This window comes from Humulus lupulus, chromosome 1, assembly GCF_963169125.1.
Source record: "Humulus lupulus chromosome 1, drHumLupu1.1, whole genome shotgun sequence".
Taxonomy (NCBI): Eukaryota; Viridiplantae; Streptophyta; class Magnoliopsida; order Rosales; family Cannabaceae; genus Humulus; species Humulus lupulus.
The window spans coordinates 228,045,777-228,117,865 of record NC_084793.1 but is presented as its reverse complement, the minus strand read 5'-3'; the positions used below and the strand labels follow the sequence as shown (position 1 = coordinate 228,117,865).

General features: G+C 42.9%; 1 long non-coding RNA gene across 1 annotated transcript; it reads right to left on the bottom strand.

Annotated features, from left to right (window-relative positions):
- Positions 1-32,665: 32,665 nt before the first annotated feature.
- LOC133828679 (uncharacterized) lies at positions 32,666-34,942 on the bottom strand. The gene is made up of 3 exons (XR_009891286.1): positions 33,932-34,942; positions 33,298-33,368; positions 32,666-32,909 (listed from the first exon to the last, which is right to left on the bottom strand). It is a non-coding gene; the product is annotated as an uncharacterized LOC133828679 (long non-coding RNA).
- Between the last annotated feature and the right edge of the window lie 37,147 nt (positions 34,943-72,089).

The window sequence follows — 72,089 nt, the reverse complement described above, 5'->3', positions numbered from 1 at the left end:
AACTCAAGGCATCGACTAACCAGTTCAAGCATCATGCCTTGTGCTCAAAACAGAAGTCGAATTCCACCACGAACTCCTGCCATCGAACCTGCTTAGGGGTCAGTTTTGGCTGGGTAAGGAAATGACTAACTGCTACATTGTCCGTCTTCACCGTAAACTTTGACCCCAGCAAATAATGTCTCCACACCTGCAAGCAATGGATAACCACGAGGAGTTCCTTCTCCTGGGCAGTATATTGCCTCTCAACTTCGGACAACTTGCGACTTTATATGCTATCGGGTGATCCTCTTGTACCAGCACCCCTCCCAAAGCATAATCTGACACATCCGTCTGTACTTTGAAGGGCTTGCTAACATCTAGCAAGGCAAGAACAAGATCCTTCATCATGGCTTCCTTCAAACTCCTGAAGGCTTCAACACACTTATCAGTCCACGCCCAAGTCACACCTTTTTTCAACAGTGCGGTCAAGGGTGTTGCTCTTCTTGAGTAGTCGTCCAAAAATCGTCTATAGTTGTTGGCTAGGCCCAGAAAAGAGCGTAGTTCTTTCACGTTTGTGGGGCTTTCCACTCTTCGATTGCCCTCACCTTTTCCAGGTCCATACGAATTCGGCCACGCTCCAAAATGTGGTCTAGGAACTTGATGCTCTCCAGTGCAAATGAGCATTTCTTGCGCTTTACATATAGATCGTTCTCTCTCAAATTCTTAAACACTTAAGCCAAGTGTTCTCGATGCTCTTCAATTGTGGCGCTGTAAACCACGATATCATCCAAGTACACCACCACAAAATGGTCTAGATACTCGTGGAATACTTGGTTCATCATTGTGCAGAAAGTGGTTGGTGCATTTGTCAACCCAAACGGCATAACTCGAAACTCAAATGCTCCATATCAAGTAACGCAGGTTGTCTTTGGTTCATCCCCATCTGCGATCCTCACCTGACAATAGCCCGATCTCAGGTCCAACTTCGTGAAATACTTGGCTCCACTTAGTTGGTCGAACAAATCAGCGATTAGAGGGATGGGGTAGGTGTTGCTAACTGTCACCTTGTTGAGAGCCCTATAATCAATGCATAGTCTCAAGCTCCCATCGTGTTTCTTTTGGAACATCATAGGTGTGCCAAATGGCGCCTTTGACGGTCTGATGAAGCTTGCCTCCAATAACTCCTTTATTTGCTTTCTGAACTCTTCTAGCTCGGGGGGTGCCATTCTGTAAGGCACTTTTGTTAGAGGTTTTGCTCTCGGCACCAGCTCTATTTGTTGATCAATACCCCTTCTTGGCGGCAAGGCTTTGTGCAGTTTATCTGGCATCACGTCACCATACGTCTTCAAGACCCTCTTAATTTCAAGTGGAACAATCTCTTCCACTGTTTCTTCGAACATGGCAGGTACCGCTACATAAGTGGGCTCCCATTTCTTCACGCCCTTCTTAAACTATAAAGGTGATAGGAGCTTCACACCAGGGGGTGGTATCACCTTTCTAGGCACCATTGACGGTGTCTCCCCCATCATGAGGAAACTCCCAGTAGTAAGAATCGGGATGGAACCTTTCTCGATTAGGAATTCCATTCCCAAAACTACATCAAAGTCGTCCATATGGATCATCCCTAAGTCGGTTTGCCCCTCCCACATGTTGATCTTAACTTTTATGCCTTTAGCCACTCCAGTTGTGGCCAAGGCCTTTGAATTGAATGCCTTCATGCACCCCACATCTTTCTCCAAATTTAGTCCCAGTCGTTTATCTTTGAGCTCCGAGATGAAGTTGTGTGTGGCACCAATATCAATCATCACTCTCTTGACTGGCTTGTCATTGATGGTGGCGTCCACGAACGTCAGTCCTTTACCCAGGGCCTTCTTCCCTTTTTTTCCATGCTTATTGAGAGCATTCAACAGGCGAACAATGCCCATGTGCGCGTACTCTTCATCCTCCTCTTCTTCATCACACTGTTCCTCTTGGCCAATGAAGGCATTCAACTTGCCCCTGTAAGGGCAAACTGCCGATTTATGTGGTCTTTTGCAGAGCCAACAAGCTAGTGGCTTCTTCTCTACGGCAGCATCTGTCTCATTGGAAGAACTGGACTCCACCGCCTTCTTCTCTCTCCCACTCTTACTCTGCCATGAGTTCCCATACTTCTTACTCCCAACGCTACTTGAGCTAGTTGGAGGGGTAACCCTCTTCAGCAGACTGCTCTCCGATGCGTAATCTATCAAGCATTCGGCAACAGCTTGAGCAGTGGCTAGGTCAGTCACACGCTTCCTCTGAAGTTCTTGTTTGGCCCACAGCTTTAATCCTTTGAGGAAATAGAAGAGCCTGTCTACTTTAGACATGTCCTTAATATTGAGCATCAATCCCGAAAACTTCTTCATTTATTCTCGGACAGTCTCGACTTTTTTAAGCTCTCACAACTAGCGTCGAGACATGTAGGAGATATTTTCTAGCAGAAATTGTGTCTTCAATTCTCTCTTGATGGTGCATCTACCATTCTCGATGTCATCATACTTTGTCCTCTACCACACCTTGGCATCCCCAGACAAGTACATGGTGGTCATGGCGACCTTTCCTTCTTCAGAATCGACCTACACATCTCTAAAGTAGTGCTCCATGTCAAAGAGAAAATTTTCCTAGTCCTTTGCATCTCTAGCCCCATTATAGGGCCTCCACTCAGGCACTTTAGCCCAGCCATAATCCATACCTATCGGCCCCGTTGTAGGTGCATTCCCAACCGCTCGCATGGTTAGGTTCACCTTTGCAGATAGATCAGTCATCTCCTCTCTGAGCATGCCAATTGACTCCTTGCAGTCCTCTGTAATGTCATTTATGGAGTCTTATTGGTCCTTCAACATGCGCTCCATCGCCGCAATATGCTCCTCCCACCGAGGGGTATCCAATGTACTTGTCGGAGTGTTTCTTTGCTCCAATGCAATTATCCGGGCTAGCAAAACATCATTTTTCTTCTTTAGCTTGGCTATGCGATTGCTCATGTCGGACAAACCAGAATTACAATTAGCAGAGGATAGATCCCTGACCCTCTTGTCCAGGTCATCTAATTCCCCCACGTGCTTCTCAAGCGCTTCGATCCTCTGAGTATTGCTCACCCTTTGTGTGTTCCACCAAGATTTCTCTAACCTGGCTCTGATACCAACTGTCACGGGCTGGCTATTTGGGAACTCCAAGTAGAAGGAACGTGCGGCACTTGTGGACACTCCAAGCTAGCAAGCCAGCCTACAACTCATGCCTGCGTGTAAACAAACTCAGTGGTTAGCGACAAACACATCTCGAACATGCAACATGCAATAACGAAGTATGAGCAAGCACAAAGCAAGTCATTCCATAGAATGTCTACACCACACAAAAGCATACAACAAGGCAAGTGGCATGCGATGGCCCAATGAAGAAAATAATCAAATAACACATAGGCAATAAGGAAGCATACACGGGCAAGTATGGATAAACATCGTTTTATTAATATATAGCCTTGATAGGGTAAGGGAGTACACAACTTTAGCCCCTATCTGTTGGTGGCCATAGTGCTTCCCTAAGTCACCAAGTCACCTCCCCCTAAGAAGCCTTCTAGAGATAATAGGTCTTCCCAGTAACATATATTATTTTTGTCTGGGAGACATATGCATAATTAAAATATTGCCACTACCCTACCCTATGAGGTTACTTAGTGTAATACTTGACAAATGATCAAGCACCAAGGCATGCTCATGGATGGGCAGCAGGGAGGCGCACGCAAAGGGAGTGGTTGGGCTCGGGCAGCAGCGCGCAGGGGCGCGACTGGGCACAAGGGCCCGATGTGCAGGCGTGCACTGGCTGGTGCGCAGGTCCAGACTAGGCATCAGGCACGGTGCCTGGCAGCAACTCGGGGTCGAGCTCGAGCTCCGGGCTTGGGCTCGGGCCATCACATAATTTTTAACCCAGAATTTTTAAACAACAAATTACAAAAACCTATGCCCCAAAATGGCTTGCATATTTCATCTAGAAATTTAAGAACAATTCCTAAACCCAAAAGAACCATAATAAATAACCCTTAAGAATCTATCATGATGATAATAAACATCCATCCATTCAAACATAAATCGCATATAATCCCACACAACAATTAATAATGTGTATAGATTAATGACTTGCTCTGGTATCAACTGTTGGAAAACCATTAAGAGCACACAGTGAAGACTTTGCGTGGTCGGCCCATTGTTATGTTTATAAACAACAGAACAACAACAATAAAAAAATTTCATTAATCATATCAACAATTTATAAGACCAAGAAAATGATAACTCCATTTTAGTGTCGTTTTAGAATGTGTTTTTGTGGTAATCTTGAGTAGTTATGTTTGTTTTGTGCAAGATTACACTTGTTTTTGTCTTTGTTGTAGGTCGGTGCGTTGAATTATTAGATAAATGTGAAAAAAAGAGGAAATGGTGAAAAAAGGAGCTTTCAGTGGTTGTTTGATTGAAAATGGCGCTAAGGATGAGTTATAATAAGTTTTTGATGAAGGAAGGATGTTGAAAGGCTAAAAATTTGAAAATAATGGAATTAGAGTCACGACATTGGCTTAAGGGCCGCGACACTAGTCAAGTCAGAGGCTGAAGGTTGCTGAAGGGAATTAGAGTTGTGACTTTCTCTTATAAGTCGCGGCGCTAGTAGAAGTCATAGGCGAATCCAGGTGGTGCATCAACATGCAGGCCGCGACTTGGGTTTAGAGGGTCACGATGCCTGAAGACCGAGCCAGAATTTGAAGTGCCTTAAAAATGACACGGGCTGCGACCTAAGAAAGGCCAAGTCGCGACCCGCCTATGAAAAAAAAAAGAATAAATCGTGTTCTTTAAGTATAAATTCATATTTTAGGTTTTAATTAGGGTTAGGTAAGATTTTAATTACGATTTTAGATATTAAATTTGATTATGAGACAAGTTTTTATGCACGCTCATATTTTTTATTTCTTCTTCAAGTCTTTGAATTTTATGTTTCTGAATAATTATTTCGTTGTTTTAGTCATGTATGATATTGTTATCACTAAAAAATCTAGAGATGATGTGGCGAATAAGAAAGTGACACGTGGCATCATAAATCAGAGAAAAACGACGAAGTATTGAAAAAAGACCGATGAGTAAGAAAGATAGGTCCAGGACCTATAGAAAGTCAACCAGACCTAAACCCCCTAGGGGTGGTCGGCCTGACCCCAACCCCTAGGGGTTGTCAGCCCAAACATACCCAAGAACCCCTCGGGGTGGTCGGCCCACCCTATCCTCCATAGGGTGGTTGGCCTACACACCTAAGACACTTCACTGGGTAAAACTCACGCTCATTCAAACTGAGATCAACGAGCCTAGCACCTAGAAGATCAACAAGCCTAGCACCCAGAAGATCACAGGCCTAGCACCCAAGCTCTAAAGGGTTGTTGAGCCTAGCACCTAAGTCTCATAGATTAATCAAGACTTAGTGTTTTCTCAATGGTCTCAATCGTGCATTATCGACCACGATGCAGAGAAGACAACGATAAGACCCACGATCTCATAACCATGGGAGGGTGAACACGTATCTCCACTCCCAATGATCGTGTACCAAACCATGATCCCACTCTTACTGATCATGTAACAGCCCCTGGGTACTATAAATAAAGGACCCAGGGCTTTGTTTCACGGGATCTCTTTTTCTGGACTTTTTGGATCAATCTTTTGGGTGAACTTGTGACGAGTGAAACTCTGAGTTGATCTTTGTAATTGTCTATCGAGCGATTCAATACTAAATACTAAGTGGATTAGGTTATTACTGTTAAGAAGAACCTGCCTGAACCACTATAAATTCTTGTGTGTTTTGTTTAGATATTTGTACTCTGTCGTATATTATATTCATTCCATTCAAAAGGTGTCGTATACTGTACATACGACCATTGGAAAATTTCACAGGTCAACATTTTGGTGCTTTCATTAAGAGTGCGAAATCAAGAAACACACTTTCATCAGTTTTACGATGCCTCCAAAATCCAGCTTGACAAAGAAGACGACTCCTAGGGATTCCACCACTCAGGATCCCATCGATCCCATTAACAAACCTCAGGTGGAGGTTGGAGACCAACCTGATACAAAAGATCAACAGGATGCTCACCAGGAGGAGATGACTCAATTTCTAGCAAGGTAGGAGGCCCTTGCTGCAGAATTTTCCCTCCAGAGGATGACTATGGAATGACAACGGTGGGAGATAGATGAGAAGGTCCAAAGGATGATCCACAGGGAGATGGAAGCTGACCGGAGGCACTAGGGGGCTGCTGTGGTCCTAGAAGCGGCTACTCAGTTAGCCTGAGCTAACGCTGAAGTTGTTGCTCAAGCGGTGAGGGAGGCTTAGGCCAAAGCAGCAGGAATGCGAGACAATAGTAACAGGGAGTCCCAGGGGAGGAGCCGAACCCCAAGGACGCTCTTAGAGCCACTTTCTCAGAGATAGGATGAAGAGGCACAGTCCAAGATTGCCTCCTCCATGACTAAGAAGAATAACACTTCATCTCAGAGTAAGAGTGTTACCAACCCGAAGGCCCCCTCCAAGGGGGATAGACGAAACAATGCAGGAGATGAGGGTCAAACATCTGAGAGGCGTGACAGGAATGGAAATGGCCGCTCAAAGTCTCAAATTCATGTAGGAGGAGAGGCTCGGGGTCAGGGTCACACCGACAAGGGCAAGGCAGACCTACAACCCCTACACCCTCAATCTCGCAAGGGAATGGAACCGATGAACAACACCAATACCGTGTTCGATAAGCTCGGGAAAGATGCATTACCTCAGGATTTGAGGGAGGTCATCAACAGGAGGATCAACGCTCAGAAGGGGGTACCAGGGATGTCTACCCCACCTGGAGCAGTGATCCCACCAGCAATGCAGGCTCAAATAGATGCACTTGTCATGGTTGTCCAGGGTCTGATAAAGAGACCTTCTGATATGGAGCCAGCTCATAGAAGTGGGAGTCCCTTCAGTGCCAAGATCCAAGCTACTCAACATCCACTGAAATACAAGACCCCGAAACTTACAACATACACTTGAAAGGAGGACCCAATACGACACATTGGAAAGTTTGAGGATCAGATGGAGTTACTCGGTGTGGAGCATGATTATAGGTGTAGGGTATTCCTTACCACTCTCTCTGACTCAGCTCAGGAATGGTATTGGAAATTCAAATCAGGATCCATCACTTCCTAGGAGCAGTTCAGGAAGGAATTTTACAAGGTCTTCAATGCCAAATGGATTCAACCAATTTATGTCAATTAGCTAGCTAACATCAAGCAAGGGAAGGATGAATTCTTGAATGACTACATCCAAAGATTCATAAGGAAGGCAACTCGAGCATCCACAGTAGGAGATGAAGGGAAGTTCTTTGTCATCTTGGCAGGAATAATTATCGTAGTCCCTTATGGGATAGCATACATAGGAACCCCATCAACACCTTGTAGGAGTTCCTGGACCGAGCAGACAAATACATGAAGCTAGATGACGCTATCATGAAGGAAGAAAAATACATAAACCATTCGGCCAATATCAAGGCAGGCAAGAATGGCGCAAACCCTCAAGGCAGCAATGGTAAAAGGAGGAGGACCTCAGGGGCCGAGCAGGGTGGAGAAAAGAAGGCTAAGTTAGCACCAACCAATAAACAGCCTAAGCATTAGCCCTACTAGCCCATGTTCACCAATTATACTGTCCTGACTACATCAAGGGCCGAGATTTACTTGGCAACATACCAAGAGGTACCATAGCGATATCCACCACCATTACACTCAGAAGTAAAGAGGGACAAGAACAATTTTTATCATATCCATAATGACTATAGGCACGACACAAACGAGTGCAAATAGTTGAAGGATTAGATAAAGTTTCTCCTCTGATCAGGAAAAATCTCGAGGTACCGAGTCAAGACTGAAACCCCTAGCATGAATCTAGAGTTTCGAAGGCAAAGGAGTCCACCATTGGAATTTGCGGTCGGGGACTTGTTGGGAATTGTGCCCTAAAAGCATATGTAGTAGACATTGTTTTAAGAAATAAATAAATAAATTGAATTTTTATGCATATATTTTATGGACTATATTATTTTGTGATAATATTATGTAAATATCAGAAAAATTCCTAAGTTCATGTATGTGATCTCAAACACGTATTGGTACGAGGGGATTGTGTTTGAGATAAATGAACTTGAATAGTTCGCAGTAAAATAAAGTTAAGGAATCTTTAGATTAATTATTGCATGTACGGTCCACTAGTATTATGAATACATGTGATTTAGATTCAGATTACTAGTGTAGTAGGACACTTTAGTGGAGGTACTTTATATTTTAGAGAATATATATATGTAACGCCCTGGATAGCCAATACCGCTACACTGTGTACTTATAAATGTGCAGGACTTGCTAATCAAGTCATTACTTTAAAAATGTGTCACTAATCATGTATGAGCTAGGGTTAAAAGGTTTTGGTCTCAAAAGTTTCACTTTATATAATTAAATAGTTACATACACGGGATCCCAAAAGAAACAGAGTTTAAAAGTTGGATTATAGACTCCCCAAAATACAGACAACTGTCAGCCTTACTAAGGCAAAATGAACATTTTTGAGTCTCGCGTCCCTGCCTAAACCTTAACCGTGGCGGCTGAGCAACTGGTCATGTATATTCTGCTTGCAGAGCTCTCCAAAATAGGGCTGATCAAGTTTGCCTTTGCCTTTACCTGCACCATGTATCACCCGTGAGCCAAGGCCCAGCAAGAAAACATAATACACATCACATACAGTATCAGCAAACAATTAACCCTTTAAAGCATGTTAAAACACTCAATACTCATGTTAACCCTATAGCATGTATTTAGATTCCAAGAAACAAGTAAACATCATTAATAATCAACTTCACAATAATCAGGGTCGACAACTTAGGCCGCACCCTCTGTTTAACCCACTGACTCCGGCCCGCTTAAACCGAGCTCAGTGCATAATAAGCTGTCCTCGGCTACCAGTGGCTGAGCCGAACCCTGTGCGCTAGTTTAACCTTGGCATGCTTAGGCCGTTGGTTTACTATTTACATGGCATGATACCATTCTTTCAAGAATACATACTAGGGAGCCCTTAGTCCCGTTACAAATATACAACCGGGTGCAGTTTTCTTACCTTTGACTTCTTCGTTTATTAATTACAAGCGATGGCCCTAGCTTTAACACCTAATTACAACCAAGGTATTGGGTTCCATTAATATTCAAATATAGGTTTTCGGGTACAAAACTAACTTCCGGGACATCGAATTCCACCAAGCACGGTGGTGAAATCGATCCCGAGCACTCTAGGCTAGATTCCCGTGCTTTGAAACCCTAAATGTTCAAGTACGCACCTAAGGGCTGCGGCCCATGAAGCTTAGCCGCGGCCCTGCCCTAAAATAGAACCAAAGCCACCCCTAAAAGAAGACACGCGCCGCCACCCTTGCTTTGGGTGCCGCGACGCTTACCCCTGGCCGAGCCTCCCTGGCTCCTTTGTAACCTAGGGTCGCAGCGCTCTAGAACAGAGCCGTGGCCCTTCCCTTCGTGCCCAGGAATTCCACCATTTTCAACTTCTAAACCTTACCCAAAATCATCCCAAAGCTTCCTAATTCAAAACCAATTAATCCCAACACTTTTAGAATGACTTTAACAACATAATTCAACTGAAAGCCTAACTTAAAACTCATGGAAATCCCATCTTCAATTTCTGAAACTCAAGAACTTCAAACACTAAAACCCACCACACAAACTCAGATTGAAACCTCTAAATCATGAATTAGAGCTTACCTCTTCTGCTGAACCACTTCTCTAAGGAAAATCCAAGTCAATTCCCAAGCTTTTCCACCTTAATCCTGTCCTTAACATCAAAATCACAACTATCTCACTACTCAACCATAACTCAGAATTTCTAACCAAAAAGAAAGGAATTCAATGCTTACCTTAGTACTAATTAAATTTCCTAGATGATTCTTGAGCTAAGCCTCTAAATCACTCCTTCAATCCACTGAATTCCAGCTGAATTCCTCTAAAATTTTCAGTGTTTTTCTTGTGTTTTCCTTGAGAGACAAGAGAGAGAAAAGGGCCGAGAAAAAGAGTCGGTCTTATTTTTGTTCTACTATTTTCCTTTAATTCAGTTTACCCTTATCCCGTTAAGTCAATCTCGAGGCTTGGGGTGCTGAAACCGTCCCCGAGGGCAAAACAGTAAAATTCCCCAATATTCCCGCCTAGACTTCCTAACCTAAAATATATCTCCATATATTTATTTTCATAACCCGATAGTCTAAATAACTACCCGATACCTAAAATACCCCTGACTTATCCAAAGTCAACTGCTAAGCCCCGTTGTGACTTTACCCGCTATCTAGCCCTAGAATCGGCTCGAGTCGTGCTCTGCGAACCTACCCACATAATAATGTGGTTCTCACAAATACCATATATATATCACATTAACATAAATATAATCATACAAGCATTATTAATCATATTGTTTACCGAGTTTTTCGGAAACGAATAACTAACAGAATAATAAAAAGATAAGAACCGTAGAAATACTGAAATGTAACTAAACAAACAGTGTTTTTACGTGGTTCAGGCGTTAACAAGCCCTAGTCCACGAGTCGATGTTATTATACTTGGAAAAGATTACAGTAAGATGGCTGGTGCATAAGAACTTCACACACTCACAATGTTTCTCTCGGGTTCTCTTAAAGAAGATGAAGCTAGAGAGAATTTGGTAGAGTCTTTTGCTCTCTGATCCCTCTCTCCCCCCCTTCTTGTAAAAGGAAGGAGTCTTTATAGCTAGGGTTTCGGATTAGGGTTTTTCTCTACGTACATGAGTCTTAATTACACCAGCCATAAATAGGGGATACAATTACTATAGTCGCATGGCTACCCGACTCTATGTGGGTATATTTACGTGAAAGTATGGGGAACACACAAAGTCAGCCGTCTTTTCCAAGTTGTCAGCGGAACAGTAGGCGAAAAGGTACCCTTAGGCGTGCTGGGATGTGTGCGGCTTTGACCTGACGGGCGTGTCAGGCGGGATTCTGTGTCAGACGGATATCATTCCAAATATGCCTTCTCCCGGATTCGACCGTTCGGTTTTGTTCTGTGTGGGGCCCCGAACTGTTTCCGCGGAGACCACTCGAAGAGCCTCTCCTGGAAGGGGCCTCCCCGAGGGGTATCCTTCGGGAGTCCGGGAGAGTTGACGAGTTTCCGTGTTGTGCTTGTTTGGAAGAGTAATCCGGATACTAGACAGGAGAGGCGAAGCCTTTCTGTCCATCCGCGAGCTCTGGTCACCTTCCGTGAAAGACATCGATAATTCTGCTTCCCCGAGGTCATCAATCTAAACGCTATCCGGAAATCTGGATAACATTTACCCCCCAAGGTCGCGGAGCTTTGAGAGATCCGGGAGCTTGTACAATCGGTTTCTTAGATTAGGCGAGGGGGCACCTTCTGTGTTCCCGGAAGGGTTCCTTTTTCCCGCCTGAGTATAAGTATGAAAGAGAAAAAGGAATTTCTTTTGTTTGAGATCAAGTACTCAAGTGCGGCAAGGATCACGTGTCATTCTAGGAATGGTTCTGCGACCAAGACGTGTGCGTGAGGCGATTGGTTGAGGATGCGTGCGTCAGTCATCTGACTATTTGACGGTTTTTAATGGTACTCAGGGCCCGAGGTGGTGTAATGATGGGAAATAAATATTTTATTCCCATCCGAGGAGTCATAAATAGGATCGTCGCTTCCTCTCCAGCCGTTGGATCTGACGCACATGGAATGGGAAGATCGGGACCGTCCATTCGAGGAATTCGAAACGGCTTCTTCCCTGCTATAAAAACGAGGGAAAGGACCTTTCTTCCTCTTTACGCTTTCAGATTCTCCATCTTTAGGATTTTCAGATTTCCAAACCTCCGAACTCTCAGGCTTCCCAGCTTACGTTCCTCCGAACTTGCCATTTCTTTTGGTAAGTATCTGGAAACTTTTCTTTTTGATTTGGCAGTGGGTTTATTCCCCGAAGTTCCTGGTTTGAATCGCCGTTTATCTTTGCAGCTTTTACGTCTCGCGATCGTGCTGTGCAGTGATCCAGTTACTCCTTCAACCTCTACCTACCCGAATATCAGTAAGTATTTCTACTTTGCTCTTTCCTCCCAAATCTTAGGTTGTTGGTAGTTGTTAGAGTAGAGGTTTCTGCCATTATTGCTTATGTGCATGTGTGAATAGGGCTTTGGTAGGCATGTGATTGATTGTGAGTTGATAAGTAGCCTTTTCTGCGTGTTTTGGCGATTTGCGTTTGGAAAGTCGTCCCTTGTTTTGCTGTTTTAGGGCATAAGCATGAACGCCTTTAGGGTGTCTTTCTCTGGAAAAACACTTCTTTTGGTGGGCTTAGGCTCGGGGTCTGAGTCTGGTTCCTTGCTGTCCTTCGGGTGGCATGGTGCCAATCCCTCGGCAAGCTCGGTGGGAGCCTCTCCAAGCAGTTTTCGGGGAGGGTCTCCCCGACGCCTTTGATACCACTAGGGTATGACAAGGGTGCTGACTGCTTAGAGTGTTTTCTTCTTTCTTTTCTTTTGTCCAGTGACGAACATCTCAAAGGAACAACTCCTTGCTGCGGGGGAGGCTGAATCTGCCCAAGAGAAGGGCTCTCCTATCGCTGGTGGAAAGGGGAAAGGAAAGGCGAAAGCGGTCGCGGCTAGCCCACCAACCTCCAATAGTTCCATCTGGGAGATGGACCAAAAACCGAACCTTTTCAGGAATTATGGCATGCTGGAGCTGTATTCCTCTGAGGCAGGCCTGAAGAACATCCCAGGTCTGATGTGGCACCGTCTGTCGGTGCTGGGCGAGTCAGCTAGCCAGAGCCACGAGGGCTTTGGTGCCTGGAGCTGGGCACACATAGTGTGCGGAGCGCACTTGCCCCTAAGGAGTTACTTCGCCAATTTCTGTGTGAAGGTGGGGATTGCCCCCTTCCAGTTAATTCCTCCCAGCTACAAGCTCTTAGCGGGGTGGTTCATCTTTTGCAAGTCCCGGAGACTGGAAGCTCCTACCCCGGAGGAGGTGCTGTACTTTTATGGGTTGAAGTCTCAGCCTATGAGGGGTCACTCAGACAAGGTGGGGTTTTACAGGCTAGAAAGGCACCCGGATGTGATGTGCCCCACTTGTCATACCGCGAGGGTTCCAGACCTCCGGGAATACTGGTTCCTGACGACTGGCTTCCCGCTGAAGAGGGTGCCAGCTCTATCTTTGGACTTCAAAATCCCTGGTAAGTGTTTCCTCTTTTCCTTTTCAACTTTGTTTCTTTGTATTTGATTTGCCTTTTGGGAGGATCTCTAATGCTTGTATTTGATTTTTGCAGAAGTCGTTCCGCGGACACCTCGCTGCGCGGAGATGATAAGGAGGTCCAAGTTCTACGAAGGGCTTTCTGAGGAAGAGTTGAGAGTGGAGGGACTTGTGACCTCCGAATCGTTGAGGGAGTATGGGTTACTCGCCTCCTTCCAAAATATCGAGCCAGTAAGTGGTAGGGGGCAGACTCAGGTGTCGGCTGACATCCGGGAGCAGATTGCCCTGGAGCTGTCTAAGGTGATCACCCAAGCCGCTCGGGACGAAAATACTCTATCTCCTAGTTGGGCGGAGAGGTTCCTCGACCCCCAGCCGGAGGGAGAGGAGATCGAGGCTCGCCACGCCGCGGCTTACCCTAATGAAGGGGCTCCGGGGGCTAGTTCCTCCGGGAGAGGTAAGACTAGTTTTCGATTGATCCACACCCCCAGCCTGTTGGAAGTTACCCAAACCTCTCAGATGGGGTTTGATCCTCGTTTCCTTAGGCTAGATCCGCGTAGGATACCTTTCGACAGGTACTGTGATAGGGTAGATGAGCTCCTCTGGTGTCTGAGTGATGGTAGTCTGCCAGAAGGTGTCACCATGGTTGACCCTTCTTCTCTCAGCATGTTCTTCCCGGACTTCAAGGAGTACGGGAGCTTCCTGGAGCAGGAAGCGATGTTTTGTTTTGCTCGGGGAAGGCCATCCACGTTTCTCGTGCATGGTCGTCCCTTTCAAACTTTTCTTTTTCTTGTTTCTTGTTCCCTGCTGGCGGGCTTGCTTGTACTTTTATGTTGCTGATTGTCTTGTCTTCCGCTTATCTTCTTTCTCATTTCTTGTTGGTTCGTTAACCTTGCTTTGTACGTTTCTTGCAGAGTATCCCGAAGCCAAGATGTTGGGGAGGGTTACTTTGCTTATTAAGAAGGCTGCCACCAGCCAAGACCCGCCCACGGGAAAAGGAAGGAAGACCAAGGCTGGTAGGGGAGGTAAGGCTGCTTCCCCCAAGAAGACAAGCGGCGAGGCGCAAGCGTCTCCGAGGGTAGAGAAGTCCCCTGCTGAAGGACCTTCCGAGACTATGATGGTCTCGAGTAGCAGTAGCGACGGGGAAGGGCTTGTGTTCCCCGTGAGGACAACTGGGGTGAGCAAGCGTCCCGGAGAAGATGCTGAGGGTGCTAAGAACAAACGCCTTAGACACTCTTCTCCCGGTCGAAGGCAACAACAACAGCAACGACAGCAATCACAACTACAACAACAGCAGCAACAGGAACAAGAGACACAATCACCAACGTCGCAGCAGCAGCAACAGCAACATCCAAACCAGCAGCAGCAACAAGGGCAATTACTTCTGCTACCGCAGCAGCAAAAGCAACAGACCGGGGCCTTAATACCCCGGCTGCCTCCTCCTCCAGCCCAAAGGGGGGCCACCCTTCCGGGGTCTCCGTCTTCTCAGACAACCAATCTTCCCCTGCCTGGCCTGAAGTTCCACTTTCCGCGGAAGCCGACCAGTTTTCCCGCTGCCCTCCTGGAGGGTGTAAGACGGGCCGATAGTTTTTTGAAGAGGCGGCTAGAGGCGGAGAAGGCCGTTACTCAGGGAAGGGCAGATAACTTGTCTGCCGTGAAGAGGGCTGAGCTGGCCGAGGGGGTGAGATCTCCTCACCCGGGCGGAGCGGTTCTGGATGGTCCAGCCTTGGAGAAGAGGCTGGTGCCTAGGCTCGGACGTGCATTGGCGCCGTTCGGAGCTGAGATGATGGAGGACATGGCCCTGAGCTTATGTGAACTCAATTCTGAGAAATGGGCCATCAGCAGCAGCAAGGATCCGCTGTTGCTGACACACGCTGTGAAGCAGCAACTGTCCGGGGTAAGCCGTCAGTTGTAGTTTTTTTTTTTTTTTTTTTTTTTTGGGACCACCTGTCTTTTGGTCCTGTTTTAGCTCACTCTGTTGTCTTTCCTTGCAGGCCTCTATGATCGCGGAACGCTCGTTCCGGGAGGTTGGTGCAGCTCTGGTTCAGTTGGAGGAGAGCCAACTGGCTCGCCAGGCCTTGGAAGCGGAGAAACAGAAACTGACCCAACAGGCCTTGGGGGCTTCGGAGAAGATTGATCAGGCCCGGCGCACGGCTGAAGAAGAGGCGGAGAAGAAATATCTTGCCAAATATCAAGAGTACCGGGCCAAGGCAGAGAATGAGTTTAGACAGCGGTCGGATGGAATTAAGACCGAAAACTCCAAGCTCCGGGAAGAGCTGTCCCAAGCCAAGGTGGAGAAAGATACCCTGGAAGCCCGCTTGCAATCAAAGAACGATCTCCTCCTTAAGCGGCAAGAGGAATATTCCACTCTTCAGAGTAAGCTGCACGACGAGGAGCAACTTCATAAGAGGAGCAGGGATCTCGTGTCTATGCTTCAGTTGGGGCTCGCCGAGAAGGATAAAGAGATCGGGGCTTTGCAATTCACTGCCAGGGGGCATGTGACCGAGAAGCAATCCGTGCTGAACCAAAATAGGGAGCAGCGCAAGGCGATTGATTCTCTTAAGGGGGAGCGGGATGCCTCCAAGGCCGAAATGGAAAAATTGAGGGCCCAACTAACTGTCGCGGAAGAACAGCTGGCAACCTCCGAGGCGGAGCGGTTGAAGGAGAAGGAGGATGCTGAGGTGATACTGAACAGAACTATTAATATATCGCATGTGGTCCTCATGCATCAACTCTGGAAAGTGAACCCGGAGGTGTTAGGCTATCTGGGAGATGATGCCGAAGCCATGAGGGAGAAGCTACTCGTGTGGGATCAGGGCCCAGAGGCGTACGTCCAAACTTATAACATTGACGAACGTGCTGAAGCTCCTGAGGTGGGAGATCCCGGAGAGGCGGGGACCTCTGAACCTTCTCGTGACCAAATCCCTCCTTCCAATGAGCCGACTCCGCCAGCCTCAGCTGAAACAGATGCCCTCGAAGCTGCGGTCGTGGACGCTGTAGTTACCCCCAATGCTTGAAGGGGTTTTATCTTTAATTGTTTTTCATTTTGAGTTTTTCATTGCGGACAATTTTGCCATAATCATAGCATTCTCCTTTCTTTTTCTGCCGAGTTCTTTATTTATCTTTGCGCTTAGGGTAGACATTTATACGGTAGCAACTGTTGTAGGGGCGTATGGGGTTTTGGTTCCAACGGCCAAAACTTATGCACTTCCCAGTTGAAGCTTTAACGGATGATGTCTCTCCCCACGTAGTTTCCAGGTTACGAAGGTTTTCTGGTTCCAACGGCCAGGCTCCTTTCACCGTGCTTTATCTTTCCTGAGGCAAATAGCCAATCCCGGGACTTGTAGTTATACTGTTCGCTGGGATTGCTAAGGTGAGTCGTTCTATTGTTTGGAACGGGAGTTATTTTGGTGAGCGTCGCTAGACTTAAGGTTAGATCTTTGCGAAGCAAAACTAACTGTTGTTGCGAACCTCATGGTGGCTGGCTTCAGGGACCTGGCATGGAGCCCTGCGAGGCTAGATCCGCGCGAAGCAGAGCTTTAGAGCGCTCGCGGATCTTGCCATCTTTTGCCTTGCGGGATCCGGAGCTGGAGTTTGCGAAGCAAAGCTCTTCAGCGCTCGCGGATCTTGCCATCTTTTGTCTTGCGGGACCCGGAGCTGGAGCTTGCAAAGCAAAGCTCTTCAGCGCTCGCGGATCTTGCCATCTTTCGCCTTACGGGACCCGGAGCTGGAGCTTGCGAAGCAAAGCTCTACAGAGCTCGCGGAGAATTCTGCAAAGGACTTGTCAAGGAGCTGGGGGTGTTTTGGCGTAGCTCTATGAACGTGCCTCAGCCCCCAGTCCTGTCCATCGCTGGGCTACACAAAAGATAATTCTCATGATACATAATGGCAGGCATTTCTGTGGCAATTTTCACTTAAGCACATAATGCACATATGACACGTAATGCGAGCATGTTCATGGCAACAAATAAACCTAAGCTTAACAATTAGAGCAAAACAATTTAAAAACTTCAAACACAATGCTAGCACATAAGTGGTGTTCTGTGTACGTTTTGTTTAAGGGGCGTATGGCTAAGCCTTAACCATGTATACCCCCCAAGTGAGCGTGGGGTCCGGACGTCTCCGGACCGCGTGGTCACTTGTTAAAACGCAGCTTTGAACATAGGGATAAAAAGTGCGGTAAAAGCGGAGTGAATCCCTCCGTGTTTCGTTAAAATAGCCTGCTAGGCGTTAGTTTTACAACAGGGAGGATTATTTCCACATTTTTCACTTTTGTTATTTTCACCAAGGACTTCCGACTGGATGGTCCGGGGCCTACTGGTAGTAACGGCGGAGGTGCTCCGCGTTCCAGGCGCGCGGGACTTTAGATCCGTCGAGTCTCTTTAAGTGATACGTCCCATGGCCCACTTTTTCTTGGACTTCGTAGGGGCCTTCCCAGTTGGGTCCGAGGACTCCTACTCCCGGATCCTGCGTAGCAGGAAATACTCTCCGTAGGACAAGGTCCCCAACTTCGAATGCACGGCTCTGGACTCTCGTGTTAAAGTGTCGGGCTATCTTGCCTTGGTACATTTTTAGTTGGACCTGCGACTGCTCCCGGAGCTCTTCGATCATGTCTAAGGACTCCTGGAGGAGGGCATGGTTCCGGGTAGGATCGTAGATGTCTTGCCTGTGAGAGGGGATCATAGTTTCTACTGGGATGACGGCCTCGCAGCCGAAGGTCATGGAATAAGGCGTGTGCCCCGTCGAAGTTCTCTCTGTTGTGCGATAAGCCCAAAGTACTCGCGGAAGTTCTTCCGGCCAGTGAGCCTTGCATGCTTGGAGTTTTTTCTTCAACGTGGTCTTTAATATTTTGTTTACAGCTTCCACTTGTCCATTAGCCTGGGGTCTGGCGACTGCGGAAAAGCTTTTGATAATTCCATGCGAAGCACAGAAATTCGTGAAGTGTTCACTGTCAAACTGCTTTCCGTTGTCGGACACAATTTTCCGTGGAAGCCCAAAACGACACACTATATTCCTGATGACAAAATCCAGTGCTTTTTTAGATGTGACCGTGTTCATAGGTTCAGCTTCAGCCCATTTGGTGAAGTAGTCTACCGCGACTATGGCGTACTTCACTCCACCCTTTCCAGTGGGGAGGGAACCTACTAGGTCAATGCCCCAAACGGCGAACGGCCAGGGGCTGGTCATTAGGGTAATTTCCGTAGGCGGCGCTCGCGGAACCTTGGCGTACCTCTGGCACTGCTAACACTTCCTGACATAATCCACACAATCCTTCTTCATGGTGGGCCAGAAGTATCCTTGTCGAAGGATTTTTTTGGAGAGGCTCAGCCCGGAGGTATGATCGCCACAGAAGCCTCCGTGAATCTCATGGATGATGGTGCTGACTTCGGTTCCGGCAACACACCTAAGGAAGGGTATGGACAATCCCCTGCGGTAAAGCTTTCCATCCATAACCACATAGCGGGGAGCTTGATACTGGAGCTTCCTTGCGTCAGCTTTATCGGTGGGGAGTTCTCCGGTGGTGAGAAATCTGAGGATGGGTCCTATCCAGGAGTGGGAATGGTCGATGATGGCGTTTATCCTTCGCGTCTCAGTTCTGGGGGCTTCTAAGTGCCCGATGGGGACTAAGCCATACTGTTCAATCTCCGGGTCCGTTGCAAGCTTGGCCAGCGTGTCCGCAAGTGAGTTCTGGTCCCGGGGGACCTGGCGGATGTTGTAGCCTTTGAAATGCTGCAGTAGGTCGCGGGAGAGAGACACGTAGGCAGCCATCCTTTCGCCTTTCGTCTGGTATTCCCCGGATATTTGGTTTACCACAAGTAGGGAGTCGCTGTACACTTCGATTTTTTGGGCTCCGACTTCTCTGGCCAGTCGTAACCCAGCTAACATGGCTTCGTGTTCTGCCTCGTTGTTGGATGCTGGGAATGCGAAACGGATGGCGCTCTGGAGCTGATGCCCTTGGGGAGATATTAGGATAACCCCCGCTCCAGCTCCTTTTTCATTTGAGGCTCCGTCTACGTAGACCTTCCAGGTGGGAAGTTCCGGGACAGGATATTCTGGGAGGTCATTCATTCCCGAGCACTCCACAATAAAGTCCGCGAGAGCTTGACCTTTTATGGAAACACGCGGTTGGTAGTGGACGTCGAACTGGCTTAGTTCCATGGCCCACTTAAGCAATCTGCCAGAAGACTCGGGCTTCTGCAGGACTTGTCGGAGAGGGTGGTTGGTGAGTACTTTGATGGTGTGCGCCTGGAAATATGGCCTCAGCTTCCGTGAAGCGATCAGCAAGCAGAGGGAGAGTTTCTCGATCATCGAATATCTGGACTCGGCGTCCAATAACCTCTTGCTTACGTAATACACAGGGCGTTGGATACGGCCATCTTCCCGGACGAGAGCGGCACTTACTGCGTGCTCAGTCACAACTAGGTATAAGAACAACGCCTCTCCTTCGACCGGCTTGGACAGAATGGGGGCTCGGGTTAGATGTTCTTTGAGGTGTTGGAAGGCCACTTCGCATTCGGGGGTCCACTCGAACTTCTTGTTCCCTCGCAGAACATTGAAGAAGGGGATACACTTGTCGGTGGCCTTGGATACGAAGCGACTGAGAGCAGCTATCCTTCCGGTGACGCTTTGGACATCCTTATGCTTCCGGGGGGAAGGCATATCTATGAACGCCTTTATTTTCTCAGGGTTGGCTTCCACGCCGCGGGAGCTGACAATAAAACCGAGGAACTTCCCAGACGAGACCCCGAAAGTATATTTCTTTGGATTTAGTTTCATCCCGTACTTTCGGATCACGGCGAAAGCTTCCTCAAGGTCGTTACTGTGGTCCCCGGAGGTCTTGGACTTTACCAACATGTCGTCCACGTACACCTCCATGTTCCTCCCCAGTTGGTCCTTGAACATTCTGTTTACCAGACGCTGGTAAGTCGCCCCAGCATTCTTCAAACCGAAAGGCATGACCACGTAACAGTAGACATCCTTATCCGTGAGGAAGCTGGTGTGTTCCTGGTCCGCGACATGCATCTTGATCTGGTTGTATCCGGAGTACGCATCCATGAAGGATAAGAGTTCGTACCCGGAAGTAGCGTCCACCATCTGATCGATTCGCGGGAGAGGGAAACAATCTTTCGGGCAGGCCTTGTTTAGGTCCGTGAAGTCAATGCACATTCTCCAGGACCCATCGGGTTTCGGGACCAGAACTGGGTTGGCCAACCACACGGGATAGTGCGACTTCTGGAGAAAGCCTATGGACATCAATTTGTCCACTTCAGCTTTGACGGCTTCGGCTCTCACTGGGTCCAGCGGCCTCCTCTTTTGGCGAATTGGAGTTGCAGCTGGGTCTATGTTGAGTGCGTGGCACGCAACATTGGGATTAATCCCCGTCATATCAGCGTGGCACCATGCCAGGATATCCTGATTATCCTTCACAGTGGCCACGATCTTATCTCGAACGGCCGACGGCAGGTTTTTTCCCACCTGAATGACCTTGGTGGGTTCTCCCGGATTGAGGATCACCTCTTCGACTTCCTCCATCGGCTCTATTGCTTTCTCGATTCCCACTCTTGGGTCGAGTTCGTCAAAGTATGCCTCCTGAGCATCCCTAGTTTCTGGCAATACTTCCGCCAAAGGAATGGCAGCAAACGTCTCTCGGACCGTGTAGACAGCTCGGACGGAGACGTTATAACAGCTCCGTGCACTTCTCTGGTCTCCTCGGAGGGTGCCAATACGCCCATCGTCGCAGGGAAACTTCAAGCATAAGTGACGTATCGAGGTTATGGCCCCACAATCGATCAGGACCGGTCGGCCTAAGATGGCATTATACGCCGTGGGGCAGTCGACCACCACGAATGTGCTATGCTTGAAGGCACAAGCGTCGCTTTCTCCTCTGAGGGTGACCGGAAGTTGAATTTTGCCTAATGGCATGAGTGCGTCCCCATTGAAACCTTGAAGCTGGATGGGGCATGGGGCCAGGTCCGTCTCGGTCAATCCGATCGCGTGGAAGGCCGCTTTGAAGAGGATGTTCACGGAGCTTCCGTCATCGATCAAGACCCGTGAGACCTTCTTATTGGCAATCTGGGCTTCCACCACGAGGGGATCGTTGTGGGGGAAGTGCACATGTCGAGCATCGTCCTCCGTGAAGGTGATGGGAAGATCCATCATTCGGGGACGTTGAGCAGGTGATTGGACCAAGGCGCACATCTCCTCGGCGTGCTCTAACTCCTTCAAGTACCTCTTCTGGGAATTGCGGGTGCTTCCGGCAAGGTGTGGTCCTCCGGAAATGGTGGCGACGTGTCCGTCAACGGGTGGCGGAGCAAGGCCGGGCGGATATGGGTTGCCTGGCCCTGGAGCCAACAAGGCAATGGGCGCCGGAGCAGGTGGAGGAGGAAGTGCTGGGAACTGAGACCCGGGAGCTTGGGGGTGACCGGCTCCAGGAGCGCTAACGGCCCCCCTCTGTCCCGGTGAATATGCAGCTCCGTGAACTACCCCCTGTCCGGGATAGATTATGGGTATTCTCACCCACTGACCGAGGTGTCCCGCTCTTGCCAGGGACTCGATCTCATCCTTCAGCTGAAGGCACTCATTCGTGGTGTGCCCCACGTCTCCGTGGAACTCACACCTCTTATTGGAGTCTCGCGGACGCCTTCCTCCGTGAGACACTTTCGGGGGCTTCCTGTAGTTGACCATATTACAGGTCGCCCGATAGACATTCTCTCGCGAGTCTATCAAACTGGTATATTCCGTGAGCTTGGGCTCATAATCCTTTCGGGGTTTCTTTGAATGGTCTCCCCGGTTGGAGTTTCTTCCGCTTCGCTTGCTCCGCGATTGGCTCAAACTTCGTTCCGGGGCTTCCGCTTGCGGCTGCGGCATGCTAGGAGCGATACTACATCCGGTTTGTACCGCTCCATACCCAGAGAAATGGGTTTGACCCGGCGTCTGAGCAGACGCGGAAGGCCCATACACACTCGGAGTGAATCGGGCTCCTGGAAGCGTGAGGACTGGTGCGGGAGCTTGCGAAGCAAAGCTCGGCGCAGTCACGGAAGGGGTTGGAGCCGGGGGAACTCCAAAGGCTTGCTGGTAGGCATCCTCAAGGTTGATGATTCCCTGAGCTTTTGACATGAATTCGGACAGGGTTTCTGCCCGTCTCCTTTGCATTTCCCCCCATAGCAGGGAGCCGACAGTAAGGCCCGATTGAAGGGCGATCAGCTTCATGTCATCGCTGACCTTGGTTTTTGCAGCAGCTTCCATCATTCTCTGAATGAAAGCTTTGAGGTTCTCAGTGGGTTGCTGTTTGATGTTGGTTAGGGAACCAACCTCCATGTCGTGGTCGCGGGCAGCAATAAACTGCCTCCTAAACGCGGACTGTAGCCCCTTCCAACTGTGGATTGATCCGGGAGCTAATCTTTTCCACCAGTCCTCCGCAGACTTGGTAAGGGTGAGTGAGAAGCACATGCATTTGGCGTCCTCACTAACGCGCGCCACTTGCATCATTTTATTGTATTTAGCTAGGTGGGTACGCGGGTCTGTCCTCCCATCATATAATTCTATGTGAGGCATTTTGAAGTTATCCGGGAGGGACGTTTCCGCGATCCTCCTAATACATGGTTCCGGGTCTTCCTCCTCAGAATCTGACAGGGCCCCACTTTGCTTCCGGACCAGCTTGGTCAAGGCAACAATCTGTTCCTCGAGCCTCTTCGTATCACTTTCTGGGAGGTCACGTCCCCGGAGCTTGTCATTAATATGATTTCGGAGGTCATCTCCGCGAGGCCGGGCTTTTTCCCCTTTGGCCTTCTCATACTTGGCCTCCAACCTTCTTCTTAGGTCCACCGTGGACCAGCTATCTTCGGAGTGCGAGTTCGCAGCCCGACCGTCCTGATTGACGGAATCACTGGGGCGGTTGTTCCTTCCCCTAGGCCTGGGTGCCTTAGCACCGGGCCCTTTAGGCACAGAGTGCCCCCTTGGGGCTGAAGGGCGTCTGGGCTTAGGAGCGCCAGAGACCTTCTGTGCGCGGGGGGGGCAGTCGGCCTGGTGATTCACGCCTTTAGGAGGTGCAGGGGCGTTAGCGCGCACAGGCTCTCCAACTTTTTCTTTGCCCTTGTTAGGGGCGGCTTTGGATGGTCCAGCAGCGGCTGGATCCGGCATGGGGGCATCAGCACCACCCCGAACAGAGGTATCCTCGTCCGAGTCGCCTAGATCTCCGAACTTACTTTGGAGGCGTTCCATCATGCGTTGCATTCTTTCGGAGACGCGCTCCTGCTCAGCAAGCTTGGCCTTAGTGGCCACCAGTTCTTCGGCTACTTGGACCAGTTCTGGGTCCTTCTCATAGTAGCAGCCGTCCTTGTAATAACCGTCTTGGACATACTCTTCTTCGTCTTCTAAGTATGTTGTATCTTCGGTACTGACCTGATCCTGGCGGGATGTCGGGTCTTCACCTCGGTAGTCTAAGGGTTCGCTCTGCACCACATCTTCCATCACGGTATCGGGGTTGACCGTAGCATTTTTGTCAACAGCGGATTTTCGCGTAGTCACCATCTCTTTAGTACGAAGTGAATACAAAAAACGTACACAGAAAAAGAGCTGACTAACAACTTCCTACAACTCTCAATGAAAGCACCAAAATGTTTACCGAGTTTTTCGGAAACGAATAACTAACAGAATAATAAAAAGATAAGAACCGTAGAAATACTGAAATGTAACTAAACAAACAGTGTTTTTACGTGGTTCAGGCGTTAACAAGCCCTAGTCCACGAGTCGATGTTATTATACTTGGAAAAGATTACAGTAAGATGGCTGGTGCATAAGAACTTCACACACTCACAATGTTTCTCTCGGGTTCTCTTAAAGAAGATGAAGCTAGAGAGAATTTGGTAGAGTCTTTTGTTCTCTGATCCCTCTCTCCCCCCCTTCTTGTAAAAGGAAGGAGTCTTTATAGCTAGGGTTTCGGATTAGGGTTTTTCTCTACGTACATGAGTCTTAATTACACCAGCCATAAATAGGGGATACAATTACTATAGTCGCATGGCTACCAGACTCTATGTGGGTATATTTACGTGAAAGTATGGGGAACACACAAAGTCAGCCGTCTTTTCCAAGTTGTCAGCGGAACAGTAGGCGAAAAGGTACCCTTAGGCGTGCTGGGATGTGTGCGGCTTTGACCTGACGGGCGTGTCAGGCGGGATTCTGTGTCAGACGGATATCATTCCAAATATGCCTTCTCCCGGATTCGACCGTTCGGTTTTGTTCTGTGCGGGGCCCCGAACTGTTTCCGCGGAGACCACTCGAAGAGCCTCTCCTGGAAGGGGCCTCCCCGAGGGGTATCCTTCGGGAGTCCGGGAGAGTTGACGAGTTTCCGTGTTGTGCTTGTTTGGAAGAGTAATCCGGATACTAGACAGGAGAGGCGAAGCCTTTCTGTCCATCCGCGAGCTCTGGTCACCTTCCGTGAAAGACATCGATAATTCTGCTTCCCCGAGGTCATCAATCTAAACGCTATCCGGAAATCTGGATAACACATATAATTATGCATTTAAATCAATAAAATCATTCAAACCACATTTAACTCAATTATGCCCTCCCGACACACTAATCAAGGCCCATAAGCCTTATTAGCAAATTTAGGGTCGTTACAATATAACTGGACCAGATACGTTTATTAATACTAAGTTAAATACTATTTTGAAATATTAATTAAATATATCAACTGATGATCATATGCAAATAGATCTTAATCCTGAAGTTACTATGAACTCCTTTTTATGTTATATGAGTTCTTTGATTCACTCGTTAAGGTCTGTCAGAATGATTAGGCTAGAAACTTTTATTTTGGGAGCTCATTAATGTAAAGGGTTGGGGACATAGTATACATATATGGAATCTATACCTTCTCGTAAGAGATTGAATAATGGTTCTCTTAAGGGTTTATTTTTGGGACTGAAATGTTAATGAGCTCAAATTCATAATTTAGTTATGAATTAACCTTCCCTAGTAAAGTCAATGGTACTTAAGGAAACAATATATAATTAAAAGGGTAAAACGATAATTTTATTCCCGATTAATTATGAACCATTATTAGAGGGTTGTTTTGTATGTAATGATTATATCAATGGACGCTTTATTTTATAAAGTACTCAGTAAATGAAATGTCTATAATTACAAGAGTGCAGTCTCATATTTATAGTGGAGTAATCATGAGATTAATAAATTAAGATTATTTAATTAATAATCTCAAATTTATTGGAGCTTGGAATTATAGGTCCATAGGTCCCCACAACGGCTCTATCAACACTATTCAAGGCAAGAGTTGATATAAAAGGAAAAATGGTTGAAATACATATTTAAGAAGAAATTTGTTCTTCAGGCCAAATATGCAATTATGTGATAATTGTGATTAATTAATTAATTACAGATTAGTTGTGATTAACAAAATAAATTATTATGTAATTTTCAAAATTATATTAAATAATTAAATTTATTTTCAAAATTATATTAAATAATTAATTATAATTTTTGAAATTATAATAAATTAAATATTTAATTTCAAAATTTAAATTGGTTTTTGTTAATTGGTAGAATTAATTAAATATCTTTATTTGAGTGAGAGATAATAATTTGATAGGTTCAAATTGGATTTGAATTTAGAAGATTGATATTTATTCAAATAATTAATTATATTTGATAATTAGTTAAAAAGATAATTAATTCAAATTTGAATTAATTATCACGTTGTTGGATTTTTATCAGATAGGATAGTTTGAATAAATAATTAAATAATTATTAAAAAAATCAAATATCCGTAAAATATAGGGTGGTACACGGCACACACGGTCCATGGACTGTGTGTGGCCTGTATTACACATTTTTCAGGGATCGATTTTTTCAATTTTATTTATTAATTAATTAATTAATGGAAAATTCAAAAGTTAGATTTTTGATATTTTCATTAATGAGATAATTAATTAATTAAAAGATAAATTGTAAATTGGTTACAGATTTATTTTCTAAATTTAAATATTTTCTATTTAAGTTAGACTGATCAGAAAATGAGAAGACACTATGTTATTCACTCCAAAAAGAAAAGAACGATACTTTTCTATCTCTCCCTGAAAAAGATAAATAATCAATCTGAGGCCTATTATCTTGATCTCATGTGTTGAGTACATCAAGTAGAATCAGAAATTAACTATCTTTTATTCTCTAAGTACCCACACACTTCTTGAGGTGTAGAAAACATTGTGGAAGATCTTGGTGTGAGTACCTGGGAGCAGCTTGGATAGGAAGTTCGTTCAAATTACGAAAAGATAGCAAGGACACTTGCTATGCATCAAGAGGTATGTTTTTTTTATTATTTTCTTGTTTATGATTAATGTATGTATATTAATGGATCTGCATATTTAAAGGTAGTTTAAATATGTTACAAAATTTTTGTTGTACACTGGGCCAACCCACCACCATTTCGCTGTGTATTAGGAAACTCGTTCCTGACAGGACTTCACAATGGATACCATATGTGGGGGCCCCACATAGCAGGCAATAGTAACAATGCTCATGAGCGACATGCAAGGACCGTAAGACATAAGGTAGGGGAGTTTTCCCAGTGCATGGCATTCGAGGAGCGGTCTCCAAAAAATCCGAAGTATGAAATAGAAACTCTAACTTTTACGGAGGATGACGCTAGGCACGTGAGATACCCCCACAATGACCCTCTGGTCCTTACCATTCAAATTTCCAATGTCTGAGGGAAGAGATGCTTGGTGGATACGAGAAGTTCAGTAGATATCATCTACAAATCATCCCTCAAGAAGATGAAGCTCACAGTTAAGGACTTGACGCCGTGTTCCCAAGTGATATATGGGTTCATGGGAGAATGCCTAGCACCAATAGGAACTATCAGACTACCGGTCACGGTGGGGGATGCCCCTAGGCATGAGACTATGATGGCAGAGTTCCAGGTGGTAGATTGCTCATCTGCTTAAATTGTAGTGCTCGGGAGACCCCTCCCGATGGCAGTACAAGCAGTAGTTTCTATCTGGCATCTGTCTTTGAAGTTCCCCACAAGCGCAGGGAAATGATGCATACATGGTAACCAAAGGGAGGCACGGGAATGCTATAATGCATCAGTGGTCAAGGAAAAGAAAGGATCATGTGTAAACAACATGGTAGTAACCTGTTGCGAAGGGAATGAAGGAACCAATGAGGTTGTCAACATGAAAGTTGACGTTGAAAGAAGCACTCTACTGGAGCCAAGGGATCCTTTTAAGGAAGATTTGTTATTATAGCAAGTTTCCCAAAGCGAGGGAAACGACATCGATCCTCGCTTTGGGGATGGCGTCATGGGGGTAGGACCAGTCGAAGAACTTGACGAAGTCCTACTAGATGAGGAGGACCCGACTAAAGTAATTAAAGTTGGGAAGGAGCTAAAGGTGGAAATTATGGCACAGTTGGTAGAATTTTTGAAGAAGAACCAGGACGTCTTTGCCTAGTCACATAAGGAAATGGATGGAATTTCTCCATCCGTAATAAGCCATGTCCATAATGTGGAAAAAAACTACCCACCGATGCAGGAAAAGAGGAGACTGCTTGACAAAGACCGATCTCAAGCCCTGAAGGAGGAGGTCGAGCAGCTCAGGGAAAATGGTTTTATAAGGGAGGCCTACTACCTAGATTGGGTATCAAACCCTGTGCTGGTCCCAAAGCCAAACAGGAAGTGGAGGGCATGTGTGGACTTCAAAGATCTAAACAAGGCCTACCTCAAAGACTGTTTCCCACTACCCAGAATAGACCAACTGGTCGGTGAAACTGCAAGACATGAAAGACACTCATTCATGGATGCATATTCTGGGTATAATCAAATAACTATGCACCCTCTCGACGAGGAACATACCAGCTTCTGGACAGACAAGAGATTGTACTGTTATAAGATAACGTCATGTGGCTTGAAGAATGCAGGAGCCACCTACCATCGTTTAGTGAATGGCATGTTCCAAGACTTGATCAGAAAAAATATGGAGGTATATGTCAATGACAAGTTGGTCAAATATAAAGATGCTAGAGGGCACATTTAAGACTTGGAGGAATGCTTTGAAATACTTAGAAAGTATAGCATGAAGTTAAACCCTCTCAAGTGCTCGTTTGGAGTTGGTTCTAGTAAGTTTCTCGGATACATAGTCAATTCATGTGGAATCGAGGCTAACCTCGAGAAGATCACAGCATTGATCAACATGAAGTCACCTACCACAATCAAAGAAGTGCAAAGCTTAACAAGGAGAGTAGCTGCTCTTAGTAGGTTCCTATCAAAGTCTACGAACAAGAGTGTCCCTTTCTTTAACTTACTGAGGGGCAACAAGAAGATCCAATGGAACGAGGAATGTGAGAAAGCTTTCCAAGCCTTGAAGGATCATCTCGCTCAACCTCCCCTCCTAGCTAAGCCAATATATGGTGAAGTACTATTCATCTATTTGGCAATCACCGAGCATGGAATCAACGCTGCTTTGGTAAAAGAAGAGAACAGGGTACAACACCCTATGTACTATATCAGTAAAAGGCTAGTAGGTGTGGAGTCTAGGTATCCCCTCTTGAAAAGCTAGCCTACAGTTCAGTAATCGCCTCTCGAAAGCTGCGTCCATATTTCCAAGCTCACTTGATACGAGTCCTGACCGATCAACCGCTGAGACAAGTTCTTTAGAATCCAGAGGCCTTGGGATGATTACTCAAGTGGGCAGTGGAACTAGGACAATTTGATATCACTTATCATACGAGGACGATGATAAAAGGACAAGCATTGGCATACTTCATAGTTGAAGGAACCAACCTTGAAGACCTTTCCTACCAATAAGAGAATGGAGATACAAAGAAGGAAGGAGATACTCTTGTATGGAAGCTATATGTTGATGGAGAATCCAATGAACACAACTCAGGCGCAAGAATCATACTGATCACTCCGAAGAATCACAGAATCCATTGCGCTCTCAGATTTGGATTCAACGCTTCAAACAACGAGGCTGAGTACGAGGCATTATTAGTGGGATTACGCTTGTCTCAAGATGTGCATGCATAGTCCCTGGAGATATTTAGCGATTCCTAGCTAGTGGTGTACCAGGTACTGGGGGAGTATCAAGCCAAGGGATTTAGGATGGTGCAGTACTTGAACAAGGTGAAGGACTTGTTGACACAATTCAAGATATACTTGATTACACAAGTCCCGAGGGAGCAAAATGCCAATGCTAATGCCTTATCCAAGCTTGCTAGTGCCAAAGATGCGAACACCCTATATGTTGTTCCCGTCAAATACTTGGTGGAAAGAAGCATAGCTGAGTAGGAGGCAAATGTATTATTTTTGAATTATCTATGAAATAACCATTATGCTTCAGTGAATGAATGAATTTAATTTCTTAATTTTCACTTAATTCTTTAAATTCCTTTCAATGAGGGACTTGTGCTTTAGACCTATCAACCCTATTAGATCATGTTTGATTTTGGTCCTTGGGGGACCTATCGACCCATAAGATCCGAACAAGATATTGGTCTGAAGACCTTCTCGCCAAATTATTATGGATCATGTTCAATCTTGGTTCTTGAGGAGCCTATCAACCCATACGATCCAAAAGAGAGACAGGTCCTAGGACCTTGTCGCCAAATTAATGGATCATGTTTGATCTTGGTTCTTGAGGAGCCTATCGACCTATACGATCCAAAAGAGAGACAGGTCCTAGGACCTTGTCGCCAAATTAATGGATCATGTTCGATCTTGGTTCTTGAGGAGCCTATTGACCCATATGACCCAAACAAGAGACAGGTCCTAGGACCTTGTCGCCAAATTAATGGATCATGTTCGATCTTGATTCTTAAGGAGCCTATCGACCCATACGATCCAAAAAAGAGATAGGTCCTAGGACCTTGTTGCCAAACTATTTGATCATGTTCGATCCTGGTTCTTGAGGAACCTATCGACCCACACGATCAACAAGAGAGACAGGTCCTAAGAACTTGTCATCAAATTATGGATCATGTTCGATCTTGGTTCTTGAGGAGCCTATCGACCCATACGATCCAAACAAGAGATAGGTCTTAGGACCTTGTCGCCAATTTATTTGATCATGTTCGATCTTGGTTCTTGAAGAACCTATCGACCTATACGATCAACAAAAGAGATTGGTCTGAGGACTAATCGACATTATTTGATCACGTTCGATCCTGGTTCTTGAGGAACCTATCGAACCATACGATGAAAAAGAGACTAGTCCGAAGACCAGTCGCCATCATCTGATCATAATCGAATCTGGTCCTTGAGGGATTGATCGATAATTTGATCTAAGACTCGTTACAGGCTCTATTAGCCCATCTAGACCCAGTTGGTCCAACTTAGACACTTCTGTCTATAATCATTATAACAAGTACACGAGAGATTATGTAGATCGTGATCGACACTTGCTACACAATCTGCATCTGTGTATAGGTATCATTACTACTGAGTGTGAAACCATCATCCGACTACCAATTAGGGACAAGCATTTGCTGCTTGCATCATTGGGTGAAAAGGATAGTACTATGTGTCTAAACGATCAAAGCAAGGCAAGGTCAAGTAGCAAGTGACAAGGCTTTTAAACCCATGATCACTTGGGGGGCATATAGTACATACCGATCGGGGTATACACAAGTAATGAGGGCATGACCTTAAGTACTAAGCAAGCTCAAGTTTTTCTAGGACATTTGTTCTGAAAGGGCAAAAAACAAAAACAAAAAAGGCATTGGCGAGGAGAATCCTAGCCATGTCCCTTATAGGGTGGTCGACCAATCCATCAACCCTATAGGGTGGTCAGCCTATCACCCATGGGGTTGTCGACCTGACCTGTTTTATTCATGGTACTTGGTGAAGTATCATACTACTCACATTACCATGGTTGTTAGTATGAAAAATATAAAAGAGTAGGCTTAGTATGTCACGTGAAATACATGTGTTCAAAGTATACTGATACCTGAACCAATGAGGGTTGTGAGTTGATATACTTAGTAAGCATTGGAAATAAATTTTTTTAATCAATGCATTGAGTACTCATAACAAAAAATCATAAAGGCATAAAATGTCATATGTAAAAACTGTCAAGTACAAGGTGCCCCCCCCCCCCCCCCCCCCAAATGGCATGGAAGGAAAGACAGAATAAAAGACCAAAAGAAGACTAACTAGGGTGAGGAGTATCATCTGAAAGACAACCCTTAGCCTCGGTAGCCTCACGAGCCAGACACTTCCTAAGCTCCTTCGCTCGCGTCTTCTCAGGAAGGAAATCCAAGTTCAAAAAGGAAATCCAAGTTCAAATCTTTATTGGACTTCCAGATCAAGTAGAAGCAAGAGAAAACTATATTTGAATACTCCTCTCGATCCTTGTCCTGGGCAGCCTTGACCTCTTGCTCCTTCTCAATAAGAGCATCCTTCCGCAATTGGTCCATGTTAGCAATAAGCTTCTCTTTCTCAACTTCAGACTACTAGAGCTAATCGCCAAGTTTCCCCTCCATCTGGAATATCCTGAGAGTCAACTCGGTCACTTTTTGCTGTTTGAGCTCCACGATACTGTGAAGAGTTTTGATCTCTTCATCTTTCAAAGTAATGTCTGCATCCCTGGAGCCAAGAACGTGCCTAAGGTCTAGCACCTTCTGGCAGACAGTTTTAAGCTTAGAACGAAGGTTGGAAAGTGTAGAGGTATACCCTACAGACCTATCACAGACATGGGAGACCAACATCAATGCCTAAAAAAAACATACAAGTGTTAGATAAACGTTAGCACATAAGCCAACTAGATAAGAAGAAAACTGTAGAGGACTTACACTCTGAATGTCAAGGAGTGACTTCGTGAGGATGGCGCTCAAGTCCTCATTCTTAATCCCATTAAAAGTCATTGTTGTCTGCTCCAGATGGGATGCTTGATCCATGATCGCACCTAGATTCTGTATGGCAAACTGGTATGGCTCAAATAAGGGAGCAGGCGCAGAACAGGAGACACCTCGAAGGAACCTCCATTATCGACTCAGTCTTAATCCTTACCCTCTTAGCTGCTCGGACAGAAGGACTGGCCTCAGTAGGAGTCGACCTCTACTGGGTATGCACAAAACCGAACATGTATGAACCTGCAAAAGAAGATCAAATGTTAGAAGGATATCAAGCACATATGAATCATAAAATAAAGGTGATATAGTGTCGAACCTTCTGAATGAGATTCAAGCTCGAACGTAGTCTCATTAAAGTCATCAGAAGCAAGCGATGAGTACGCGACATCTCTACCCAGTTGTAACGCCCTGGATAGCCAAGACCGTTACACTGTGTGTTTATAATGTGCCAAACTTGCTAATCAAGTATTTAAAGTAAAAGCGTGTTACTCAAATAGTAGAGGAACTAAGGTTAAAAGAGTTTTGGTCTCAAAAGATACATTTTCATGACTAAACATTGTTTATGTACAAGGGATCCCAAAAATGACAGTTTAAAAGTCATTTACAAAAGTTACAAAGTCTATATACATCAACAGCCATACTAAGGCAAAATGAGTGGTTAGGTAATCTCCGTCCTGACACACTCCTCGACCGTGGTGATCGAACGGCTGGCTATGTACATTTCACCTCGGAGCTCTCCACCTCAGGCCTGGTCCAGCTTGCCCTTACCCTTACCTGCACCACGAAGCACCCGTGAGCCAAGGCCCAGCAAGAACATATATCAATAATAGAGCATGCACATTTAGCTGTCAAGTCAATCTCACTTATAACATCTCATAAACTCAAGCATATCAATAGTCAAGTATTTCATATACAGAGCATTTCAACTCATATAACACAATGCACAGATGGTAACCAGGGCTAGCGCTCACAAGCTGCTCCCTCTGTTATCCTTTCGTTTCTGGCTCCCAGTGGCCAATTCGCGTCCCATGCGCTAAATTCATGAACGGTACTCTTAGACCGCTTACACGTGTCCCTTGGCATCATACCAACGATGACACAAAACAATTCTCGGGAGCACTTAGTCCCATCACAATCATACATTCGGGTGCAGTGTTCTTACCTTTCAATTCGCTGGTTTCCGATATCACGTAGCCACAAGCACGGTCCTCTATCCCGAGCTTCTCCAAAGTCCTAATCAAACACAAATATAATATTCCTTGTCATTAACCAATCCAAGACTACCTTCCCGGTACCTAATCCACACTCTCGGAACCCCCAAAACCCTAGAACAACATCCCGGAGACATCCCCCGAACCCCCGGAGCAAAGGTCAAAAATTGCAAAATATCACTCCCTGAAATTTGCCTTGTGCCGCGGCACCACATTCCTTGTGCCGCGGCACCCACCTCCAGAGACCCCTAGGCCGCGGCAAGCAAAAGCCGTGCCGCGGCACACCATCGCAGACCCAGATTTCTGGGTTTTCCTTCGCATTTTCCCGAGCTCCAACCTCACCAATTCACCCCAAACTCTATCCTAAGTCCCAAAACCAACTCTAAACCCCTAACAAACCTCACAACAACCCAAAGACATCATGCCTAAGCTCACTCACACCTTCAATCCTAAAATTCACTCTTGAATTCCCACTTGACAACTCAAACCAGAAAAGTTATGCACAACTTGAATTCAAGCACAACCCACACTTCAAATTCCCTAAACCTTAACAAAACAAATCTAATAAACATACAGAGACCTTACCTTAAGTGATAGGTTCAACCTCCAGCTCTTGACCTTCTTCCCCCTTGGTTTCCAAATTCTCTGAGTTTTCTTGGCCTAAACTTGGTTGATAACTTCAGACATCCCTTGATTCTCCTTCCAAGAGTCTAGATTTCTGCTTCTCCTTTCTATCTCCTTTTTGTTCTAATTCTAGGTTTCCACCATTCAGCATAAACCCCTCTCCAAAATATTATACGTATATGTTATTCCCTCAGCTCAAACTCATCTATTTACTACCAAATTACCATTTTAACCCTCCATTAATATCACTTACTAACTAGACCTCAAGGGCTTATTTGTCCTTTCCCTAACTTTGCAATTCTACCACTTTCCCAAAGAAACCTGTTACTTTCTATAGTTACTAATGGTTACACAGGTTACCAAGTCACCAGTTACCTTTATCTAGTTTCCTAGGACCGCCTTGGCACGTGCACCACGTTTGTATCACAGCACCCACACAGTACAATTCACATATCATAATTATCACATAATATAATTCACATAGTCATATAACATGCTTAAAATCATAATCATACATCTTAATCATAATAATCACACATAATTCCCATCATGCCCTCCCGGCATACTAATCAAGGCCCTTAAGCCTTATTAGTGAATTTGGGTCGTTACAACTATCCCCTCCTAATAAGAATTTCGTCCTCGAAATTTACCTGAACAATTCCGGATACTGATCCCGCATAGCTGTCTCAAGCTCCCAGGTCGCCTCCTCGACCTTACTGTTTCTCCACAGCACCTTAACTAAAGGAATTGTTTTGTTTCGCAACACCTTATCTTTTCGGTCCAAGATCTGAACTGGTCTCTCATCATAAGCCAAATCTGCCTGTAACTCCAAATCTTCATGCCTCAAAACATGAGTCACATCTGAGACATACTTCCGAAGCATAGAGACATGAAACACATCATGAACTCCAGACAACGATGGTGGCAAGGCTAACCTGTAAGCCACCTGACCAATCCTTTCCAGGATCTCGAATGGTCCAATGAATCTAGGGCTCAACTTTCCCTTCTTACCAAACCTCCTCACCCCTCGCAGAGGTGAAACTCGAAGGAAGACGTGATCACCAACCTGAAACTCCACATCCCTACGCTTAGGATCAGCGTAACTTTTCTGCCTGCTCTGAGATGCGAGCATCCTAGCTCGGATCTTCTCTATGGCCTCACTTGTCCTCTGGACCATGTCCGGTCCCAAGTATCTCCTCTCACCCATCTCGTCCCAGTGGGACTAAGCTCAGGCCAACCACCATAAGACTCCACTAGATTTGGAAAAATTGAACGAAGTCTTAAAGGGGGGGTCGACTTAGTGGAGCTAAGCCTAGGCCAACCACCCTGAGTCCCTAAGCTTACAAATCTTGAAAGAAGGGGCGTAGGTTGTTGGCCTACCACCGTAGGCCAACCACCCTAGGGATGCAAACCTTAGAAAAATGCCAGAGGACTAAGGTTCAAGTCTCTGATAAATTATACAGTACAAGGAAGACCCCAAAGAGATCAATAAAGAAGGGAATTTCTTTTTAGGGTCCCAAGTGGTCGGTCTATGCTTGGGCCAACAACTGTAGACCCTGGATCCCTGGAAATCGCCCAGGGAGTGTAGTGGTTTTCCCATAATGTAAACCCTAAGGTGCTCGACCCATGATGGGGTATGTGAGCCTAGAAGTCGCATAAGGCAAGGGAAATGCAAGGGAAGTCCTAGAGGTGATCGGCTCGGATGGAGACCCTAGGGGTGGTCGGCCCATGATGGAAACCCTAGGGCTTGTAGGCCCATGTGGGAATTTACATCCCTGGAAATCGCCTATGGCTAGATGGGGAACCCTGGAAATCGCCCAACCCTAATTTCCTAAGCCTGGAAATCGCCCAGGCCAATGATTCTAAAGGGTGGTCGGCCTATAGGGATCTAAACCCTAAGCATCACGCAAAAAGGGGCAAAGAACAAGCCAATTTTTGATTAAAGAACAATCTATGATTCAAACAAGTCAATTATTTTGGATCAAAATAAAACAAAACAAGGAGATTCATACAGATTCATCAAAAACGTAAAAATTGGGAAAGAATACTTACCAAAAAGGAGATACACAAAGTTGATGAAGAATGGAGAATTCCACAGCTCAGAACTTCCTGAAAGATGCGCATGGGTCAAGAGTCAGATGAGTGAGGGCCTACTTATAGCCTCTCAGGCTAACCATATTTTTAGGAATTCAAAATCCTTGAAAAATATCTGGTATGGTTAAAAATTCAAATTCCTTGAAAAATTTCTTATATTTTTAGGAATTCAAATTCCTTGAAAAGTATTTTGTATTTTTAGGAATTATTATCCTTGAAAAATACATTATATTTTTGGGACTTCAAAACTCCTTGAAAAATATATTATATTTTTAGGACTTCAAATTTCCTTGAAAAATATACTAGATTTTTAGAAAATTAATTTTCTTTGAAAAATATAATTATTTTTAGGAATTACCAATTATCCTTGAAAAATTTGTGCTGAGTAAATTATCGATAGTTGATAAAAATACTATGTAATGTCCAGAAGGACTTTGCTGTTAAAGTACTGCTACGATATGTTTCTTGGGCCAAGATCAAATTTACCGTAATGTTGAACACATTACGATAAACTTGGGGGCAAATGTTATCCCTAAAAAATCCAGAGATAATGTGGCGAATAAGAAAGCAGCACGTGGCATCACAAATCTGGGAAAAACGACGAAGTATTGAAAAAAGATCGATGAGTAAAAAAGATAGGTCTAGGACCTATAGAAAGTCAACCAGGCCTAAAACCCCTAGGGTTGGTTGGCCTGACATTGGCCCCCTTGGGGTGGTCGGCCTGATCCCAACCCTAGGGGTGGTCAACCCAAGCATGCCCAAGAACCCCTCGGGGTGGTTGGCCTACACTCCCAAAGACATTTCATTAGGTAAAACTCACGCTCATTCAAATTGAGATTAACAGGCCTAGCACCTAAAAGATCAATAGGCCTAGCATCCAAAAGATCGCAGGCCTAGCACCCAGAGGACCAACGGGCCTAGCACCATAGCTCTAAAGGGTCGTCGAGCCTAGCTCATAAGTCTCATAGATCAATCAAGACTTAGCATTTTCTCAAAGGTCTCAATCGTGAATTATCGACCACGATCCAGAGAAGACAACGGGAAGACCCACGATCTCATAATCATGTGAGGGTGTACACGTATCTTCACTCTCAATGATCGTGTACCAAACCACGATCCCACTCTTAATGATCATGTAACAGCCCCTGGGTACTACCCAGGGCTTCGTTTATGGGGACCTCTTTTTCTGGACTTTTTTGATCGAAATTTTGGGCGAACTTGTTACTAGTGAAACTCTGAGTTGATCTTTGTAATTGTCTATCGAGCGGTTCAATACTAAATACTAAGTGGATTAGGTTATTACTGTTCAGAAGAACAGAGCTGAACCACTATAAATTCCTGTGTGTTTTGTTTAGATATTTGTACTCTGTCATATATTATATTCATTCCGTTCAAAAGCTGTCGTATACTGTACATACGACCGTTGGCCAATTTCACATGTCAATAGATATGAACTAAACACCTCTATCTAGGGGTTAATGTAGTCGCTTGGATTTCTATTTAATGTTATTATGATGTTCTATTAATTCTTCTTCTTTATTATGATCTATATAATGTTTGCTTATTGCTAGTAAATATCTGATCAATATTTGCTTGATTTATGATTTTGATTCAAAATTCGACGAAAGTATATGATTTTGATCAATATAAACATAGGTTACATATTGGACGAAAGTACCTGTATGACTTGTGTTGTAATTAGGTTTCTATGCTTAATGCCTGCTATATGTTTAAGTTTATCACAGAGATGTAGAAAACTTGCATATTAGTTGAGATCTTACATCTTGAAAAAGAATAGGAATCGATTTATGTTAACCTGGTATTAGAATAGGAAGAAAGAAATTTAGAACTAATTAATAAAATTAATAGAATGAAAAGTTGATGAAATTAATACCCTAGGTCTTTTTATTATTGATTTTTATCCTTTGATTAATTGTTTTGTTTTTAGTTATTGAAATTGTGTTTATAGCTAGATCTATTCATCTTAATTTTACTTGAAAAATATAAAGTAAAGAACAGTTATTGGTAGTAGGTTAATAGTCTCCATGGGAAGGTATCCGTTCTTCCGGAATTTATTACTTGACACAAGCATGTACACTTGCGTGCATATTTTACAGATCAGAAAACAATTCAGAAACATTATCATACAATACTATTAATCGTGCAACAAATATGTATATAAATATACAATATATTTATATACAACATACAAACACAAAAAATCAAGAACATAAACTTTTACCTCTTGAAGCCTATTAAGTGTCATTGAGTCTTTTTGTATATTTATCAATCTTCCAATGCAAAGCTTTAAGCACTCAAACCACGATCTTTCGAAGTGTTCTATACACCTCAAGATGTGTATGGGCACATAGAGAACATGAATCTGTATTTTAGGAATCACAAGTATTTCTCAACACATGACAACCTTGATTATGGTATGAGAATGGCTAGAATAAAGAAGAAGAAGGAAAAACTTTTTCTCTGACAAAAAGCTCTGAATGATTTGTGTTCTTTGTATTCTGTGTATGTTGTCTTGTGTATCTTTCTCTTCTTCTTCTATATCATATATATAGAGATTTATATTACCTTATTATTCATAATAATAATAGTAATGTAATATAATATAATAATAATGATAGAATTTGATTTAGGTAAATATCTAACTTACCAAATTTGAAAAAAACTAATTTCAAATTATTAAATAAATAAAATAAAAAATACACTGATACAATATAAGTACAAGTAGTACACGCATGGCACAGTCCTTGGACTGTGTCAGGCGTGTACTGCTATTTCCTTTTCAGAGATTTGTATTTTTCTTTTATTTAATTATTTAACTAAATTAATCTCCCATAAAATAAGGTATTAATTTTTTTAAGGAAAAGATCACAACCATATTTAAAAATTTTAAATTTAAAATTCAAAATTCAAATTGATGATCATAATTATCATCATCTTTTAAAATTCAATAAATCAAAAAACTATTTTTGACTTACCAATTTTATTTTCTCCCACTCAAATAAAATAATTAATTTCAAAATTTTATTTATTTATTTATATATATATGAAATTCGAAATTTTATATCTTTAAATTAATAAATATATTTTCAAAATTAATAATTAATTCTAAATTAATTATTCAATCTCAATTATCATATAATTGCATACTTGACCCGTAGAATAAAATTCTTCTCAAATTCCCAAATTATCGTTATACCCTTGTATCAACTCTTACTTTGATATGGTGTTGATAGAGATACCCTGAGGACCTATGGACCTATAATATCAAGCTCCAACAAATAGAACATTATTAATCAAAGCTCTTTGATTAAATAATCATATTTATTAATCTCATGATTACTCCACTAAAAATATGAGATTGAACTCTTGATAATTATAGACATATATTTACTAAGTACTTTATTAAGAATAAAGTGTCCATTGATATAATCATTACATACAACGTTAATCCTCTATTAATGGTTCATGATTAAAAGGGAATAAAATTACCGTTTTACCCTTTTAGCTATATCTTGTTCCTAGAATAGCATTGACTTAACTAGTGAAGGTTGTGCCACAGCAAGTTTGCGACCTGAGCGCTCATAACCTTTTAAGTTCCAAAAGTCAACCCAATAGGGAACCATTATTCAATCTATAAGAAGGTATAGATTCCACATCTGTTAAACTACGTCCCCAACCACATACATCATTGAGTCCCCAAAACAATTGTTCTTAGCCTGAACATTTTGACAAACCTTAACACATGAATCAAATGATCAGATGACATATATAGGCGTTCATAGTAACTTCGAGATTAAGATTATTGTGTATATGATCATTGTTTGATGTGTTTGATTAATACTATGAAATAGTGTTTAAACAAGTATTAACAATTCACATCTGGTCCAGTTCTACATACTCTCAATATGCAAAGTACCTCCACTAAAGTGTCCTACTACACTAGTAACCCGAATCTAGGTCACATGTATTCATAATACTAGTGGACCGCCGTACTAGCAGTAATTAATCTAAAGATTCAATAACTTTATTTTACTACGAACTATTTAAGTTTATTATCTTAATCTCGATCCTCCCATACCAATATGAGAAAGACCACATAGATAAACTTTGGAATTTTCTGATATTCACTTAATATTATAATATAATATCGAACATAGTCTATTTATATAATAATTCAATTCAATTATTTATTTCATTTAAAACATTTATCAACTACAATTGCTTTAAGGGAACTATTCCCAACACTGGATAGTAGGGTGTTGTCAGTGGACCTGATCAAGTTAGCTATGGAAGACTTTGATATAATTTTGGGCATGGATTGGTTAGCCGTGTATGGGGCAACCATAGACTGTAAGAGAAGGATAGTGACCTTTGAGCGTGAGGGAAATAACCTGTTTCTATTTGTGGGTGTTGTGAACGGGCCTCACGTCCCTATGATTTTGACACTGAAGGCTAGAGATCTATTGCAAGGAGGTGGCATAAGATTCTTAGCTAGCATTGTGGATATCGCCAATGATGTACTTGTTGGACCGTAGGAGACCAAATTGGTCTGTGAGTTCCTAGACGTATTCTCGGAGGATCTATCGGGGTTACCGTTGCATTGGGAGATTTAGTTGGCATCGGGAACAAAACCAGTATCTAGAGCACCATACAGAATGATGCCAACATAACTGAAGGAGTTGAAGGTACAACTGTAGGAGTTACTTGACTTAGGGTTCATTAGACCTAGTTTCTCACCTTGGGGTGCCCCAATGCTGTTTGGGAAGAAGAAGGATGGGACATTGAGGATGTCTATTGACTACAAGGAATTGAACAAGCTGACTATCAAGAACAAGTATCTACTGCCAAGGTTCGATGATTTATTTGACTAGCTGTAGGGTAAAACGATGTTCTCAAAGATTGATCTTCGATCTGGTTATCACCAACTAAGGATCAAAGATGAGGATATCCGAAGACATATTTTCGCATGAGGTATAGGTATTATGAGTTTTTGTCATCTCATTTGGATTGACCAATGCCCCAAAAACATTCATGGATATGATGAACAAAGTATTCATGGAATATTTGGACAAGTTTTTGATTGTCTTCATCGATGATATACTGGTCTACTCTCAATTAGAGACAAAGCACGAGCAACACCTCCAGTTAGTACTTCAGAGGTTGAGGGAGAACATATTATATGATAAGTTCAAGAAGTGTGAGTTTTGGTTGCCTTGGGTAACATTCTTAGGTTACATTGTGAGTAAGGACGCGATTATGGTGGATCCAGTCAAGACAGAGGTAGTGAGGGATTGACCAAGGCCAAGGAGTGCCTCAGATATTAGGAGTTTCCTTGGTCTGGCGGGGTACCATCGATGTTATGTTGAAGGGTTCTCAAGAATCACAACACCTTTGACAGAGTTGACACACAAAAACTTGAAGTTCGTGTGGTCAGACAGATGTGAGACCAATTTCCAAGAGTTGAAGCGGCGGTTGATCATTGCTCTAGTATTGAGTCTTCCTTCATATCAGGAAAAAATTGTGGTTTACTGTGATGCATCGAGACAAGGGTTAGGTTGTGTTCTTATGGAGGCTGGGAAGGTGGCTGCTTATGTTTCACGCTAGTTAAAGGAATATGAGCAGCGATATCCTACTCATGATTTAGAGTTGGCAACCGTGGTGTTCGCACTGAAAGTGTGGAGACACTATTTGTATGGGGAGAGATGCCAGATCTACACTAATCGTAAAAGTTTGATGTACTTTTTCACACAGAAGGATTTGAACATGCGACATAGATGTTGGTTAGAGCTGCTGAAGGATTATGATTGTGAGATTATTTATCATCCAGGGAAAGCCAACGTGGAAGCAGATGCTCAGAGTTGAAGAGGCATAGGACAATTGTATAACTTAAAGAAGATATCCAGGGAATTGGCATAGGATATGTGTAGAGCAGGGATAGAATTTGTGGTAGGCCAGTTAGCCAATATTACTTTACAATCTACACTTTTGGAGAGGATAAAGGAAGGTCAGCTGGGTGATTCCCAGTTAGTGAGACATAGAGAGGATGTCCTAGCAAGAGGGGCTAAGGACTTTACCGTTTTTGATATGGGGATGTTAAGATACAAGGATTGGGTTTGTGTCCCGATGGATGTTGTTATTAGACGAGAGAATCTAGATGAATTTCATATTACTCCATATTCGTTACACCTCGACACCACGTAGATGTATCAAGATCAGAAATCTTTGTACTCGTGGCCAGGGAAGAGGAAATATGTAGTTGAGTATGTGGCCATATGACTAACCTTTAAGCAAGTGAAGGCTGAACACCAGAGGTCAGCAGGGCTATTACAACCTTTGAATATTCATGAGTTGAACTGGGAAGACATCACTAAGGAATTTTTAGTGGGATTGCCTAGAACGATGGGGCAACATGACTCAGTATACCATGTCAGCTCATTTTTTGTCTGTGAGGACAAATTATACGGTGGATCAGTACACTGAGTTTTATGTGAGGGAGATCGTATGTCTCCATGGGGCTCCGAAGTTTATAGTATAAAATCGAGACCCCACTTTTACTTTCAAGTTATGGGGAGGCTTACAAAAAGCTGTGGGTACATAACTAAATTTTAGTACAACTTATCATCCTCAGACAGACAGACAATAGAAGAGGATGATTCAGATATTAAAGGATATGCTACGGGCACGTGTACTAGATTTTGAGGGATTCTGGAGTAGGTATCTCTCTTTGATTGAGTTTTCCTACAATAACAGTTACTAATCGACTATCGGAGTGGCTCCGTATGAGATGCTATGTGGTAGGAAGTGTAGATCACCCATCCATTAGGATGAAATGGGTGAGGGAAAATACTTGGGCCCTGAGGCAATTTTGAAGACTAGTGAGGTTGTTGAGAAGATTAAAGCTTGAATGCTCGCATCACATAGTAGACATAAAACTACTCAGATTTGAAGCATAGAATTGTAGAGTTCCAAGTGGGAGACTGTGTCTTTCTCAGAGTTTTACCGCTAAAAGGGGTGAAAAGGTTTGGGAAAAAAGGAAAGCTAAGCCCTAGATTTGTTGGACATTTTGAGATCTTGGAAAGGATTTGGCAGGTAGCTTATAGACTAGCTATGCCTCCATCTTTATTAAGATTTCATGACGTGTTTCATGTATCGATGCTTTATAGGTATGTGTTGGATACAACGCACGTGCTGAGTTATGAGAATCTGGAGTTAGATCAGGATTTGTCTTACGAGGAGAAACCAATTCAGATTCTTGATACGAAGGAACAAGTCTTGCGAAAAAGGACTATTCCATTGATTAAAGTATTATGGAGGAACAACAAGGGCGAGGAAGCGACTTGGTAACTAGAGTCAGATATGCAGGATCAGTATGCTGAGCTGTTGAGGTAAATTTCAAGGACGAAATTTCTATTAGGAGGAGATAGTTGTAGCATCCCGAAAACTCCTAATTTGATTAGTGCCTCGGTTAGCCTGCCAGAAGGGCACATGAGCCAATTATGTGTTAAATAATTGAATTATGTTATTTATGTGATTATATAATTGGGTATGCATGATTGTGTGTATTAAATATGTTTAAAGACTAGCTTTTATTAAAGAGGGGTATTTTTGTAATTTTTAACTCGTTGAGGGTATATTTGTGATTTATGTTTATATGCTTATGACCACATTATTATGTGGATATGTATTTTAGATATTCGACATGAGTGAATCCTTTCAAGAATTTTAGTGGAAAAGTCACAACGAGTAATAAATGCCTGACTTTGGTCGAGCCAAAGGGTATTTTTGGGAATTTTAATACTCCGGGAATCTTTGGTAATAAAATAAATTGGTGAAATATTGGTGTTTGAATGCTTGGTGGATTAGTTAGGAAATTTGAGGTGTAGTTAGAGATTTAAGCCAAAAGACTAAAATGCCCTTGGACTTAGCATTGAGGATTAAATGGAGGTGAGGGAAAATTGGTCATTTGACTAATTATTAGATAATATAAACTAAGTCTTTGGCAGCCATGTTTTGGACAATTTTCATTCTTCTATGTTTTCTTCTTCTTCTTAGAGAGCCTTCTTGAACACTAAGGAAAAGCTTAGCTCATGATCTTTGAATTGTTTGAGGATTTTTTAACTGATTTGGCCATTAAAGGAAGGATTGTGTAATGACCCAACTAATTCTTAGACCTTGGACCATTAAAACTACTAGACATAACTACTAATTTAAATAAAACATACATAAGGAATATTCATAACTTTATTAAAAACTCCAAAGTAAATATTTAAATATAGAAATGAGCGGTATGAGATCCCATTGTTTTAAAATAAAACATAACTTTAAACTAAAGGAAATTATTTAGAAAACTAAATGCGGAAAATACATAAAAACATAATTTAAAGAGACTAAAAATAACGTCGTCCTCGAATTGTCATGTAGTCCATCGAATCCCTTCATCCTTAATACATAAACCAAGCTACCAAGAATCCTTCCGCCGCCATAACTATTTTCCTGCATACATCAAAACAAAGGAATGAGCCTAATGCCCAGCAAGGAAAATCTACTAGCACATACAACATAAAACATAACATAAGACTACAAAACATATGACTATAAAAACATATATTATAATGGCCATCATACTTCTTAGGGATTGCTAGCTAGGCAATCATATGCCCATAAATTTATGGGGCTTAGTTATCTAAACAAGTCATATAAATTTATGGGGCTCGTTATCTAAACAATCATATGCCCAAGAAATATATTATTGGGACTTGTTATCTAAACAAGTTATATGTTTGTTATCTAAACAAATTATATGCTTGTTATCTAAACAAAACATATACTTAAAACTAAAAACATATCATACATATATCATAGCATAAACATATCAAAACATAAAAGCTTACAAAATCTATCCTATTTTCCTTACCAACACCGGGATATTTGAGAACAAGGATGGGATTTGGAACACTCCTAAAACCAACAATAAAAATGGTGAGTATTTCTAAATATAAGAGATGATAAAGAAAAGAACTAAACCACCAAGAAGAAGCATACCGAAAGGAAACCTTAAGTTCAAAGAAGTTATATACCTAACCAAGAATCGAAAACAACGAGTTAGGATTTAAGTAAAGAAAACTAAGGAAAACTAAAGAACCATATAGAAATGAACCTAAGAATAAGAATACCTTTGGATGTACTAGAACCGATCTACACCTCGATATTGACAACACACTCTATATCTCACTCCCCAAGTGTTTATAAAGCGTAAGATGATAAAGCTTTTATCCCAATCCAAGTGTTTATCACTCTATAGTAACCCTAGGAGCTTGAAGGCTCTGAACATAGCTTTAAGAATGAGAAAAATGGCTGGGTACTAGGTCCTATTTATAGAGTTCAAGGAGTGAAACTTCCTCCTTTTAGCTTGAATAAAATAATGAATATTAATTTAAAAATATTTGAATATTCGTTCAACAGGCGCTTAAGACTCGGTAAAAAATGTTCAGAGGCTAGTCAAGAGGTCAAGGCTATTTTTAAAATTGAAAAACTGAACTTTCAAAAATACATAGGTGGGGTCGATATATCGCCCCCTATAGGTGATATATCGCCTCTCCCAATATTCCTAAGGCTGGTTCGATCGTTCGTGCAAAGTCAACGGGTTTTTCGTATCTTCTGTAGGCGATATATCGGCCCCTATGCTGCGATATATCGGCATACGTGAATATATTAAACATGTAATTGCACTTTTTCAGCATAATTTGAATTGATTAATCAGGTTTGACTGAGTAATACGAGATTCTAGCAAGCTCTGGAAGGGTCTAGAGCTTCTAACAAACTTCTATTTTTGAATTATCCAATTAAAATGCTTAAATCTACTACTACTACTACTACTACTACTACTACTTCAAAAATTACTTCAAAGCATGTATTTGATATAAGTGCTTATCTGAATATCTGTTTAACTTGATTGAGTTTTCTTGCTGGGCCTTTGCTCACGGTTGCTTTATGGTGCAGGTAAGGGCAAAGAAAAACTGGACTAGCCATGAGTTGGGGAGCTCTAGGGGCGGTGTGTACATACTAAGCCTGCTCGACCACCATGGTCGAGACACTTTTGGAAAACTTAGAGTGTTTGCTCGATTTTACTGCTTAGGATGACTATTTTGTTGTAAATTTTATTACTACTGTATTTTATTTAGGACCTTTGGGATCCCTGTTAAACGTTTAAACATTTTTAATGAAAATTTTAACTCCATTGACCAAAAATTTTAATACCAAAACTAATGTTTAACTTTAATTACACTTTTGAGTCCAAATGACTCGCTTAATGAGTTAAGCACTACTTTTAACATACGGTGTAATGGTCCTGAATTAGTAGGGCATTACAAATAGGGTTTAATCCTCATTGAAATAATACACATGAGTTTCACTCTCTCTTTACATCTCTCTCTATTACTTTGTCTATTTCTTTTATTTATACTTTATATTTCAGTATTCTTAATAGTTTTATAATACGTTATCAACACGATTCTCTAACTATTATTGTAGGTTCAAAATTTTATCATGGGTCTCTATCCATAATCATTCGTTGAAATCGAAACTTTATGATTCAGCCTTCAACCACCATCCTGTGTTGATATCAAAAGTCATTATTGAATCTCTAGTCATTATATTTCACTGGGGTAAAAATATTTTATTGCGAAGGTATATTTATTTCATTATCATACTATATATTTAAAACTTGTATATTTATAAGCTGATATTTCACCATTGTGATAGTATTAGGCGGTTTAATGACTTATTATCATAAATATTATTATATATATACGTATTTTTTAATATTATGCCACATATTTGATCTTAATTTCTCTATAGTGTTTATTTTATAGTTATTTACAATGTTTACATTAGAAATTGTAAAGTCTATGACATATTAATATATATATTGGAGCACTCACAATGGATACTCTACTCTATTTTTTTAAATACATCACCAAAACCTTAATTTTTATATTTTACATAAAACATGTACATTACACCATACATCCGTTTCTTTATTTCTTCTCTATATTTTCTCAACATCATTTAAATATTATTTTATTTATTTATTAAAATACTAAAATAGGAAAGAGAAAGAAATAATAATAAAATAATTTTAACTCAATGAATAGTTGTCTCTACATGTGGAGTAATACTATTCATTTAGGTAAAAAATGTGCAAAATAACTCAAATTTGCTCACCTATTTGAAGCTCATTTTTACCATTATTCTCTATATTTGTAAAAATTAGCTAGTTTAGTTCATCCATTGTGAGTGCTCTTATAGATCCTTGATATAAGATATTGCATATATCATGAAAATTATGCAAAAGTGATATTCATCATTATAATTCATTAAGACATATCAAAGAAACATATATTCATGTGTTCTTTGAATTAAAAAAAAATATAATAACTAAATATTTGTGATATTTTAGCAAATATTCCTTGAAGTGAATGTTTCATATTTGTCAAGAATGAATACAACTAAAGAACATTGAAATATTTTAAGATTCATGCAATTGGAGATATTTTTTTTATGTCCCAAAAGAATTTTAAGAAAATTGCATCAAAATATGAAATAGTGATGAACATGATTGAAAAAAAATGAAGAGGACAAACTAATCTAGGTGAAAAAGAATTTAATTATTGATGAATTAAATTTATGTGAATTATATAATGAAGAAGCTAGCATATATTTTAATTTTGTTGTACATTTAAAAATATTTAAATATCATTCCCAGAGAGAATGATAGGAAATGAAAATTTATTTTAAAGAGTATCTATTGTACACTAAAAATATGAGCTCAATTATCTTGCATGGGGTACAACTGGCACGTAATAAATAAATGTTACAAGACTTTGGAGTTCGTTAACTCAAGATCAAATAGCTCAAGGCTGTGTCACTAAGTCTAGGACAGTCTAGGACAGCCTAGGATCATCCATATCATCTCAAATGCCAATTTCAGAGATCGAGATGTCCACTGTTCAGATCACCCTCATCAAGCCCGAGAATTATCTAAGTCAAGCGGTCCTACTCCAATCATATCTATTTTGAGAGTTGTATCTAACTCGTGGTGATTCAGGGACATGCATATGAAAGAATCCCAACAGACTTGAAAATGCATAGTAAATGTTTATAAGTTATCTATTTAATACCCGATATAACAGTCATATGTTTACTTAGGGTATTTATGTATTTAATAAATTAGGAAGTTACCAAATTTTGTAAGTTACAATTTATTGTACAGTTATCCAATATTGTCTACCTCAATTCCCTATAAATATAAGAGGAATTGACAATAAAAAGGATCGACGTCTTGTATGCCAAAACTCTACTGAAATTTTCGTAAGCAATATCTTCAAGAGTTGCTAAACAAGAATAAGAGTGACTCGTGGACTAGGTGGATTTCAACCACTTAAACATGTTAAAACTTTGTGAGTTGATATTTACGGTTTATTAGCAAGCTTAATCTCTCTTATCAGATTTCTTAATCTCTTGTTAGCGAAAAATCATTTCATCAAATCGGTGCTTTCATTAAGAGCAGGTTAGGCTTGAAACTTGTCAAAGAATATTTGATACAACAATCAACATGGTGGTAACTCGTTCTATGCTCGACAATGAATCAGAGAGACCTAAATATCATGGAGATTACTGTACCACTGACCCTACTAGAGAGGGAACCTTTGTGCAATGCCGTCATAGAAAACAACATGTGAACTAGGACGATACTGGAAGTTCAGCTTCACGCTCTCAGAATCCAAATCCTGGGTATCTGACTGCCATCGAAATGCATAATGCCCAGCTAAGGAGCCACCTTGCCTAAGCTAATAGGTGAATAGATGAGATAATGGCTCGATTACCTCTTCCTACAATCGATGAGAATGTCAAAAGGAGGCAAAATGGATCCCACCGTTCTCGGTCCCACAGGAATAATCGACCCAATGTGAGTCATTCTGTCAAACCAACAACCCTGAGCTTCGTGCCTTCTCAATGAACTCCTAGAATCAACCCACCTACTAATAATCGCAAGAATGAACAAGCAGCTCACACCCCAAAAATTAGCCTAGTCAGACAGGGCAAGTTGAGACTGCATCGAGAAGGGCGGAGGTCCCTACAAATCCACCAGCACCTCGACCAGCAGCTTAGGTGCAAAGAAATGAAACTGTGTTGCCACCAATTTACGAAATCAGAGTATACAATGGGCGAGCTAATCTGGTGCATCCTGACGGGCGATGAATTGCTACACCAATAAGGCACCCTCCATCGCCTATATGTCATTTGGCACCTCCTTGCCCATAGAGAAATGTTTCAGATCATGGGAATGACAAGAGAAATTTTGTACCTGCAGAAGATACATACGTCCCATGATCTAGTACGAACAATCAAGCCCCACGACCTTAACCGCGAGTAGTAAGCTTCATGGATGGTAATTATTAGACGAGAGCCATCATGGGGGAAGAACTGGGAGTGTACGCATAGCACACTCCAAAATACATGAGAACAACCTGAGAAATCAGTTGAGCTCGACCTAAAGCTTGTGTTCCAGTCCCTAGTCTGATCTCCATGACCATCTAAACATGCAAAGAGGACAATCTGCCCGTTATAATGATATAATTTACGCTTAAATGATGGGAGATCCGTCAATCATACACGATAATGAGAATGCCCCGCCTAATTGAGCTCCGACTTGGAGGGACAATAACCCATATAATGCGCAAGATAGGATGGGAGATGGTAACCAATTCCCAAAAATCCTAGAAACAAAGGATCCAACCCATGAATGGCTGGCCTTGATGGAGAAACAGACAAAGAGATTTATGTTCGAGAAAAACGTGGACGATTGTGATTCTAATGAGGAGCTCAAGGCTTTTGCTCCTCATATCATAGTAGCTCTCTATCCCATGGGCTTCAAAATGCCCAACATGCCTACTTACGATGGAACAACTGACCCATCAAACCACATTGAGACATTCAACACTTTGATGACAGCCCACAACATCGACATTGACCTGTGCTGTGTCCTGTTACTAGTCACGTTGATAGAACCAGCCAAATTATGATTCAACAAGTTTAAAAGGCACATCATTTCCTAGAAACAGTTATCAACGAAGTTCAAAAAGTAGTTTCGAGCTGCGAAAGAAGTTCGAGTGGAGGCCAACTCCCTGACCAATATAAAACAACAACCAGGTGAATCTCTTAAGGTGTACATCAACCAGTTCATAAACATAGCAGCTCAAGCTTGGGGGTGATGATAATGCTAAGCTCATGGCCATGCCGTCAGGAATCACTATCGGAGGTGAATTGCTGAAGGAACTCTAAAGGAAAGGAGTGAAGAGTACGGACGAGTTCTTGGCTCGAGCTCAGGAATGGATTGACTTGGAGGAAGCAGAGTCTGTAGTTACAGGGACCAGCCAGACCCCTATTCAGCCTGCTGGAGTGGCGACGAATGTTATAGCTACAACTTAGCCCGTGGTCCATAACAACTAGGCAGGGAATAACAAAAGAAAGGGGTATAGTCACTATTGAAGGTGGACCTCATTCAGCAGGTACGAGCAATGGAGCTCAGAAAAGATATATTCAGGAGTTAAAAATTCATGAGGGTGTATTATTTACTCCAAAGCAGAGATTATCTAAACAACATTGATTGGATAAACAACCAATCATTTTTATGGAAGAAGACATTAGTCACGTCCAATTCCCTCATAATGATCCATTGGTGATAATAATTAAGCTCGCTAACCGAAGAGTAAGAAGAATCCTGGTTGACAATGGAAGCTTGGTGAATGTGCTATTTAGGTCCATTATTGAAAAAAATGGGATTATCTGTAGCCGATATTAAGATGACCTCCATGAATCTTTATGGGTTTTTTGGAGAAGGAATGGCAGCAATAAAAATGATTGAGCTCGTAGTAACTCTGGGAGATGAAGCACGAGCTGTTACCAAGATGCTCAAGTTTATGGTAATTGACTGTCCAGCTGCCTACAACACAGTCTTAGGAAGACCAGCGTTGATGGAATTTGAAGCCACAACTTATGTTCGTCATTTGGCCATCAAGTTCCCCTCTATGCACGAAAAGAGGAGATCAGCTCACTGCCAAGGAATGCTACAACATTTCCATGAAGAGAAAATCACAACCCAGGCAGCGAGCCATGGTGATAATTGAAGAGAACGAGGAGCCTCATGTATTGGTAATTGTTGAAGAGGTGGAAGAACCTGAGGGGTCAGAAAATGAGGTCGCCCAACCAGAGGAAATAGACCCAAGGATAGGTGAAGGCCGATCCGAGCTCCAGGCTTTAGAGAAGCTAGAAGAAATAATTCTCGATCCAGAGACACCTTTGAGAGTGGTAAAGATTTAAAAGAATCTAGGAGCTGAACAAAAGAAGGAACTGGTCGAGTTTATGAGAAAAATATTCAATGTCTTCTCTTGGACACATGAAGATATGGTGGAAATTAGTCTGAGTGTGAATATGCACACCCTAAACCTGGACAAAAACATGCCTGCAAGGATAAGCTTTGGAGGAAGAAGTTGTTCATCTACTGTAATGTAGATTCATTAGGGAGGCAAAGTATCCAACCTAGATTGCTAACCCCATTCTGGTTCCAAAGCCAAACTGAAAATGGAGGACCTGCATTGACTTATTCAGCTTCAACAAAGCCTGTCCAAAAGACTGTTTTCCACTACCAAGCATATATAAGCTAGTTAGCATAACAACCAACCACGAGCTCATGTCCTTCATGGATGCGTATTCTGGATATAACCAGATCACGATTAACCCTGCAGACCAAGAGCACACTAGCTTAATGATTGAACACAATGTATACTGCTACAAATTCATGCCATTTGGAATAAAGAATGTTGGTGCCACGTACCAGAGGCTGGTCAACATAATGTTCGTAGACCAAATCGGGAAAAACATGGAAGTGCATGTTGATGACATGCTCATCAAGTCAAAATATGCCAATAACCATGTATTTGATATGGAAGAATGTGTTGGCATGCTCAGAAAGTATGATATGAAGTTGAACCCCAGAAATGTACCTTTGGGGTCTCGTCGAGGAAATTTCTAGGCTTCATAGTTAACTCAAGGGGGATCGAGGAAAACCTTGAAAAAATTAAATCGCTATTAGAAATGTCATTGCCCAGGTCGCAAAAAGAAGTCTAGAGCCTACCTGGAAAAGTCGTAACCTTAAATCGGTTCATATCCAAGTCCACAGACAAATGTCTTCCCTTCTATAATCTGCTCAGGGGAAATTGAAGATTTGAATGGATTGAAGAATGTGAACATGCACTTCAAGATCTGAAGAAGCATTTGGATGAACCCCCTGTTTTATCCAAACCATTTTTTGGGGAATGTTTATACATGTGCCTTGCAATAACAGAGAATGTGATCAGTGTTGTGCTAGTTCAAGAAAAAAATCTGGTGCAGAAACCAGTGTACTACCTAAGTAAGAAGCTTTTGGGAGCTGAGTCCTGATATCTTTTGATTGAGAAGCTTGCATTCTACCTGATTTTGGTCTTGAGGAAGCTCATGCTGTATTTTCAATCTCACATTATACACGTCTTAACCAATCAGCCTTTAAGGCATGTCTCGCTAAAGTTGGAAGCATCAGAACGTTTGTTGAAGTGGGCTATCGAGCTCAATCAGTTTGAGATATTGTACAAGCTTTGAACAATAATAAAGGGTCAGACGCTCGCTGATTTCGTAGCTTAATGTACCAAGTTCCAGGACTAACCTATGAGAAAACTGGTACAAGAATTGTGAAAACTCTTTGTTGGTGGATTATCCAATGAAAATGGATCCGGAGCTAGAATAATCCTAAATTTCACCTGAAGGAAAACGTTTCCATATGACTCTTAGATTCAGTTTTCCTGCATCCAACAATGAGGCGCGGTATGAGGCTTTGTTGGTTGGATTTCAGTTAGCAAGAAACTGAAAGCGAAAGCAATTAAATGCTTCAGTGATTCTCAGCTCATGGTTAATAAAGTGTTAGTGGAATATCGAGCTCAAGGAATCAAAATGGCAGCTTATCTAGCAAAGGTAAAAAGCGAGCGGTTAGAATTTGAGTTCTATTCCATTGAGCAAGTCCCTCACAAGCAAAACACCAACGCTGACGCTGTAGCCCGGCTCGCCACCACCAAAGAAGTGGTCCCTGTGGAGTTCTTAGAAAATTCGAGCATAGAAAAGGAGTCCAGAAAGGTCAGAATGATTCACGAAGGATCGACCTGGATGACCCCAATAGTAGAATACCTCACATCCAAAAAATTGTACGAAGACCGCAAGGATGCAAGAAAATTGCTATACCAGGTCTCGAGGTATGTTATAGTCGAGGGGATTTTATACAGTCAAGGTCATTCCATTCCTCTTTTAAGATGTGATCTGCCTGAGAAAGCGTAGGTTATCCTCAAAGCGAACCTTGAAGGATTTTGCGTAGACCATGCTGGAGGGCAAAGCATGGCCCTGAAGGTTCTAAGACAGGGTTACTTTTGGCCCACACTAAAAAAAGAATCGACCTCATATGTCCTTAGGTGTGACAAGTGCCAACGCTTTGCCTCCATTTCCTGAGTTGTACCCATGGAGTTATCCATGATTTCCTTGCCCGGGCCATTTTGTAAATGGGGGATCGACCTAATTAGCTCATTTCCTACTGGAAGAGGTGTTCGCTATGTGGTTGTCACAATCAAATACCTTACAAAGTGGGTTGAGGCCGAACCTCTGGCAACTATAACCTCAAAGAGAGTATTGGACTTCATAGTGAAGAACATAATATGCTATTTTGGACTCCCAAAGAAGATTGTGTTTGACAATGAAACTTAGTTTGATAGCCATTTGTTCACGAATTTCTACAAAAAAAAAAATGGCATAATTAAGAGTTTCTTTTCAGTGGCATACCCGTAGGCCAATGGGCAAGTCAAGGCAGTATATGAAACTCTTAAGGAAAGTCTAAAGAAATAATTAGAGGACGCTAAGGGGCTATGGCCTGAACAACTCCCACAAGTGCTCTGGGCCTACATGACCTCACATCGCACCTCCACTGGGCATACTCCCTTCTCTATAACTTTTGGAAGTGAAGCTATGCTCCAAGTCAAGGCTATGGTGACATCACACAGGCAGAGAACCTTTTACCAAGAACGAAATCACGACTTGCTTAATGCATCCCTGGATCTAGTTTAAGAAAGACGAGAAGAATCTCAGTTGCATCTCGCCCATTACAAACATAGGGTTACGCATTTTTTCAACTCGATGGTCAAGGAGCGGAGACTTGAGCTAGGATATTTATTACTTCGAAAGGTATTCATAGCCAACAAAGAGCCTAAAGATGGTGTACTCAGACCAAACTGGGAAGGACCCTATCTGTAACGCCCTACTTCCTTAGAGTCGTTACTATGTGAGTTGAAAATGTGCCATTATCTTGCTAATCGAGATTTTAGGTTAAAAGTGTGACTAAACTGAAGTTAAACTAGTTTAATGACAATAATTATAAAATTTTGACATTCATTGAAATTATAGAAAGTTATACAGTTGGGATCCCAAAAATATTGTTTAGAAAATTTTATTACAACTCAAAATATACACACGGTCGACCTAGGCGACAAAACAACCATTACAATACATTTTCCCAAAATAACCCTGGCTGTGGCACCCAGGTAGGCCAAACATGTACCCGTCGCTCCATGCTCTCCGTAATCATGGTTGGTTGATGTTGACGGTGAGAACTCATCAATGCATTAAGGTCAGAGAAATCAAAGATTTAAACGGGAACTTATAAACTTAGGAAAACTTATGGAGACCCAGAGAAAAACGGTAGGAGAGCAATGAAAGAAAACATGTTTACTGCTCTTTTAATAGCCTGCAATTATAAGAATTTTCCAACCCCCTAGTTTGAGGGGTGGGGGTCTATTTATAGCTTGGCTCTAATGGCCTTTGATACAAGGTGGTCCCAGGGGACATGAAGGTACTTGGGTACATTGTCATGGTAGTGGCACATGTCGTGGGGTAGCAGAGGATCGTGGTGTCGATGCTTGTTTATGGTCAGAGACATGCAGGTCATGCCGCCACTCCTTGTACTTCCACTAATTTCTAGACACGGATGTCAGAGTCACACCTCTGTCCTCCTCAGGGTCGTACATCCCGTACTCATGGGCATGCCTTGTAGCTGATGGTACTTCTTTTATTTACAAGATATAAAATCTCTCCAAGCTTCTTTACATTTTGCTAAGTAATGAAGAACATTGTGGGTTCTTCATTAATATAGAATGGATTTCCTGTACACGACTTCCATGTTGAGTCATTTTTGAGAGATAGGCCTTGCATAGTGAGGCCCTGCTACATATCAACCCTGTGGCGTGGGGTTTGGAGAACCGAGTCTTCCTTATGGATGATGTACATCTTGGCATTTGGGTACGTGGTCTTGACGTCAAGGCATATCAGCATTTGGGAATGCAACGCCTCACCTAGCGAGGCACCTCTCTTTATGTGGGCCTCGCACCCAGATGAACAAGATCTTAAGCCTTGCGCTGAGGAGCCAGACACCAACCCGCGTGCGAGGCGCCTGCTGAGTGGCCTTGGTGTGATAGCCTCGCGATGAACTAGTGGGGGCGCGAGGTAGTGGTAGGTGTGCGAGGTGCCTCTTGAGTGGCCGAGGTGGTGTCCACGAGGCCTTGGCGCGAGATGTAGGGGTGTGTGCGCGAGGCCCTTGGCGTGAGACGTAGGGCGTGTGCGCGATGCCATGGCACGAGACGCAGGGGCGTGTGCGCGGGGCCAATGGTGCGAGACGCAAAGGTGTGTGCGCAGGGCCCTTGGCATGAGACGCAAGGGCGTGTGTGCAAGGCCCTTGGCACGAGACGCAGGGGCGTGTGCGCGAGACAGTGTCCGCGAGGCTCCTTGGCTGGAGACACAAGGCTATTTCCATCCCAAACCTATTTTTTTGAGGGTCACGAGGTGGGGGCCTCGTTCAAGCTGAATTTTGGTAGTCACTCTTGCCCCCTAGTCTATGGGAGGGCTTTTGGGTGCTCCAGTAGACTTTTTGGTATGGTGTCCTCAAACCCATTGTGGTGTTAGTGTGTTTCTTTGCCTTGGTAGTGTGAAGTAACACACTTTGGGATGGTGATCCTCATCATTCCTTGAGAGTAAATGTTAACCTATCATTTGGCTTCACAGATTCCAATGCGGGTGTTTGAATTCATTCTTGACCATAGATCACATATTGAATTCAATGGCTAGGATGAGTTTGAGCCTCCTATAAATAGGCCTTCTTCTCAAGGGTAATTTCCACACTTTCTCCTCTTAGCTTGGTGGTGCTTTTGTCTTCAAAGCATCCAAGAGGTGAGTGGTTCTAGCCATCACAAGGGAACTATGTCTTTCTTTTCTCTTTTTATTTTTTATTTTTTATATGTAAATATATGCATATGTGCTAGGAGATTAAAAAATATATCTCCTTTCTTTTTGTAGGCGTGTACTTTTGACCCTTGGTACTTCTGCACCTACAATGGTGCGCGAATTTACCTGCTCAAGGTACGCCTTCACCCTTTCTTGTGCTTAATGCATCTAAATTAGCGTTACTTGGGAAGGGTTGTCTTGGCCGAAGCTCCTCATGAACTAATTTATGTATATGCACTCGTTTGCACATATACCCTCCCTTGCACCTCATAGTTGGTTGTTTTGAGCACTTGTGTCTAGAGTTTTTTAGCTTATTCCTTTGTGTTTTGTAGTACACTTTCCACATACACTTGCACCCATATCACCAACGAGACGCAACTATATGGCATGTGAGGGGTCATCTAGCATTCCTCCGAGGGTCGAGTTTGTAGACTTGTCCTCAGACTCGGGGTCCCCCAAAAACAACCCTTACCAATGCTACGACACCTTGAGGAAGGCCCGTCTATGTCACCTTGAACGCATGGCCGAGCTTAGGCACAAAATCTGAGTGGTGGAGAGCGAGATAGATTTGGTTTTGAGGGGTGATGGAGTCCCTTTCTCCTTTAATCTTAATGATCACATTGCAAGCCTTAGAGTGAACCTCCTTGACCTACAAATGGAGCTAGAGTTAATGGAGGGAAACCTCCCTCCTGAACCCTCAGCCTCTTATTCTCCCTAAATAGCCTCGAGGTCACCTCTAGTTCCCCTCAACCCTTGTCCTTAATCCACCCGTGTTTGATGCTTCCACACCCAATGTCTCGGTGGAAAACTCACGCAAGAAGAAGAAAATGGAGGGTAAAGTGCTCTGTTTTGACCTCACCTTTTTTCCTTTGGTTTTGCAGACACATCAAAGAGAATGAAACCTGAGAAGCCAGACTCCAGTCCTTTATTGGCATCCACCATCATTTCCCACGTGTCAGAAAATAGGCTGCTAGAGTTATCCGAGAAATACCACATTAGCAAGGAGTACAAGCTATATGTACCCTCCAATAAATGTCGGGCTGATAATCCCCCCAGGGCTATGTCACTATGAGTGAACATATTTTGAAGGCAGGTGAAACCATTGTCCTACACCCATTCTTCATCATGGCCCTGAATCACTTCAACCTTGCTCCACTTCAGCTGGCACCCAACAGCTGGTTGACCTTAAGCTGCCTCTATATGGCATTCATGAAGTTTAACGGTCGCGCTCCCACAGCCCAAGAGGTGCAGTTCATGTACAATCTCATGCCCACTCTTAAATCTAAGGGCTTCTACTTTTTTCAGAAAGCCAACTCTCAGGTCTCTTTGATAGAGGGTACCGTTTCTAACCCGGGTTCATGGAAATAGGACTTTTACTTCGTGAAAGGTCCTGTTTGTGTCTGCGAACAATTTCGCTCATATCAAAATAAGCACTTCAAGTCTTTTCCTTTTATATTGATTTTTCTATTGATTATTGATTTTTCAGAGAGGCTCATTATCCCTAACATTCTTGAGTAGGAGGTGACACCGGTAGATGTCTTCCTTGATGCAGACCCTACCATGAAAAATGGCTGCCCATCTCTTTACCGTGGCCAACCTCAACTACTATAGCTTGTCTAGGGTTTTGGAGCCCGACCTGCTATGGCACATTTCTGAGCGAAAGAAGAAGGAACCTCCGACATAACCTCACTCAGACGAGGATGATTGTTTAATGGGTGGCTGAGGAGCTTTCACCCGAATCTAAACGTCTAACTCAGCTATCTCCATCCTCCAAGGAATGCGCATCTTCTGCTCCTACGGATTACGACCCAACTTCTCATTCCCGTGGTGCATAAACCATGCAAGGGTGCTTCACTAGCCTTTCTCTGATGAATTTGATACTCTTCCTTATGCGCCCACTAGTCATGGCCATTTGAGGTACCCTTTGTCTAATGTTCCTGTGCCTCCTCCTCGCTCGGTTAGTGGGTCATCTGTCCCTACTCACCTGGGTGCTCCTGATTTGGAGGGGGCGTCTTGGGTGGGTTGCATGTCAGCCCCTTATGTTTGAAGGTATGCCTGAGTTGCCAAGACTATCCCTAACACCGAGTGGAGAAGTCTTGAGAATTTTACCATGGAAGAGCTTGGGGAGAGCCTTGTGCACTCCACAACTTGGGTGAGTTCACACGTCTTACATTGTTTTTTTTTGTGTGTGTTTTGGGTTCATTGTTTGCTCACTTTTTGCTTCCTTGCAGGCTTCTCTGGTGGCTCAATGCTTTGTAGACTCGACATAGGGCCTATCTTCATCCAATGCTGAAAGGGATCGTCTAGCAGTCAAAGTTCAGGAGCTTGAGGGACAGCTTGCTGATGTCAACCTGAAGCTAGAAAAAGCCCTGGCAAAAGCCTCTTCTTCGTTCAAAAAGAAGAAGAGAGCGAAAGTTAAGGCTAAGGTGTTGTGGGAGAAGGTCACTCTCCTTGAGGCTGATTTGGCAGAGGTTGAGTATAAGTTCGTAGAGCGCACCCTTTATGGAATGTGGAGGCAGAATCCCAGTTTCGACTTCTCCTTCTTTGGTGACCATGCTGTTGTGAAGGTGGCTGAGTGGAATGCTCGCGATGGGAGGCCTTGAGATTTCATTTCTACTGTTTTTATCTTTCACTTTGAGTTGGTTGTATGCTTATTCAAACCATATTATACTGGAGAAGTTTCTTCTGGTTTTTTGCTTTTTCCTTCAGGAAATTTTTTAAGTCCTGTTGTGGTTGGTGCCAAATATATCCTGCAACATTATCATGACTTCCTTCTTTTGTATATATATATATGTGATCATTTGTTTTTGTTTATTTATGCTTGAGTACCTTTTGAGCCCACTCCTATATGCTGGAGCCAAAGGGATTCGATAGGTCTCTCTTTTTTCTAACAACTCGTTGATACTTTATTTGGACTTGTAGTACTGGTCTCTTTGGTGCACCTTGATTTTATTTGTAAGGATATGTTGACCCTTTGGGTTCTAGCTATCCTTTTATATATTTTTGCGCGCACTTGTTATTTTTTGTGAGAAGCGTCCTTCTCGTCATTATGCATAGTACTATTTTTACAAGGGTCTCTTTTATGACCCTTTTCGGCTAGACGACTTGGTGGCCGCTCTACGCTTATTGGTGGATGCTCTTCCTGAGGCCTTTCCTCTCATGGAGGTACAGCCTTTATTAGGAGGTTCTTCCTGTAGGACATTTTGACCCTCTTGATGTTCATAAGGGTAGCTAATTCTCGTGAACTCAAGTGATGCCTTGCAAGGTTTTCTTCCTTATTTCCTATTTTTTATAATGGTCTCTTTTAGGACCTTTTTGGCTGTATACTCTACCAACCAAGTTGTTGGTGAGATTTATCTTGTCGGGAACTTTGATCATTTTCCTCATGCACTTTGATAATTCCAATTGGTGATACGTACACGAGAGTTAGATACGTGCTCCCATAAATGAGGAGTGTGACATGCCAATAAGAAACATATTCATTAAAAATAAGTAGAGTACATATGTATCTATGGAAAAATTGTTCTTACTACATACCAAGGAATCTAGGTTACCCCTCTAATTCATTAATGCTTTTAAGGGGAGGACTCAGAAATATGTTGGGGGGCTAACTATGGTAACCCTTTTGATTTATCGTACTAAAAGTGGAGCTGTACTCTATGTTCCCTCTCTGGCACGTATGCACAACCATCAATTTTGATCTCCTAAGTAACTCTGGGGTTGAACTCACACGGGTTTGTGTTCCCATGCACTACCATCGCCATAGGTTTTGGTAGTTTCATAACTGTGCGGAGGGATGTGTTATAACATTCCCTTGCTTTTTTATGTTCTCCTTTCACGCTCGCTACCCCCCAGGAGTTTGGAATTTTATGGCCAAGTGGTATATCGAGGTTATTGCCTTCAATTCTCTCAGGGAGGGTCTCCTTAATACCGCATTGAAGGCCGGGGAATAGCTTACTATGACAAAGTTTGTCATTATAGTGGTCTGTCTGGGCGGCTCTCCCATGGTGAGGGCTAACTCGATTGTGCCTAGGGGATGTATCGAGTCTCCTGTAAACCCATTCAGGGAGGTGTTGCAGGGCTTTAGGTTCTTGATGCCCAATCCCATCTTCTCTATGGAGCTCCCATTGTCTACCAGAACCTGATGTGCCTTCATGTTAGCCAGCTATACACTTAATACCAAGGGATCATTGTGTGGAAAATGCACACCCCGCACGTATTCTTCAGTGAAGGTTATTGAGAAGTTTTCCCCTTTAAAGTTTTCCGGGGGTCGTTGTTCTAAGCTTAACAAGCATGGGGGTGGACTTCTTCTGGCTTCCTTGGCGTATCTATCTCGCCCCCTTCTCGATTCTCCTCCGAATCCTAGTCCTTCAAAGATAGTCCTCACCTCTCCTGCAATTCTGGGGCTGCATCTCGTGCTTGTGGTGAGGAGGGTCTATCACCTGGTCTTTCATTTTCTCTTCGAACATATCTACCCAAGTGTCCCCTGCGTATGAGTTCTTCAATTTCCACCTTTAAATGAGTCCATTCCGCCGTGGTGTGGCCAATGTATTTATGATACTGATAGTACTTTCCAGGATCTCTCTTCATTTGTGGGGGTCCACTGAAGGGGACCTGGTTCTCATTCGCGATGAAGATATTTTCCCTAGTATGTGATAGGTCAGTGTAGAAGGTGTGGGATGTTTGCCTACGGTTACCTTCGTGTTTATACTTCCTCTAGTGGTCATCTCTTGGCCCTTTGTACACTCTTTTCTTTTTTGCATCATTCGAACCTTTAGGGGCTGAGGGCTTGACATGTGATGCCTTCAGGTTCTAATGGCCGTCTTCGACACGAATGATCTTTTGTGCCCGTTCATAGAAATCGTCTATGTTTGTGACCTCCCTCTTTAGCATGTTATCTCACAGCTTTCTACCCGGGCGCACCCCGACTGTAATGGCCATTTTTAACTCCCAACGGGTTAGGCTTCCTACTTTGGCTGCCTCCATATTGAACCTATGGATGTAGCTCTTTAATCTCTCTTCTTCACCTTGTTTCACATTAATGAGGCTGGTGCCTCTGGCATGGTGTAATCACGCACATCATGATGTTGCTGGAGAAATTCGTTAGAAAATTATTGCCAAGACCTGATGGACCCTAGCCGGAGTCTTTTAAACCACTTGTACGCAGGGCCCTTTAACATGATAGCAACACAGTGGCATCTGGCTCTGCTAGTAATTCCCCTTAACTTCATTAGGTCATTGAACACATCAAGATGGTATTTTGGATCTATATTGGCCTCGAAAGGGGTCATGTGAGGCTCTTTGAAGTTGGCTGGGAGTCGCATGGCATGGATTTCTCTAATGAAGGGTGATTTGTAATCAAACTCACCGTCGACAGCTTGCCCCCCAGACGCGGTGATTATCTTGCTACGCACTCTCCTCATCTTGGTGTCTAAGTCTTGCCTCCTTTTGTTCAAGGAGTCTCTCAAGTCGGATGGGTTGGCCTTTCCTTTCCTTTTGTCTTCCAGGGGAGCCACAGGAGGCGTGGTCCTCTCATTCGTCCTTCTCCTGTTGAGGCCATTCAACACCTCTTGCATATTCTATAAGGTGTTTTCTAGCCTTTGATTCTTTCGGTGTAACTCGTGTATCTCTTCTTCGTAGAATTGAGTCCTAGAACTCGAGCTTGTGGAATGTAACACCCTAATTTCTCATAGATTACCAAGAATACAGCGTTGGATCATAATTAATAAATATTGCTCTTTTATTGAAGAAAAACTTGAAAATAAATACATGGATCCATGGTTTTACAAAAAATAAAATAATTGTCTTTAACATAAAAATGAGCAACATTTAAATAAAACTTTGAAAATAACATGCTTTAATAAAAATAGGCCCGCTTGATCTTCCTCGACTATAAGGTCCCCACGAGTACATTACGAATCTCTTAGGTCCCACTCACCACCGACCTTTCTATCCTTAATTTCCTGAAATAACAACATTATAAGGAGTGAGTTTCTAAGACCAGTAAGGAAAATACATACAAAAGATAATTATTTATACAGGGGTGGCAATTAAGCCCCAGACATAAGTCCGTCATACACCGGACATCACTTAGGTCAGTCATAAAGTTTTGGCAATCGAGCCTACCGGACATAAGTCTGTCATACATCATTGGACACCTTAGGTCCAGACACACTTATCCCTTTATTGTACCTGAAATGTTAGGTCATACAAACATAAACTAGATCATAAACTACATAAACTAGGTCATAATACTGAACTACCTAATTTTCCTTTCCAAAAACTGGGATATTCGAGACAAGAGCGGGATTGAAACTCCTAAAACCAAACATAAAGAAACCATAAGTTTCCTAAAGAAAATAAGATGAAGAGAAGATCTAAACCATCAGGATAAGAACTTACCAAAACTTATGTTTCAAAGAAATTGAACACGTAACCAAAAGTCACTATCACAAGTTAGGATTTGAAGAAAAATGAAAGAATAATAGAAACTACAATGACCTAAACCTGAAGATAAAGAATACCTTGGATAGCTTAAAACCTCAATCTATACATCGAACACCAAAATCACACAAAAACTTACTTCCCAAGTGTTTAGAAACGCTTTAGAATTGAAAGCTTTAACCCCAAACCCTAGTGTTTCTCTCTAGAATAATCTTAGCAGCTTGGAGGCTCTGAACTGTGCTTGAATGATGAATAAAATGGTTGAGTGAAGGGTCCTATTTATAGAGTTCAAGGAGTGAAACTAACTCCTTTTAAAATGAATAAACAAATGATAAAAAATTGAATAAATTTGAATTATCTATTCAACAGATGCCCAGAACTCGGTCAAAAACGTTCAAGAACGAGTCAATGTTATTGAGGGCTGTTTCTAGTTCCGAATTCTACAAAAATTCAAAAATGGCTTACTGGAGCCGATATATCGCCTCCTATAGGCGATATATCTCCTACAACATGTTTTTGAGGGTTTGTGCTTTCGTTTGTGTGAAGTCGACGTGTTTTCCGTATCAATCATAGGCGATATATCAGCCCCTATAACTGATATATCGGCATACGCTGATATTTCAAACACGTTTTTGCACACATTCAACACACTTGAATTTTTTTAAACCACTTTGACTGAGTAAAACGTAATCCTAACAGCTGAGGGAAGGTTCTAGAGCTTCTAGATTTTTCTTTTAATTAAACTATTCATAAAAAATACTTAAATCCTTAATAAACATGCTTGTGAGAAGTGTCACGCTCTTAATTATTCTATCTAAACCTTAGGTTATAATAAATAATATTCTTAGGACTATATTCATTAATCAAACCTTATGATAAAATTAATATTTCCAAACCATAGGTTAAACTTATAAAATCCATAACTATTTCTACGAGTTTCCAACTAAATCCTGGCTTGAACCAATAACCAGGAAAACTAAAATTCATAGCTACTACTACTACTACTGCTGTTGCTGCTAGTGTTGCTGCTGCTGCTGCTACTACTGCTACTGCTACTACTTCTGCTGCTGCTGCTACTGCTCCTGCTGCTGCTGCTGCTGCTGCTGCTACTACCTAGCTAAGTAAAATTTCGGGATGTTACATGGAATGTAACCGTGGACTCTTGTTGGGTCTGCGCGTTGATGGACCCGGATCTTACCGGTCGGAGTTCGGTACCTGTAGCAGCCTTGGGGGCGGAAACACTCTGTCACCCCCATAGGGGCAGCCGCCGATCCTGCATGGTTTCCATCGGGCTGAATGAATGGGGATGAAGCCTCCCTTTCATCTTTAGAAGCCTTGGGCTCCTGCATCCACATTTTCGGGTGGTGGAGGATTCCTCATGGAGGCTTTCAGCTGCTCTCGTGGTTCTCTCAGACGCTTAGAACGCCTTGGCATATTTCTCTGCCGGAATCAATAGAAGAATAGTGGCTTGACACTTATCCTTCCCACAGACGGCGCCAAACTGTTGATAGTGAGAACTCGTCAACGAATTAAGGTCAGAAAATTCAAAGACTTAAATAGGAACTTATATACTTAGGAAAACTTATGGAGAATCAGAGGAAAACGACAGGATAGTATTGAAAGAAAACATGTATATTGCTCTTTGAATAGCCTGACATTATAAGAATTTTCCAAACCCTTAGTTTGAGGGGTGGTGGTCTATTTATAGATTGGCTCTAATGGCCTTTGATACAAGGTGGTCCCAGGGGACATGAAGGTACTTGGGTACATTATCATGGTAGTGGCACAAATCGTGGTGGAGTAGAGGATCGTGGTGTCGATGCTTGTTTGTTGTCAGAGACATGCAGGTCATGCCACCACTCCTCGTACTTCAATTACTTGCCAGACACGGATGTCAGAGTCACGCCATTATCCTCCTCAGGGTCGTACATCCCATACTCATGGGCATGCCTTGTACCTGATGGTACTTCTTTTATTTTCAAGATATAAACTCTCTCCAAGCTTCTTTACATTTTGCTAAGTAATGAAGAACATTGTGGGTTCTTCATTAATATAGAACGGATTTCTTGTACACAACCTCCACGTTGAGGAATTTTTGGACATAGGCCTTGCTTAATGAGGCCCTACTACGTATTAGCCCCTTGGCGTGGGGTTTGGAGAACTGGGCCTTCCTTGTGGATGATGTACATCTTGGCATTTGGGTACATGGTCTTGGCGCCAAGGCATATTAGCATTTGGGAATGTAGTGCCTCTCCTAGCAAGGCACCTCTCTTCATGCAGGCCTTGCACACAAACAAATGAGATCTTAAGCCTTGCACCGAGTAGCTAGAAGCCAACCCACGTGTGAGGCACTTGCCGAGTGGCCGAGGTGTGATAGCCTCACGATACACCAGGGGGTGCGAGGCAATGGTAGGTGTGCGAGGTACCTCTTGAGTGGCTGAGGCATGATGGCCTCATGAGGAAAATATGGGGCACGAGGTGATGCTGTGTGGCCGAGGCGGTGTTCGCGAGGCCTTGGCGCAAGACGCAGGGGCGTGTGTGCGAGGCCCTTGGCACGTGACGCAGAGTGTGTGCGGGAGACCATTGGCACGAGACGCAGGGGTATGTGCGCGAGGCCCTTGGTGCGAGACGCAGGGGCGTGTACGTGAGACGGTGTCCGCGAGGGCCCTTGGTGGGAGATGCAAGGGCATGTGGGCAAGGCTATTTCCATCCCAAACCTATTTTTTTCAGGGACATGAGGTGGGGGCCTCATTCAAGCTGAATTTTGGTATTCATAGTTGACCTTCCCTTTCCCCTTACTTGCACCATAGAGCATCCGTGAGCTGAAGCCATGAAGAAAACTCAACACAAAACATATAACATATACATAAAAATCCACAGTATACAACAAAATAGCCAACGGGCTAAACACATAACATGCAATGCCATCCCAGGCCTTTTACCAGGCCCTGGGTTCGTGGTCTTCACCGAGAAGGTGGATACAACACCCTAGGAGGGTCTCGCCCTAACGACCTGCACTCAGCATGCTCAACACCGATCCGAGCCCCTTGCCCTACCCGGCTTCTTGCCGTTCTCGGCCTTCACCGTTCACTCACAAACATGCATATCATAGCATAATAATCACATATATTCACAAATATATTAAGCGTAAACAATAGGGCCACGCCCTGAAATACAAACAATAGGGTTGTGCTCTGCTCTATGGGTACAACAGTTTTCTTACTTGTCACCCGAGTTATCTGAGTACCGCGATCCCGAGCACAGTCCTCTAACCCGAGCCTCATTGAGAACCTAGTCACAACGCATTCATAAAACCATCTATCAAACCTTAAACCAATAAAAAACTTTAGAATATTAATCTAGCCTTTGGGACCTTGGATTCTACTAATAAGGGTAGTAGGATGTTTCCTGAGCCTTAACATTCAAGTTTCCGAGCTAAAAACCTCCTTTCTCCCCTTTCTTTCCATTTAGGGCCGCGACATGTCCTTTAGGGCCGCAGCCCGCTACTTAGACAGAGGCAAGGCCCTCCCTGTCGGAGGACACGGGTCGCAACATGCTCCTCAAGGGCCGCGGTGCATGGGCGAACTGGAGGTTCTCTAGCCTCTTCGAGCACGCGGTGCCTAAACAACAGGGCCACGACCCGAGCCCCCAAACCCAGAAATTCTTGCTAATTTCTGCATTTTTCCTTGAGCCTAAACCCCGAATTCATACCCCAATCATCGACTAAACTCAGAATTAGCCTATCCTTATAGCCTAAACATCACAACAAATCCATAAGCAACTTCATACACTCATCAAATACCCATAGCCAACCTTAGAATCCATTTCACATGCAAAGCTACAATTCTAGCAGAATTCAACAGGATTATACATAATAGATTAAGCTTAGGCCCTTACCTCTGAGATATGCTCAATCTTGAGCTAATCATCTAGCACAACAAGCTTCCAATTCTTCAAAGAACTTAGCCTAAAATCCTCAAAGTGATTCAAGCCTTCAAACACTAAGAGAGAGAGAGAGAGAGAGAACCAAAGGAGAGAGGGAGAGACTTATGTTTTTCTTCCTAAATCATTCTAGAGTTTCAGTTGCCTAAGTGTTCAAACCTATCCCTAGTCAAAAGTCCAAAATATCCCTTAAGCTTATATAAACCCTTTAATGCTCCCAAGGATAATCCCATCATTTTCCAAGTCCCGCTAATTCCTTGAGTGCTTCTATAAATCCCCGCTTAATCCCGACATTTCCAAACAATTGTTAAATTCCTACTCATTACCTGGTAAATCCCGAACACCAACTGTGTTCCCAAAATACCCCTACACTCCTCCCGAGCTGGGTATTCGACCTCGTTGTGACTATTTAGCTAAATTGCTCCCTAGGACTGTCTCGAATCGCACATCACAAATATGTCACCTCTCACTCGTGGTATCAATCACAATAAACACAAATATCATAGTTATGCCCTCAATAGGCTAAAAATGAAAATATGTCCATGATAACCAGGCGTGGCCCACATTCTTATTTAATTCACCTAAACATGCATTTCTAATCACATAATTATTAAATTCACATATTAGCATAATTAAATCAATTACTGCCCTGCCGGCACGCTAATCAAGGCCCTAAGCCTTATTAGCAAATTTGGGACGCTACACTATCAGATCACGGGAAAAAACCTTCACACTAGCTCAGTTAAATGGAGATATGGCTCCATAAACTTGAAATTCCTTGAATCTTAAGAAGTATAACGAGTGATAAGGAAATATTTGATAGACTCTATTTATTTCATCTTTTGTAAGGCTTAAGTACAAAAGCCATAATTTTAGTTGAATAATATAAGGTTGTTGTGTAAATTAAACACGGTGCCAGAATTTTTCAAGTTATTCTTATTGTTTAGTACGAATTGATTATGTAAAAGTGATCTAGAATATTTCTAAATCCTGATCGCTTGGGGGGCATATAACCCTCGGTAGTCTTTGAAATATTCTACAAACTTAAGATAAATTTTTGCAACTTAGAATTTAGAAATTTAGAAAGACTGTGACTTTTTAAAGCTAGAGTTTTCGAAGCAATTCTAGATGTGAACTAAGTTATAAAAATTTAAAGCCAAAACAAAAATCCTAGATTTAACTAGGTACAAAAATCATGGAGCTAAACCAGGTCTGAGGCCTGAATCCTAACAGTTATGCACAAATAGGAGATCAATACTCCCTGAATATAACCAGGTCAATGACTAGAAATTAACTAGTTAAGCCATCAGGCACATGTATCGATCTAAAAAGCACTCCCTACAACTATGCAAGTGTATAAAAAACTTCAAGGTTTATAAACACGATAATTGTTAATAGAAAGGGGGAGCAGAAGGATTGAACATTAAAAACCAACATATATAAAGAAAGTATGTGTAAATTAACCGAGGATAAATAATCTCGAGCAATTTCCTAAGGTAATTGTCTCAGCCTAAAAAAATCAATTACAAGGGATGGAAGCATTACCCCAAAAAAATATAAAGCAAATGTGTAAAAGAGCCTCTCATCTCTGAGTTCCGACAACTTGCTTCTGGATTTACACCTCTTCCTCCCCTCCATCAGCTCTGACCCTGGAAGTCATGGCTATTGTCTCTGTGGGCTCCTTTTTCAAACAATCTTGGAACATGGAAGGGTAGCGCCCCCAGAGTTTGACATCGAGGAATGAGAAATCCCCATCCTGATTGTACCCCAAGAATCGATAGAACATTTCCTCCAAGGAGCTCTCCGTCATGGCCCCGTCGCCCTTCACTTGAAGATTGAGCTCCTCGATCTGAGTAGCATCCTCATTGGCTTTGGACTAGGACTTCTCCTTGACCTCTGAGACCTTCAGCTTAAGGTCCTCGATCTCCTTCAGTAGATGATCACGACCCTAGATCACCTCTAAGGCGTGCGCCTTAGCAATTTTTTCGTTATTCTTGGAGGTTTCCAAAGTTGTCTTGGCCTCCTTCAAAGCTACCTTGGCCTCTTCCACTTGAGCATGAATTCAAGCAATACCCTGGATCAAAGCCATGTAGGACTACAATCAATAATTAATGAGGGGTTATTTTGCAAAATCATGGAACTAAAGAAGGTGGATAAGGATAAAACTTACGATTAGGGACCTCCCGAGCGCTGAGTCAAGGAGGGTCGCGGAGGGGTTCCCTTCTCTGGCCTCAAGTCCTTGGTGCTAACTTGATTTGCTTGCCTCATTAGGTGGTTCATGATCTATGGAGAGAGCTGCGAGAGGGGTTCCAGATGTTTCCCCACCTCGATGTGAGGACTTAGGATCGTGGCAGCTGGGGCTGCGGTTTAGACGACCTAGAGGATGTCAACAAGAACCCAGGGAGCTGGGGGTGGAGCCTCCTTGGTCATTACCACAGAGGATTGGGGCTGCAACTGGCGGGAGTTGGTTCCCTTGGTCTTGGTTGGAGACCTAACTATAGCTCCAGTTCCTGAAGCGAACTTCATGAAAATCCTTTGCCTCTTGACGGTGGTCTCACTAGGTCTGGGTTCCTCTTCTGAACTAGGCTCATATTTGACCTACCTAATACCCAGGGTAAAGGAGCCATGACATAAGGAATGCAATGATCTGAGGTTTGTACCATATTGTTCAAAAATAGTGGATCTAAAGTGGAAATTGTTATCTAATACTACAGTCTACTTAGGGTAGGCTAAGTCATGGAGAAAAACCAACTAGTCGACACACTGATGCAAGGAAACATCCAGGTGCTGGTCTTTGGGATGTCTGCTCAAGAATTTCCTCGGGTTGAATTAGGTTAGTACAAAATTGGCAACAACTTGATTTATTTCCATATCCTTATTGCCTTGGCCGAAGGAGCCGGCTACCACCCGATTCGGCATGACCTTGGTTATTATTAGTCTACCCGCCTTTAGTAGCATTTCTCCTACGCACTAAAGGAGCGACCTTCTCCTCTTCCTCGTCCTCCTCAATGAGCAGAGGTAGCCTCTTGGGAGGACCTTAAGGCCTGATGGCCAGGGTTTGATCTTCCCTAATCAGCTTGCAGGCAACCATGGTAGCATCATTCACCACCACCTTGCACTCTTTCTCCTCAGTAGGAGCATTGGCTAGGGTATTATATTGACCCTCAAGGGTCTGAGACCGTTTCATCCTCTTGTAAATAGCTACATGAGATAACAAATTGATAAGAATAAGTAAAACTTAGCAAAATAAAAGAATTAAGATGAAGATTTTAAAAGATAAGAAACTTATGAGGTCGGTTGAAGTAACATTGTTCGCAGTTCTGGAATCCGTAGGACATAAAGAACTAGACTTTGATGTCATTCAGATGGCTAGGGAGGTCGATGATGCTGGCAGATTCGGGAAACTAGGTGAGGTAATAAAGACCATCACCTCATGTTTTAATGTCTTAATTGGCCTTCAAGTAGAAGAAATACAAAATATTCTTTGGGTTGGGGATCTCCCTCTCCTTCTTGAGGAACATATACTTTAACCTCGCGAGACAACTATAAGAAATTGGCGGGAGCTAAAATGGGGTGAGCTTCATGTAGTTCAAGAAGTCTGCAAAGTACTGAACCAGTGGGAGGATGGAACCTGCCTTCAGGTGCTCATCACTCCAGGCCCAGAAGTCATCCTCCAACGGGGTACAGCTTCGGTCACCCTCCAATGGTGGTCGAGCATAGAATTTGGGAGATTTCTCGATCCTGTGTCTCAACAATATTTTATTCACCTTGGACTGAGAATTAATACGAGACACGATCCTCTCGACCTTGAAGAAACTGTCAGGTTCTACCTCGACCTCCTTCTCCACCACTGGACCAAAGTGGAGGATGGGGGTCTCAGAGGAAACCTACTTCTCCTTACTCTGAGAATAGGAGCCTGCTACGATCTTTTTCTTTTGTTGGGTCATGACGATAATTTTTAGTTCGTCTGGTTACAAAATGAATCATTAGAGGCGACCTAGGGATACATCCTAGTTTTAATAATGGATGAAATGGCGACCTAAGGTTCTGAGGTTTCACTGCTATAACTAAGGTATCTATGGGCTAATTTTAGGCATAATACCCTGATGTGTGGTCTCACGTGCATCCCTAATTCACTCACCATAATCTTGGGAAGGTACTGAAACTTTGGGAATTGTGTGTCAGACTCGGTGGTTTCAAAAAGAAGTTTAATGCAAAACCACCCTAGTACCGTGTCGCATAGGCTACCAAGATTCGAGCCAAAACCCTTGAACTTTCAGCCTAAAAACACATATGTTCATCTTCTAAACCGAGAAAACCCATAAAAAAATGCCTATTTTTAGTGCTTAATTTGACTATTCCTAGTTCTATCTATTTTGGCATAATATAACCCAAACTAAACCAGAGATGAAGTGTGTTTACCGATTCATTCTTGATCAAGGTTGTTGAAAAGAACACAAAATGGTGACGATTGGAGAGAAAATTGGACGGTGATCATCAAAAGAGGGTTTAGGGAGGGAGAGGATTTAGAAAGTTTGAGAGTTTTTGAGAAGAAATAAGAGAAGGGAAAATTCTGAATGCAAAGGTCGTGAGGTGCATAATTTTTTCTCCTATTTATACGTCAAATTCGGGAATAAATTTGGATCACACGATTAAAGAGTTCGATATCTGAGGGTCAGAATTAAATAAACCAAACATCGACAAAAGGTTGACAAGACAATTGTCACAGTACTCGAAACCCTTACAAACGCCTCTAATAAGCAGGCACGTGTCCTATACTCGAGTGAGTGGGTCGGTACATTTTCCCATATCAGAAGTAGAAAAGCCCCTACTGTGCATGTCAGAAGTGACATCATACACGAGCAAGGACTTGGGGGGCAAATGTTGTACCCTAAAAATACGAGCTCAATTATCTTGCTCAGGGCACACCCATCACGTAATAAATAAAAGGTTAGAAGACTTTGGAGATATTTTGTTAACTCTAGATCCAACAACTCAAGGCTGTGTCAGTGAGTCTGGGACAACCCAGGATGCTCCAGATCATCTCCAATTCCAATGTTAGAGATCGAGATGTCCAGAGTCCAGATCGCCCTCATCAAGTCCGAGCATTATCTAAGTCAAGCTGTCCTGCTCCAATTACATCCATGTAGAAAGTTGTATCTAGCTCGTGGTGGTTTAGGGACACACGTATGAAAGAATCCCAACAGACTCGGAA